Below are 72,089 nucleotides of genomic sequence, written 5' to 3' on the forward strand. Positions count from 1 at the left end.
CTGGTTTCCCGCAGACATAGGATAGTAATGATTGCACGGAAAAGGTTTGTGTGTGGGGGGGCATAATTAGCAAGAAACAAAACCAGTTTTCTGAGAAGACACACCAATTTCCAGTCCCTCTTCCTCTTGTTCTGCCTTTACTGTCTCCTGCAGTTCATTCCGCTCCAAGCCCAACATCTTTACCTCGCTAAAACGGGAAAACCTGGCTGCCTTCCCGGCCAGTCCCTCCCGTCCGTCCATGGCCCTCTACTACCGGTAGCTCGTTGGACCCCGCAGGCCGGCTCTGCAAACATCGGGGAATCCCGCCGATTGGAGCTCTATTCTAAAAGGCGAGATGATGAACTCATCCTCAACCAATGGGAGACCACTGCGGACAGCCACAGCCGTACAAGTTGCAGTCTACACCGGATTCCTTGGTCGTTGCAGCTTTTCCCCCGGGCGGAGATGGATACAGGCGTGGGAGGTCCCGTCTGCCTCATCTCCGCTCTTACTAGCCTCTCGGGCCATCAGCACTTAAAGGTACTGCCGAGTCTCGTGTATCTGTGAGGCCCACTGCCCTCCCCGCGCCTTCTGTGGCCACCTGTCCCCTGCTGGTCCAGTCTCCGTCACGGATTTACATCATCTCCGGGATGATTCTAGTAACTGCAGCGCAATTTCATTGGCAATTCGGTCTCGGGGTGGAGTAGGCAGGGCTAGGCGAGGTCAGTTCCTCGTTCCCCCTCTCGATGGCGAAACTCCTACAAGACCGCGCGATTGCTAAGGTTATGCCCGTGATTCTTAGGGGGCTTTCCTGCAAATGTTAGCACTGGGTGCTTATTCCCAGCAACGTATTATTTAAGCCTGGGATGCTTGCAGTAGGTCAAGCCAGGAGGAGCTTCTCCATGAAAAGCATATATGCCTGCACTGCGGGAACCGAGGTCTTATATACCTCCATCTTGTCTAGGGCGTCCAGCGTGAAAAGCAATCAGCCTTTCCATATAGACGTGTCTCAAACCGTTAGCAGCTACGTCGACCTTACTCAGGTACAGGAATCTAAAGTAACCGCTGGATTTGTTTCCACGGTTAGGGGTACCGCATCTGGACTGAGCTCATTCTGACAACCCCTGTCTGGCAGCAAGGAGTTAAACATTCTCTTCATTTCTTTTTGGCCACATAATGGTTGTTTGGGTTTTTCCTTTTCCAATCTTATAGCCCATAATAAGTGGTTGCTTGTTTATTTTAATTTTATTGCTATTTTGGTCCATTCAAACAAGCAAATTTAAGTAGTGTGATTCTTAACCAGTCCCATCCAGTGGTCCTCCTGTTGCATCCCAGATATTGGATCTTAGCCACTTGCTGCTTGTTTCTCTAAAGGATAACTAGCTTTTAAATTAGTATCATTGATTGAAAAGTTGTTTAACAATGGCCCTTATTACAATAATTCTTTGTAATATTTGCAAATGTGGAGATTTTAGTTGCCAGGTCAGTTTGACAGAATAACAGAGTTGGAATAGCTTTTAGATCTGGATTTAATTACTCTTCCCTCTTTTTCCTTAGACCTTTGGAGGACTTGTTCATTTTGCTCTGATAGCACCACTGGGTTTATAGAAGAAAAGTCCCCTATTTTTTTAATCTGCAAAAAGAGAATCTTTCTTCTGAGGTGGCACTTGTTGCAACATGCAAAACACCTATGTGTCATAAGATATATCTTTTGGATGTAATTGAGGCCTTTCAGATGTAATTGAGGTACATCTTTCCTCATTTCTATCCTGTATGGCTGATGCTCAGGGTAATTCTGCCTTTGTCTCATTCATTGCAGGATGTGGAAGGTAACAATCTCTTGAGAATGGCTACTTCTTAAGGAGAGTATCCGTAGGATATTTTTTTGGAAATGGATTCAGAGTCTTGTAACCGAGCTTTCTCCCAGGCCCGTGTATATCTTGAACAAATTCGAAGCCGGGTTGCACCAGGGAGTATTGACATACATGGTCCTGGGAAGCGTGACTACCTGGTGGATGCAGCTAAGCAGATCCGTCTGGCTCTGGAACGGGATGTAAGTGAAGACTATGAAGAAGCATTCAACCACTACAAGAATGGTGTGGATGTGCTGCTCAGTGGGGTGCAAGGTAAGATGGGGATGAAGCTTGAAGCAAGCAGGTTGTTTGGTGGGTTGTGCTTGGTGACTTATATGATTATCAAGGGTAATTTCCCTCTGTTGATTAATCTACTTTTATAGGATAGGTTCCAAATGACTCATCCAAATAGATGAGCGTTATGCTACTTTAAAGCATGAAATGGTCTAGATTGCTCTGGATGGCAGTTTGGGGAATGCTAGTTGGTAAAATAATAGATATGAGGAAAAGCAGTACAATAAGAAATAAGCTTATGTTTATTTTTCCTATTTATTAGATTTATATCCCACCTTTATTTTGTAAATTCAAAGGGGTGTATACGATGGTGTCTCCTCCTTTTTTCCACACTTTGCTGCTTAAAGGAGGCCTAGAATTGACAATCTCCCAATTTGTAGACCAACACCTTAACCACTGCACCATTTAAAGATTTGATTGCTCCTCAGTGGGGAAGTTGCTATTTTTTTATACTTTTATTTTATTCAGTTTCTGTATCCACCAATTCAACCAAGGGTTATGGAATAGGATATATAAGTGGCTCAGAATTCAACATGGCACAAAAGCCAAATAAGTAAAACAAATAAACAAGGCCTCAATGTGAATTAACGCACATAACTCTTGACAGTCGATCCTAACAAAGAGCGCCGTGAAGCCGTGAAGAGGAAGATCACCCAATACCTAAAACGAGCGGAGGAGATCTTCAACTGCCACCTACAATGTAATTTGGGGAATGGCAATTCTACTGAAACGGTGAGAAACTGGAGTTGTGGCGTGTTAACAGGACTCTAGGTAGATCTTTTAGTGCAGAGTTCCCCAACCTTTCCAGCTTTGTGGACCAGTGGGGGAGGGGGGAGGGAAGAGGGGATGGTTCCATAGAAGCAGTGTGCGTGCAGCTCCATTTGTGTGAGTGGCGGGCAAATGGAGTGTACACACACACACACACACACTCGCCCACTGCTCATCCATTTCCATGGCCCTGTTCTGAACTGCTCATGCCGTGGACCAGGGGTTGGGGATCCTGGCTTTAGTGAGTCCAGTGTTTGAAACATTTCTGGATGCAGAGAGGATTAAAGCAGACCAGTTGTGAAAAAGGAACAGGCATGTCTTCAGAATGAAGGCTTTTAGCATGGGAAGGTGCTAGCCTTGATTTGAAAACTGAAGGGATCTAGCTTAAATTACTTGCCACTTCAGTGCCTCACAGAATAATCTGGTTAGATTGCAGATCTTCTATTCCAACTTCCTGCCCAAAGCAGAATTTACATAGTCTCCCAAACAAACGGTTATCTCATTTTTGCTTAAAAACTTTTCTGCTATATTTTGGGTATACTCAGAAGTGTGAGAAAGCAATAGCTTTAAATTTTTACAAAGAAAATGATTGTTTAGGCAGATACTGTATTTTAACAAAATAACAAAAAAAGCTGCTTTCATCATATAAAAACAAGAGAAAAGTCAAGGAAATGATTGGTCCATTATTGGGAGAAAATGGCAAGAAGGTGACAAGCAACAGGAAGAAAAAAGAACTAAAGTCATTTTTTGCATCCATCTTTACACAAAGGAAAAAACCAGTCCAACCTATCAAAAACTGTATTGTAAAAAACAGATTAGAAGCACAAGTTAAAATAGGCATGGAACTGTCCACCCTAGATGAGTCCAAATCACCATGACCAGAGGGAATGCAACCCAAGGTTCTGAAGGAACTGGCAGACGTGATCTCAGAACCACTGAACTACATCTTTCAAAGATCCTGGAGCACTGGGGAACTACTAGAATACTGGAAAAGAGCGAATGTAGTTCCCATTTTCAAAAAAGAATAGATCCAGGAAACTATAGACCTATCAGCTTGACCTCAATACCTGGGAAGATTCTGTAAAAGATAAGCAATGAATTAGTGAACACCTAGAGGCAGTCAAAGTGATAACCAAAAGCCAACATGGGTTTGTCAAAAAATGCCCGACAAATCTTACTGCATTCTTTGACAAGGTGACAAAATTAGTGGACCAGAGGAATGCTGAAGATATAATTCAATTTCAGTAAGGCATTTGATAAAGTAGACCACAACCTACTACTTGATAAGATAGAAAAATGTGGGTTAAATAGCATCACCACCAGATAGATGATTTGGGGACTGGAGGCTAAAACATATAAGGAACGGCTGCTGGAACTAGGTATGTCTAGTTTAACGAAAAGAAGGGCTAGAGGTGACATGATAGCAGTGTTCCAATATCTCAGGGGCTGTCACAAAGAAGAGGGAGTCAAGCTATTCTCCAAAGCACCTGAAAGCAGAACAAGCAGCAACAGATGGAAACTAATCAAAGAGAGAAGCAACCTAGAACTAAGAAGAAATTTCCTGATAGAACAATTGACTAGTGGAACAACTTGCCTCCAGAAGTTGTGAATGCTCCAACACTGGAAGTTTTGAAGAAGAGATTGGATAACCATTTGTCTGAAATGGTAGGGTTTCCTGCCTGAGCAGGGGGTTGGACTAGAAGACCTCCAATGGTCCCTTCCAACTCTCTTATTCTATTCTATTCTAAACCAGGAGGTTGCATGAAGGACTGGGAGAAATGAGTTTTAGGCAGAATCGATGGACATCTCAACCTGTACGCAAGTTTTGGAGTTGTGTAGAGAAGTTTCTATACAGACTGCAGAGTTATTTCAGTAAATTTTAAATTTCTAGAAAAAAACTCAAAACTAAGGAAGTTGCCAGACAGAAATTCCATGCTTAATGGATGATATGCTGTTTGAGGTTAATTTTAATTTTATTTACTTATTTATATCCCGCCTTGATTATTTCTATAAATAATTCAAGGTGCGAATGTATCTATCACACCTTCCTCCTCCTATTTTCCCCACAGCAACAACCTGTTTTGAGAGAGAGTGACTGACCTAGTGTCACCCAGCTGGCTTTCATGGCTAAGGTGGCTGTTGAAAACTCATGAGCTCTTGTTTTCTAGCCTGGTGCCTTAATTATTATACCAAACTGGCTCGCCATAATAATTAATGTCACTGTCTTTTTTTTTGCTTGTATATCTCCAATCTCTTTTTTACAGATACTCCCAATTACAAACAACATTTAATGTAATTGGGAGTATCCTTGTCATCACAACAACACAATATTTCCCCTAAATCATTCTGAATTCCAAAATTCATTTCTGTTTTATCAGAATTCTCAAATGTACAGCAACGTCTTACTTGAAGTCATGAATACAACTTTTCCCCTTAAACAAAGGTTGTTAATATTGGGGCTGGAATTTTTGTATTCAGTTACTTTTTCTATTTTTAATCCATGATAGCAAGTGGAAAGCCTTCATAGGTGTGTGTGATTGAATTTGAATTTGTGTGTGATGCACACTGTAACTATTATAAAGTCCTTGAGTTGAGATTGACTCCTATTCATGTCATCCATGCAGTTCCCTTGACCATAGTATTAGTGGCTTGCCACTGCCATCTTATGACATGCCTTTTCAGATTCCTAATGGTCAAAATTTCTGGTTTTGACTCAGTTGTTTAACTGGGTTCTCTTTATCTAGTTCTAGGACTTGTGTGAAGAACAGATTACATTTTAGATCATATTTATGCAGAAATATTAAAAAATGTGTTCCCCAAACTTTTAAGCACCATAATAATTTTTTAAAAAAATATATAATTGTTGTTAAGAATTTTGATTATAATAGTAAAAACTAGTACTAACTAAATTTAAAGAAAAAATGAATAGAAAGGAGTAAAAAATAGAAGGAAAAAGAGGAAAAAGAAAAGTAAGAATATAATAAAAAAGAGAAAAATATATAAAGAAGTGACTTCCAAATTTCATCACAACAAATATAAACAAATTTAGTGACTTCATTCCCTCTAAGGTTACAAACATTTATTTCTTCATCCCATATCTAACCTATCAACAAATCCATAAAATATCATCTTTTCAGTTCTCATGTCAGCAGAAAGTCCATAAAGGATTTCTAGAAATAACTACATACCTTGTTTTAACCTTAAGCAAAGTTTATAGTTCCTTCTTTTTAACTTTCAAATTTTTTAATTTCAATTCATTCAAATATTATTGTACTTCGTTTAAATATCATTGATTTCTCTTCATTTCTTCTTTGCCCCATCTCACAGTTTTTCCAAGCTTTAATAAGCTTCTTTTGCAAATTCAATAGGAAATAATTATCTAGGTCTCTTTGTAATTTTCCCTTTAAATTTTAAAACTTCAGCCAATTTCTTTTGTAGATCCTTTTTTAAGCCAATCTCTTGGGCCACTTTTAAATATATTGCTTTGGAATATGGTATCATCCCTACTCGTAGCATAAAGTTTCATTATATGCTTTGTAAACAGTTAAATTGTGGAGGAATGGAATACTACAGAGGTACAGGAGATGACGGAAAATTTCTCCTGATGTTATGGAACCTAACCACATGGCCACAGCCTTTTCCATGTGAGTCCTAGTATGCTTTTAACACTATGATTGATCTATAATATGAGGTGGATTGTAAATGTTGCAGTTTTCAAGAAAGGCTGAACATTCAAAAATATTTGAAGCACATTTGGGCTTGGAAAGGTCTATAAAGTTTAATTACTATTAATTGTCTGACTCCATTTTGTACCACTTCAAATGAAGATGTGTTTCCTTGTTGGTTGTAGGGTTACAGCAGTCTTCGCTTTCGTCCGATAAGGACACTCAGCACACCAGTGGAGAATCTCAAGCACTGTAAAGTAGTGGGAATAATTGATAAGGTAACTCACTGTTTATGCTGGAGATACCTAGCTTCAGGCAACACAAATGTTCCAGAACAGCAGCTGTAACATGGTTCTGATAGAAGGTGGCATGAATGGTCCCAGAGAACCAACGAACAGTCCTAGAGAATTATAAAAACTAATCTGCCTATTGTAGCAAATGTGTTTTCACACTGGAGCCTCATTAAAGCAAGCATTTCACTTTGATGAAGATAGTTCCAGCCTAAGAAATGATCAGCAACTGATCACAGATGGCAAACACGACATCTGGAAAGTGAAGGAATTTTCCTTAGAGATTATCTTTATGTCCAACATAAAAAGCTCAACAAAATTGAGCATTTTGAAATTGGATTGAAGAATCAAAGAATTAAGAGGAGGATGAGATCTAAAGAGTAGTTCGTGGTGTTCTTGGGTCTAAAGGCAGATGTTTCTAGCTCTAGAATAGAATTTCCAGTTGATTTTAGGTAGTCCTCAATTTATAACCTAATTGACTTCAAAATTTCCATTGCTAAGCTAGGTGGTTAAGTGTGTTGCGCCCCATTTTACAACCTTTTTTTTGCCACGAATAAGCAAATCACTACAGTTGTGAATCATACGGTTAAGTGAATGTAGCCTTTACCCCCATTGTGTTTGCTTGTCAGAAGCTCCTAGAAAGGTTGCAAATGATAATCCCAGGACCCCAGGATGCTGCAACCATTTAAATATATGCTGTTTGCCAAGCACTCAAAGTTTGATCATGTGACTGGGGGGGAAAAATGCTGCGATGGTCATAAGTGTGAGAATTGGTCATAAGTCACCTTTTTCAGTGCCATTTGTAACTTTGGCCATTAAAAGAACGGTAGTAAGTTGAGGACCAGCTATACCAACAGATTAATATAGGAGTAGGACCACCTTGAGATGCTGCTCATATATGTTGTGTTGCTTATAGGTGCAAATAGTGCAGGATCCAGCTACTGGGGACACCTTTATATTGAAGGTATGTGACTTTCCTTTTTCTGTTCTCTTTTATGGTTCTAGATATGACACCACTGTGTAAGTAACACTGAATTATTTCCCCCCGAATCTGTGTTTCTGGGGCCATTGCAGACTAGGAGCGTACAAAACCTTTTAAAATGTGACCGTGACTGAACCTTTTCTTTTCTGTTTGGATTTGGAGGGTTTTTTGGTTTTGTTTTTAATCCAGCCTTGTCAGTATGGTAGCAGGAACTAGTTGAGGAAGGAGTTAGGATTTGGACCTGTTTTATCTAATTTGGGCCTCTTTTATTGGCCCATAGCAATTTTGCATAATTCAGGACATGGCATATAAGCACTGCTTGAGCAGTATTGTCAGGGACGCTACACATCCTCTCCATAACCAGTTTTCCTTTTTACCTTCTGGGAGGAGGCTCTGTGGTATCCAAAGCAGAACATCCAGATTCAGTCACATATACTACCAACCTTGTAAACTCTCAAGTTTCCTTTTTCTGCTATGTATTCAAAATTGACAGTGATTAATATGTGTGTATATACATACACACTTATATAGCATGTGTATATGTGTGTTATGTATGGGTGTGCGTGTGTACACACACACACACACAAAATATATATTTAATGTATGCCAGTGTGGTCACAGAAAAAAATAGGACAATAAAGGTTATCTATAATTATCTTTCACTTTTTCTTTTATCCTTTTATAATTTCTTTTTTATTTTTTTATGTTTTTGAAGTTTTTAAAATATAAAATCTTTTAATGAAAATTATTTTTTTAAAAAGAGATAATATATTAGAAAAATTATGAGGGAATTCTGTGGTCTATGTGGAATGGTGGCTTTGAAGGTCAACTTTCAGCTAGGCTTGTAGAAGAAGGGACAGTAAGAACAAGGACAAACTTTCAACCCCACTGGTAAGCTACTGGGCTCTTTTGGCTCAAGAAGATTCTTAATTTATTTTTTCTGATACTATGTCCTTTTCATCAGAGCATCCCCAAATCCCATGTGGAGACCCGGCAAAGGCAGACCATCATCCCACATGGAATCCCCTTTATGACAGAATTATTGCGCTATTCTGTAAGTAAGGATTCCATCTTCCTCCACTTGGAACACGTGAAAGGTGAGAATTCGTTGGTAGATAGGTTGCATTCCTGATTTCATCTTCCATACCTGTTTTCTGTAAAAATGTTGACAGCTCTGCCAGTAGCAGAAAGCAAGGTCGCCACCCATGTCTAGGAAGATAACCACTTGTTTGTGATTCAGTGAGAAAGAATTCTAATGAGCCATCTGAATTCTGATTAACAGGAGTGGCTAGTGTTGGCGGGAAAAGTAGGTGAGGCTAAACAGAGATCTGGGGTTGCAGTGTTTCCAACTATTTCTAGCTGTTACTTTTCTCCCTTTTTACAGGAGGAAACCTCTGGTCATATCTTCGCTCCCATCATGGTTCTGCCTCTGTCCGTTCTCCCTTGCTGAGTTCAAAGCTCACTTTGGATTTTGGGTATATCAGGGAAGAAGAGCACATAGAAAACCTTCATGAAACTGGTTCTGACTCTCAACAGAGCTGCAACATCTATCCTGAAAACAATAATGGCCCAATTCCTGTATCTGTAAATCATCCCCTGTTGAAAAAAATGGACTGTTTGATGTCTATGAAACATTCATCCAGCCATCTTTCTTCTAGAACCTCAAGTGAGCACAGGTGGCATACTGAAAAGGCAGGCGGACCATGGACGAAGAATCTAAGCACAACCAACCCCTTTCCTGCTGCTACAAAACCTACAAGCAAAACAGTACCTCAAGAACAGAATCACTCAGTCAGCCAGAGACTGACTTTCAGGTCCTGTGATTCATTTATGACAATTGATGGCACTGGAAATATATCTGGGAAAGAGACTCCTCAGCCAGAACCAAAGCCACAAACAAGTAAAAGATCTAACTGCTCTGCCCTAGAAGTAACAAGAGGGTACAACAAATCAAAGAGAGAAACTCCATGGCAAAATCAGTTGTATCCTGGAACTCTTGAAGAAGACTATGGAGAGAAGATAGAAACAAGAGGAGAAGACGACACTTTTATGCAGAGGGCACCAGTTCTTGATCATAAACATTTCAAAACCCAACCAACAATAGGATGGCATGGATCTTTAGTGGAACCAGTTGCCCAAAGCCATACCCCTCTCAGTTGGGACATAAATGAGGAGCAGATCCAAATTTGGGCAGCTGAATTGATTTTGGCTCTGGAGGGTCTCCACCAACAGGGAATCTTGTGCCAGGATCTCAACCCACGAAATCTGCTTTTAGACGATACTGGTAGGTTTTTCTTAAGATAGAAGTGAAGGAAAACTTTAGTCCATTGTGGAGGGCAGTGATAGGTTAGTTTATTAAAAAGTCACTTTTCACTTGAGCTTCATAGGATGATGGAAGATAAATATTCTTTCATTATTATATAATATGGTCAAAGTATTGGGGGGGATAAGTCTCTTGGGAGTCCTTTGGCTCATCTTTGTCTAGATCATTCCTTTTTTCCTTTGACGTAAAGGGAAACAATGATAGACTGCATGTATCATTATATATTAAAATGGGGACTTCAGTTGTACAGGTGGGATAAATTGAATCATTCAATTTAGAAAAGGAAAAAGTGTTGCTTGGCTTTGCAGTGCTAACTGTTGTTGTTGACATGCTTCATAGGTCACCTCCGTCTCACATTCTTTGGCCAGTGGAGTGAGGTTGAGCCGCAGTACAGCAGCCAAGCAGTAGATGATTTGTATTGTGCTCCAGGTATGCCTAAGGACTGTTGTAACCCTGCCTTTTATGTCTGGGAAGGCTCATATACAAAGTTGTAATGTGGAGGAGAAGGAATGAACAATAATAGTGGGACTGCTCCACTATATAGGACTACTCCAAAAATATTTAGATGTTTTGCCAATATCAGGTTTTTTTAATGTCTCAAGGTTTTAATTTAAATTTGTGTGCTTGGTTGTTTTTGCAGAAGTGGGTGGAATTTCTGAACTGACAGCAGCCTGTGATTGGTGGAGTTTTGGAGCACTGCTTTACGAATTATTGAATGGAGTGGTAAGTATCCTGAAGACATTGAATCTGAATGTGTAATTCAGTATTAAGATCCCAGAAAAATGACTACCAATAGCACTAGCTAGAAATGTAACATCAGTAGGAGCTCAGTTCTAGGACAAGGTGGGGAGCTCTTTTTGTACTGTTCTCCCTTCCTGCCTGAGATGATGGACCTCATTGCTGGATCAGTGGTCGAGTTCCTGAAGCTGTTCTGGAGGATTTCAACTTTCCTTCCCTGGAAGATGGGTTGTAAGTGGCTCAGGAATTCATGATGACGATGGTCCATGATCCTGACCTTCACCAAATTATCATAAATATATGTACAGTGACATCATCCAACAATGAACAAATCCCCTCCAGAGCAACTCACTAATCTTGTACAACTGCACATTTTATTTTTTATTTATTTATTAAATTTTTATGCTGCCTATCTCATCTGTTTAAGGTGATACTGGATGGTACAGGCATCAGCCTTGCATAAACTGAATGTTGCATTAATCAAACTCACGTTAATCATGATATAGCTGTGTACAAGTATAATAATATAAGTGTACCAAGTGTCTGCACTTGAGACTTACATTGGTAGTTAATTTTAATACATTGTCACCTTTAGTGAGTGCTACAATAAACATATTGTCTTATAAGCAAAGGCAGCTAATGATATAATTCCTAAATAGCCTCACTTCTTTTTCCCAGTCTCTATCGCAGAATCATCCCTCAGGGATTCATCCATACACCCAGATCTATCTTCCAGAAAAGCTCAGCCAATCTGCTTCGTCACTTCTCTTAGAGGTGAGGTGGTTATTTAAGCATAGGAAGTGCATGATTAGCAAAAAAATAAATGTTTTGCATGCAGTGCAAATCTGAATTACAATTATTATTTTTTAGCTGCTGCAGTATGATCCTAAACAACGTTTGGGCTCTGGTGAAAATGGTGCAAGCAGGATTAAGTCACACATTTTTTTCAATTTGATTCAATGGAATAAGATGGTTCCAAACTAAGTTCTAAGTACAAGGGATGGTTAAAGTATGCTTGATAGAACACAAAATTGAGTAGTTTATCTGTTGAATTGTGCTCCAGATGATCCACATCCACTGAAAAGCACTTGTATAAGCTGTATGAATCTTGAGACATCAGCACTGCTATCGTTTAGGGAAGAATTCACAGAATTGGGCTGGGATCTGCGTGCTCAAACTTCTGCTCCTTATCTTCTTCCTAATTGCATGCCAGCAGCAGCTTCATAAAAATTCCAGGCACCTCACGTTTCCTATAAGGCAGCAATAACCAATTTGGAACCCTAAAGATGTCTAAAACGTAACCCAAATGGAAATTGAAGTCAAGCATCTTGGCCTTGCAGCAAGTTCTGGCACTTCAAAGACCAAATGATGTGCCTTCACAAGAGTAATAAATAGGATCTTATTGTTTCATCCTATTTGACAGATTTTTCCCCCAAAACCAAGTATAAGTAGGAGATAACTTTATATTGTATTTTCTTGTTTCCATTTCTCATGTTTAGTTCAACTTTCAGGTGGTTTTCTAACTTTTTCTTGCATATATTTGCCCTAAATCTTTTTCATTTTTTCATCCCATTTTTTTATTTGAAGCATGTTACAACTTTTGCAGGTTAGTGGTGTATTTTTGTGAATGTACCACTAGATGGACATTTTCAGTAACCTTTATGTGCCACAGCTTGTATTTCCCTTTAAAAAAAAAAGAAAAAGATTTATTTGTAGATCTAACAAACCTTTTACCTAACAAGAAAGTGAGCAAAAGACCACTCTTTGGACTTCTGTGGATTATCCGTTGCCTTGTCTCTAACTATTGTAACATCAATAAAACAACTGGAGCACAAAGAGTTGTGTGAATCTTTAGAAATGTCGCCACCTGCTTCAAATAATGTTTTCAAGCAAAGGCCTAGGTTGGGCTGTACCAGAAAAGACACACTGATGCTACAAGTCTAGTAGTGCTCTTTATCCAAGGAATGGCTAGCTTTGGCACATATATGAAGGTGGTCATGCTGTCTGGGCCCCAGTTGCATAGCATACACAAATGCTGAACGGACAAGTTATACTTCATTTGAAGCAAAGGAAAAAAAAACTTCTTCAAAGAGAAAATGGAAAAAAGTTCTGGTTAATTTTGGAAAATATTTTTGCAGTATGATTCACTTAATACTAAGTGAATTTAAACTATAGTACATGCTAAATGGTGCCTAGAGCGTGGCACATTATTTTCTAATCATGACATTTTCTTCACATACATATATAGTTCTTTAATATGAATCTGTAAATAACACTAACAGATTTATTGAACCAGTAGCTGAGGGCTAGCACACGTATGTGAAACACATTACAGTTTATTTGTCCAAGTTAAAGAGAACACACTTGTTCTGACCCAGCATTTGCATATAACAAAAAATCACTTATTTGCGAGTAAAACAAACCCTTTTATTAAAACAGGGCAGGAACAATCTTTGTTCACACTGGGTAGAGAGAATCAAAAAGTAGTAGTCTGAAAGGAAAGTCTTTTCCCCTTCTGACACAGGGCAAGAAGAGTCTCTGCTCACTTGACACTTCCAGATAGGAAATCTTTCAAGGATTAAGCCAAGGAGAAACAGTCTCTGTTCACACCGGCTGAGGCTAATTCACTACCTATTAGTTCCCACCAGGGAAATTCGTTTGGCACCTCACAGTAGTCCCGACAAACCTGGTTCTGGTAAAGCAGACATGTCAAACACAAGGCCCGGGGCCCGGATGCGGCCCGCGAAGTAGTTTCATGTGGCCCGCGAAGCCATCCTGGAAGCAGTGAGGGAACGGCCCCCACTGCCTTGGCCCAGAGACCCTCCTTCTGCCAGAGACCCTCAGATCTGTCCCACTCCTGCCCAGGCCCCCATAGACACCCTTGATGCGAACGATGTAGAGCTGGCCACGCCCACCCAGTAGGCCATATGCACTCTAGCCACGCCCACCCAGTAGGCCACGCCCACCCAGGCCATACCCACCCGGCCCCCTGAGGGCAACCGCAATGCTGATGCGGCCTTCAATGAAATTGAGTTTGACACCCCTCTGGTAAAGGAATCTGACTTGATTGATGTACCCTGGTAAATGACAACCGGCCACTCCCAAACTCCGATTTATTTCCCAGCCAGGGTGGGGTTGGCTAGCATCTAGGTCTTCTTTTTCCTGAGAGCTGGCTTGTTGCCTTCCATTGCTCTCCTCTCCTTGCATATGTGCATCTGGGACAGGCCCCATCTGTTTGTCCCACTCACTCATCTCAGGCCCCCCCCAAGACAGCTGCCTCTCCACCTGGATGTGGACAGATGGCCCCGGCTGTGCATCTGCCCTGATTCTGCTTCCTCATCAGAGCCTTCGAAAGCCTCCAAAGTTGACCCAGGTTCCCCTTCCCCCACCTCGTCTGACTCTGCTGCTAGCTCTGCTGACAGCCGATGGACGGCAACACTAATCATATTTCTATCCCTTGGAGAAAAGCCAAGTCTGGTCTCAAGCCCAATAAGTCAACACAAATATTCTCAGTTAATTTTACTTTTGTGAGATTTCAACAGCTGAAGATTTCTTATTTAATTAGCTCATCTGGTTAGATTTTAGAGCAAGTGCAGCAACAATTCTCAAGCGCTGCCTGTGGAACATTTCATTTTCCTTCTATGAAAGGCTGGAAAAGTTTTTCTAATCATCAAAGTGAAAGGAACAACACTCATGCATAATTTCTTTGTTTTATTTTGTTTTAAAATCTGTTGTTAAATATTTTAATTACAAGTTCTGTGCAGTGGGCAAGAGTAATAAACCCTGCAGGCACTAGCAACCCTCTTACTCAACAATACATGTGCACACTATTGTACTAAGGATATGTCCCCACCAACCAGCAGTCTTATGTCAGGATATATATGCCAGAGACACTCGAGTCCCAACTCACAATACCATGCAATCAGGCCAAACCACTGTAGACAAGTAGCTGAAGAAGTCAATCAAGGAGAATTGGATGGAATTTAGGATAGTTGTGGAGATTACATAGCTTGAACTGGTCCCAATAGCAAGAAGGGACATCAATTCTGCCTTATTCAAGTTTTAAAAGTAACTCTTTTATCTTTTTCCAATCTGAGTTATACTATGCTCTTCCTGATCTTAAAAGAACTGCGGAAGAGAAAAATTATTGAAAGTCGTCCTTAAATTGCCTGATGCTAATACAGGCTATAAAAAGTTTGTTGGGTTAGGGTCTTAATATCATAAGTGCCGGTAAAAGCCAAAAAACCCCATAAAAATTGGGTGGGAGGAGGTACAGGAAATATCTGCTTTTTTTATGGAGGTGGTAAGACCAGGCACTGTGTAAAGAATCATGGTAGACAGTAACTCCTCTCTCCTGTTAACTTTGCAAAATGCAAGTCATTGTGTTAAACAGAGACCCAGCAGCAATTTTATCTCTTTCCTGGCATCTCGCCCCAGAGAATGAATTAAACCTGAATTTTTGTGCAAGAACAGGATGGGAGGGGAACTCTAGCTAAGAAGCAAGTAATTTCTCCTCCTGCAATAACCTGAGGAAAGAGACAAGGTGAGACCTAACTGGATTGGACGAGGGAAGGCAGGAAGGATAGGTTATATGTGAATAGACCAGGACAGCCGTTGATTTATTCTGGGAATAAAATGAATTCTTCTGAAGAGAGGGTATCTCTCAAATTTCCTTTTAAAACACCTCTTGCAACTAGGGAAGTAAAGACTGGAATGAAGCCCTGCGGATTCCTCAATGTCCTCTGTTTTATCTGCTGGTGCTGTATCCTTGCTCTACTGGATGGGGTGAGATAGGATGTGCTGTGACCCGTTATAGGTCAAGCAGCAGAACTCGGGGATCTTCTACCACAGCCTTGATCTTGCGCAAGAAAGTCACTGCCTCCCTTCCATCAATCAGCCGATGATCATACGTCAGTGCCACAAACATCATTGGTCGCACCTCAACCTAAATTAAGAGAAGTCTCACTGTTAAACTGAACGTCATCTTAGGTAGCTACTCTCTCCTTCAACTTGTTTCCCTTACTGTACTTTTTTCTCTATTCCACCCCAAGAACCTCAAGTGCCCTATGAATCAGCCCCCTTCCCAAAAGTTTGGTTAGCCCTTTAAGAAAGCCTCAGTGACCTGATTCTTAATTCTCTGTCATTCGATGAGTTTTGTCTCCTGCTTCCATGGCATTGTTTTATCATTTTCTTTTGCCTTTTTTATGTTTTTAACGTGTAGTAAGTAAATAATCCCTGGTTTTTAATCTTTACCAGAATTGCTTGGTAAGTAGATAACTATATAAACTGAATAAACAAATATCTTGGACCTCTTTGCAAGGAATTTGAGGTTTTGGCAGACCCAAATCCTTTTAACTTATAGCTCAAAATAATTATCTGGATACGATTTTGTTTTCTGAAATAATTCACAAAAGTCAAAGTTTCCAGTTATGATGTCTTTATATTCTGTCTGATTAAAACTAACCAATTTTCCTTTCCTCTCAACTAAAGAATCTCATCAACATTGATATAACCAAGTAGGATGTACTTTTCCATGAACAGCACTGAGGAGCTTGATATTCATTTTGATGAGCATTTAAAAAGCCTCTCTGCTACTAAAAAAAAAGAGTTATGTAAGAGCTAATCACGGAAACGTGGTTTTCAGTGACTAAGGTAATGTTAAAAGAACCCTTAAATTTTGAGTATCATCTCCACAGAGCATACCTTGCCTCCAATAGCAACAGGCCTGTCAAAGATGCCATGCATGCCCAAGATGGCAGACTGAGGAGGGTTGATGATGGGTGTTCCAAACAGAGATCCAAATACTCCACCATTGCTGATGGTGAATGTACCACCATCCATGTCCTCAATGGCAAGCTCATTCTTGCGAGCCTGAAATGAGATAAAACAATGACCACAAATGACTTATGCTGGAATATTAAAAAGAAAATCAGGAAAAAAAAAGTATCTGGGTCTCAACTCTCAACAGGACAAACATGGACATCACAAATACGAGCCCTTCTCAGAGCAAAGACAATGCATTACTGTCCCACCTCAATCTCTAGTAAAATACAGCAGTCCCTTGAAAGTTCACAATTTCAGACTATTTTTAAAACATTTCTTCAAGGCTGAAGAGACTGTGACAGAACAGTCAGAATTCAACAAACTGGCAGAGAATTGTGAAAACAACGTATTCAGAAACAATAACAAGAAAAAGAGATTCTTTGGGTATGTTAGAAACAGAAAAAGCAAAGACAGTGTAGGTCTAAGGTAGGAAGAACAGAGTGAATTAGTAAAAGGTGATGAAGAGAGGGCCGAACTTTTTAACTCGTATTCAGCTCTGTCTTGCCTCAGAATAGAAATGGAGAGCTAACTGGTCATCATTATGCTATTATGAGGAATGAGGAACTGCACCAAAACACACAAGCCAAGAAAAAAATCCTAATTTAACTGAATTAAAATCTCCAGGGCTGGATGAATTACATCTTGGGTAGCAAAAGAATGAATGGAGGCAATTGCAGAATGACTTTTAGTAAATTCAGGAGCCCCAGAAAACTGGCAAGGACTTCTGTAAGAGTAAAGAATGATGTTGCCCCTAGCTTTACAACTATACAGGACAAGGTCTTACAATAGATTATTCAATATTACATTTGTGAACACTTGGGACAGACATGTCACAATTAATAGGAATCAGACTAGGTTTGTCACAAAGAAATCACACCGTATCTTCTGAGTTACTAGCTCATAGTTCAAATGAATGCTGCTGACAGTTTATCTTGATCTCAGAAAAACCATCAATGAAATCACTGATATACACCTCTTAATAAAATGGTAATGCATTGACTAGATGATAAGTTTGCTGGATGGGGTCATTCTTGACTGAATGACGGTATCCAAAAGGAGCTCATTTAATGACTCCATTTAATGAAGGGAATTATTACAGGAAGAGGAACTGCAGCAAAGGACAGATAAAACAAGGAGAAAACTGCTAATTTATATGAATTCAAATCTGATCTGTTTCATCTAACACCGCCCGATTCCATCTAACTTCAGGCAATATACAATAAAACCAAGAAGATAAAAATACCATACAATAATTATAATAGGATAATAGGTTAACTAACACTGGTCAACAGATCCAGCAAACACACCCATACACAATTCATTGGGGTCCCTTATCACCATAATCTTTAAGGGAATTTAAGGGAGGTGTAGCTGGTGATAGCATTCTAAAAGATGTATTAAAGATTGGCCAGGAATCTGTGGTGAGACTTGGCATTGTCTCAAAAGAGAATGATGGAAAATGTATGTGCAAGTCTGTCTTTTCCAAAACTATCTGTTTTCAGAACATATTTGCAATATGCTCTATCAAAAGACCTTATTGGTGTAGGTACCAAGATTAATCCAACTTTGTGCCGAGCTGATCAAATGGTAGGTAGGGCAAGCTCTAGGTGAAGTTGAAGTACCACCTGAAATATTCACAGAACTTGAAATTTCCTACTTCTTGTTGAAGCAACTACTGGGTGTCCTTAGTGAGGTTAACAAGATACTGTAGCTGCCAAGGTGCAAAAAATATCTAAAAATGGAAGTTCTAATGGTAAACATAGGAACTCTTTCAACCGGAAGATGGGTCAGTGCAGTGAAAGCTGATCTGGAGAAAACAGTGCTAACTAATCCTGTATGCACTGAAGTAGGAGAAAAAAATTGCCCTTAGTCGAAGAGTTGACATTTAATTGGATGGGGACAGATTAGAAGACTGACAATCAAGCATACTGTGGAGGATGATTAAAAGCAAAAAAAAACAACAAAAAACAATTCTTTAATTTGTAAAGAATGATGTGTGTTTCTATATAGTTGGAATGTATCTTCCGTGAGGAAGTTGTTGCATAGATAATGTCCATGTTGTATTGAAAATTAGTACTTGTCAGTATGTGCAATAAATTAAACAAACTGGCAAAGATGGAACTAATTCTCCAATATTTTATCAAAACTAAATTTGTTTTCTGTTTAATTTTATGTCAGTCTTTTAGAGACTATGTGGGGCTGGCTATTTGATTTTAAACAATGTAACTCAAGACCCCATAATCTGATTTGAAAATTGCTTATTTTTTCATTTAACACTTGTAGGTAGCTTTATAACAAAAAACTGAAATGTTTGTCAATGAAACAAATGTTAAAAACTAAACTTTATGATTATAAGCCACCTAGAGCAATCCTGGGATAAGATGGGTGGCCAATAAATTTTATAAATAAATAAAATAAATAATAATCGAAAGCCTGGGGAAGTCTTGAGAAGATTTCAGTAGGGCCGAGTCCTGGGCCTTGTACAGATCAACTTTTTTATCTAGAGATTAATGAGAGTCATGGGGATACTTATCAAGTTAACAGATAACACAAAACTGGCAGAAAGTTTAGTGGAGTGAGACAATTCAAAAGCTCTAGATGGGCTTAAACAAGGCACCAAAATTAATACAATTTAACAAAGGAATATAAAGTTCTGCAAATGTATGAAAAAGGAAACCACAAGTATAGGAAGGGAGACCAGGCTTAGCAGAAGTACATGTGGGGAAAAAAGGTGTCCCTGTAGTCTGTAAGTTAAAGATGAGCCAGCAGTGTGTTGTATAACCTAAAAGGGCAAATGATATCTTGGGATGCATTAGCAAAAGCATATAGCCCAGATCACAGGAAATAAATGTTCCACTCTCTTCTGCAGTTGAAATACAGTGTTTAGTTCAAAAAAGGATAGTACCAAATTAGAGTAAGTTCGGAAGACTCCTACTAAGATTCTGCAAGATCAGCTGAATGAGGAATAGTTAAAAGGATCAGAGCACATTCAGCATACCGATGAGAAGATTGAGAGGAAATTTAGCCGTCTTTAGTTTCATGGCCAGAAGGTCAGATCCTGAAGTTGAAACTCACTTTGGCCACCTAATGAGAAGGAAGGACTCACTGGAGAAGAGCCTAATGCTGGGAAAGGTTGAGGGCAATAGAAGAAGGGGACGACAGAAAATGAGGTGGCTGGATGGAGTCACTGAAGTGGTAGGCGTGAGCTTAAATGGACTCCAGAAGATGGTAGAGGACAGGAAGGAACGTTGTCCATGGGGTCACGATAGGTCGGACACAACTTCGCAACTAACAACAACAGGTTTCATGGCCAGATCCAGTGGGTTAGAACTAGATCTCGAGAAGAACTTCCTAACTGTATAAACTGTCAGCCAATAGAATGGGGTGCCATATGAAGTAGTGAGCTTTCTTTCTCCAAGTTATCAACACTTGATGATCATCTATGAGAGATCCTGTGGGTGGATCCTGCACTGAGCAGAGGGCCAGTTTGCAGGACATGATTTTTCCTAGTACAGAGCATATACACATATTATTAAGAATGATGAGGATTAACCTGTTCTGCGACAACACTGATATAACCTTTCTGAATATGCCCCCCCCCCCAAAAGGTACACATGGTTCTACTATCTGGAAGAAAATTATTTATCTGTTCCTGGTATGGGTATAGTTTTAGAATGGTCTGGCAGGATCAGTTTGGCACCAGGCTAAAAACCAGATCAGGAGGAGTTCTACTCCGGCCTTAACTATGAGACCCAGATTAGTCACCTTTGGCCGCTCACTCCACTTCAGCTCAATTCATTTCACAGGGTTGTTGTTATGGTGAAAATGGGAGGAAGAAGGAGTTAATCATCTTGTTTATAAAAAAACCAATGAAGATGGGAAATAAACAAACAAATAAATTAGTTTTATATTGGGTAGGAAGGAAAAAAAATGTTCTCCACACTTGCAGACTTTCTGGAGGCATCCTTCTGACTAGTCTTCAGAACAAAATGCTGAACTACCCAGATGTTTATTGGATCAATTCACAATAGAGGAATGTCTTATATTAAACTGTTAAAAGTATGAAAGTGGAGAATACCCAGATACCGTCTTCAACTTGCTGAATGTGTATTTTGATTCTGTTACTTTTAATTTCTGCAAGCTATATTGTATTTTTTATTTCTAAAATAACATGCAGATTCTACTGTCTCTTTTGAAGATCCCTTCAGAGTAATTACCTTCTCTCCCAGCTCATTGATTGCACGCTCAATGTCAGCAAAATTCATCGTTTCTACATTTCTGATGACAGGGACCACTAGACCCTATAGGAAATAAAAAAACACTTAAAAACCAATATTAATAACATTTCAAAAAATATAGAAAAATCTAATTAAGGAGCTTTTTGATTCATTGAGTCAAACAGCTTTTCTAAAATGATCTCAAACTATAACAGTTCATTCGTTTTGTTAGTAGGATATGCTTAATATTTTGAATTTAACATTGAATATTTGTCATGATATACCAGACGTGTCAAACTAATGACGTCACGTGACGTTGTGAGACGTATCAGGACTATTTTGCCATTGCCAGCAATGGGGTGGGCGTGGCTTCCAGATGATGCGTCCGGCCCATGGGCCGGCAGTTGACACCCTTGTGTTAGACCATGGCTACATTTATGTGTAAAAGGAAGGCAGAACTATAGCTTATATAGTGAGGGAAAAAATATTTGATCCCCTGCTGATTTTGTACATTTGCCCACTGATCAGTCTATAATTTTAATAGTAGGTTTACTGTAACAGTGAGACAGAATAACAACAAAAAATCCAGAAAAGCGCATTTCAAAAAAGTTATAAATTGATTTGCATTTTAATGAGTGAAATAAGTATTAGACTTCTTCGCAAAACATGACTTAGTACTTGGTGGTAAAACCCTTGTTGGCAATCACAGAGGTCAGATGTTTCTTGTAGTTGTTATTATTATTATTATTATTTATTGCTTGCACACATCTCAGGAGGGATTTTGTCCCATTCCTCTTTGCAGATCCTCTCCAAGTCATTAAGATTTCGAGGCTGACGTTTGGCAGCTCGACCCTTCAGCTCCCTCTACAGATTTTCTATGGAATTAAGGTCTGGAGACTGGCTAGACCACTCCAGGAACTTAATGTGCTTCTTCTTGAGCCACTCCTTTGTTGCCTTGGCCATGTGTTTTGGGTCATTGCGTTGCTGGAATACTCATCTACGACCCATTTTCAATGCCCTCGCTGAGGGAAGAAGGTTCTCAGCCAAGATTTCATGATACATGGCCCTGCCCATCGTCTCTTTGATGCGGTGAAGTTGTCCCCTTAGTAGAAAAACACCCCCAAAGCATAATGTTTCCACCTCCATGTTTGACGGTGGGGATGGTGTTCATAGGCTACATTCCTCCTCCTCCAAATACAGTGAGTTGAGTTGATGCCAAAGAGCTTGATTTTGGTCTCATCTGACCACAACAATTTCACCCAGTTCTCCTCTGAATCATTCAGATGTTCATTGGCAAATTTCACATGGGCCTGTACACGTGCTTTCTTGAGCAGGGGGACCTTGCAGGCGCTGCAGGATTTCAGTCCTTCACGGCATAGTGTGTTACCAATTTTTTTCTTGGTGACTAAGGTCCCAGCTGCCTTGAGATCATTAACAAGATCCTCCCCTGTAGTTCTGGGCTGATTCCTCACCATTCTCATGATCATTGAAACTCCACGAGGTGAGATCTTGCATGGAGCTCTTAATCTCCGATCCTTACCTGTATAAGACACCTGGGAGCCAGAAATCTTGCTGATTGATAGAGGATCAAATACTTATTTCACACATTCAAATGCAAATCAATTTATAACTTTTTTGAAATGCATTCTTCTGGATTTTTTTTATTATTCTGTTTCTCACTGTTAAAATAAACCTACCATTTTATAGACTAATAATTTCTTTGTCAACGGGCAAATGTACAAAATCAGCAGGGGATCAAATATTTTTTCCCCTCACTGTACCATGAATGAGCAACATGCTGGCACATACTACTAGACTGTTCCCAACAGCAATTGAGTCATGGACTTGAACAATTGCCCCGTGGATTGGATTTACTATGAAATGCACACTGGATATTGGGATTTGTTAAGCCAGAGAGAAGGACCTAAATGGAGAGTAATCAATCAGAGTGCCAAACTATAAGGTATTAGAATTCTGGCTAACTGTTGTATATAGATACCTATTGTATGAAACAGGTATTTAGATGCCCAGTGATCTAGTAGCACTAGGACTGAGGGATTTCAACCCCCCCCCCAAAAAAAAAACAAGCCTTCAGAGCTCCTAGTTCACCTTTAGAAGCAGAAAAATGAAAGTGGACTCAACTTACTTGTCTCTGAAAGAAAAAAAAGGAAACAAATGCAGGAGACAAGGACTGTTATTCTACCTAGGATTAAATTTAAGATTAAGTAGAAATAATTTCTACTACCATGGAGTTTTGTCCAAAAACTACTATGCAGGTTTTCTAACCCCAAGCAAACCCTTTTCATAAATTAGAGTAATCAACTGGCCAGGTGAAATTGTCTCCATAATACCTACCCTAGGAGTTGCCACTGCAACACTGATATCCACATATTCTCTGTACACCATTTCTTTGGTTGTATCATCAATCACTAAATTGAAAAAGGAAAGTAGGTGTTACACAGAGCAACACCAACAATCAAGACTTGACTTAGAAGAACTACACATTGAGTATCAAGGCCTATCTAGTACCTTCCTATTTGCTGCAAATTAGTTCCTTCATTTTATTTGAAATACTTGAAAGACATATTTGTGAATTTTAATTTTACTCATTCTATTTTTTTTTCAGTTGAACTTTAGTTCATCCCATTTCTGCATTGCTTATCAAAGACTTGGGAAAAACGTGTATATATTCCTCGGTATATTTTTCTTAGCACCCTGTACATACTTTCTATAACATATTTTTGCAGTATTCCCTAATACAAACTTGTCTGTGTATGCCAGATAATCTTTTGGGGCCAATGAATATAACTGAAATTTTGACAGTATGTTATAGTGCTCTTAAATACAGTTACTTATGCTACATACCATATTTCTGCGTTGTTTTCAAAATATCTTTAAAAAAACAAGCAGCTAGATAGCAAGGGATACAGTATGGACATACTACCAGTAGTATCCCTACTGTTGCAGATCCTCTGTGTGTGTGTTTTTTTTGTGTGTGTGTGTGTGTGTGTGTGTGTGTGCGCGTGCACGCGTATTACAAATATACCCTATTTTTAATGCAGATTTCTAATTTACATTACAAAATTCAGAAAATAGAAAAGATCAGAATAAAACTCTACCAAAAAATCCTAGGAGTGAAGATAAGTTGAAACTGGACTGGCAAGTGTAAAATGCATCCTGGAAAAAGGCAGGTTAAACCATTCTGTGTTGTTACCAAAAACATCTACAAGTGTGAGCCCATGTAGTCACACAATGTGTTGAGCATTTGTCAGTTAATTTTTTAAAAAGTCTTACAAAATCTGAAAAAGTTTTATGATTTAAACAAATTTTCTCCCATCTTTCATACTATCCCAAGTCTCTCAAAACAGAGAACTCGAGGCAACACATAAAAGAATTTTATTCCAATTTGGAAAATAAATTGTAGCTGAAATGTATCCTGCTGCTTCTTCCTTCTTTCAAACTGCTTCACAATTTTTTCCAAGCCCTCTGATAAAATAGAACATACATTTTTGTCTTATTTAAACAATGTTTGAATAAAGTAAGGAATAGCAGGGTGGAGCCTGTTGGCATCCATTATTTCTTACCTTATTCAAATCATCAGCCATATGAGAGAAACCTCTGTCCCTCTTCTAAGCCTTTGGTACTTGCTAGAGAGCTTAGAAGACAAGTAGAGTTTCTTTTCACTTGTGCAGCAGTTTGGAGATTGGAAGAAAGAGCAGAACAAATTTAAAAAATACATGCTTATTATCATACATCTTGCCCTTTTGTTGGGGCACTCAATTTGTTGGGGCACTCCCATTCCAGTTATTGAAAAGGGGCTGCAAAAGAAAGTCTTGTTGATTATTTCCCCATACTATAGTACAAGTGAGAGAAATTCCTGCCTCTTGACTTTCAAACTAGAAGCCAACCCTTACAGAAAAGACAAATAGAGGCAGGGTAGGAAACCAAGTTAGGTCTGCTGCAAATCATAGTGGAAAAGTAAGTTAGGATTTTCTCAAAGAGTATCCTCTCAGAGGATCATTTCCTAATAAAACCATCATCGTCATTATTGACAAAAGTCCCCAGATGCAAATCAGAAGCTCTTTTTTCATCCCCACTTTGATTACTCTTTTGCTGAGAAGGGGTTTGTTTCAGCACAGGGATTTTTACCTAACAAGTCCAGGTGACACAATCAGTAACACAGCAGACCTGCTTAGCAGCGAGAGATTTAATTATGAAGTGGGCTAATCCCAGCTCCATATACACTGGGGCTGTCTTCTACTCAGAAATATAAGCGCTGGCTTCTTACCTGCATTCACAACAGGCTGCTCTTGCAAAGCAAAGGCTGCAGCTTTCACAAAGGCAGACATAAAACCTAATTTCATATTGTGCTTCTTCAGGAAGCTGTCCCTGTGCCGGGCTCTCATTTCCTGGATGTTACTGCAAATACCATAAGAATATTTACCACAAATTTTACAAAAGATTTTCAAATCTGCAGTACATTTCACCTGATGTCTAGTTACAGTATGTACTGAATTGCATCTCAAACATGCCATATATGTTTTTTAATGCAAATACAAAAGCCTCACACAAGAAGTGACACTATTATCAACAATGCTTATCCAAAACTCAGATTGAATGGTATATTTTCCAAATTAAAAAAAAATGCTTTAATGGATATCAAGTTTTTCCAATAGCTTCTGCATTCTTAAAACTACTACCAATATATCAAGACTAATGTTAATGTTCAAGGACACAATAATTCAGCTTTCTTTTCAAGAATGAACTATCATAATTAATGAACTTTTTAAATACCGTATATACTTGAGTATAAGCCGACTCGAGTAAAGCCGAGACCCCCATTTTCACCCCCAAAAACTGGAAAAAGTTCGTGACTCGAGTATAAGCCGATCCGCCGTTCTGCAAGCCTCCGCCGCCAGCAGAGGCTCGATCCGCCATTTTGCAAGCCTGAATACACAGGAATACCCTATGTGGCCGCGGCTCTCGGGGAAGCCCTGGCTGTCCGCTTCCTCGCTCCACGCTGCCATTCGGGGCCCGCGCGTTCCCCGGGCAAATCGCGGCGCCCAGCAGGCGAGGAAACACGCCCGCTCCAGTCGCCCCCCCTTCCCTCAGGAGACGCGAAGCAAGTGACCGCCCGGAGCTTACCGAGGACTTGCGCGCGGCCGAGGCTTCGGTGCTTCCAGGATCGCGCGCACCTCTCCCAAGCCGCCGCCATCCGGAGACCTGCCGACGTTTGGGGAGGTTTGGGGAGGTGCCCAAACCTCCCCAAACGTCAGCAGGTCTCCGGATCTCCGTGACCTGCCTGCCTGCTTCGTTCCGCAGCGGAAAGAAGCAGGCAGGCTGCTTCATTCCGCAGCGGAAGCAGGCAGGCTGCTTCTTTCCGCTGCGGAAAGAAGGCTGCTTCTTTCCGCAGCGGAAAGAAGCAGCCTGCTTCGTTCAGGCTGCTTCGTTCCGCAGCGGAAAGAAGCAGGCAGGCTGCTTCGTTCCGCAGCGGAAAGAAGCAGGCAGGCTGCTTCTTTCCGCTGCGGAAAGAAGGCTGCTTTGTTCAGGCTGCTTCGTTCCGCAGCGGAAAGAAGCAGGCAGGCTGCTTCGTTCCGCAGCGGAAAGAAGGCTGCTTCTTTCCGCAGTGGAAAGAAGCAGCCTGCTTCATTCAGGCTGCTTCGTTCCGCAGCGGAAAGAAGCAGGCAGGCTGCTTCTTTCCGCTGCGGAAAGAAGGCTGCTTCTTTCCGCAGCGGAAAGAAGCAGCCTGCTTCGTTCAGGCTGCTTCGTTCCGCAGTGGAAAGAAGCAGGCAGGCTGCTTCGTTCCGCAGCGGAAAGAAGCAGGCAGGCTGCTTCTTTCCGCTGCGGAAAGAAGGCTGCTTCTTTCCGCAGCGGAAAGAAGCAGCCTGCTTCGTTCAGGCTGCTTCGTTCCGCAGCGGAAAGAAGCAGGCAGGCTGCTTCGTTCCGCAGCGGAAAGAAGCAGGCAGGCTGCTTCGTTCCGCAGCGGAAAGAAGCAGGCAGGCTGCTTCGTTCCGCAGCGGAAAGAAGCAGGCAGGCTGCTTCGTTCCGCAGCGGAAAGAAGCAGGCAGGCTGCTTCTTTCCGCTGCGGAAAGAAGGCTGCTTCTTTCCGCAGCGGAAAGAAGCAGCCTGCTTCGTTCAGGCTGCTTCGTTCCGCAGCGGAAAGAAGCAGGCAGGCTGCTTCGTTCCGCAGCGGAAAGAAGCAGGCAGGCTGCTTCTTTCCGCTGCGGAAAGAAGGCTGCTTCTTTCCGCTGCGGAAAGAAGGCTGCTTTGTTCAGGCTGCTTCGTTCCGCAGCGGAAAGAAGCAGGCAGGCTGCTTCGTTCCGCTGCGGAAAGAAGGCTGTTTCTTTCCGCAGTGGAAAGAAGCAGCCTGCTTCGTTCAGGCTGCTTCGTTCCGCAGCGGAAAGAAGCAGGCAGGCTGCTTCGTTCCGCAGCGGAAAGAAGCAGGCAGGCTGCTTCTTTCCGCAGCGGAAAGAAGCAGCCTGCTTCGTTCAGGCTGCTTCGTTCCGCAGCGGAAAGAAGCAGGCAGGCTGCTTCGTTCCGCAGCGGAAAGAAGCAGGCAGGCAGGGCGCGGAGGTCCGGAGACCTGCCGACGTTTGGGGAGGTTTGCGCGCGCACCTCCCCAAACTTCGTCAGGTCTCCGGACGGCGGTGGCTTGGGAGAGGTGCGCGCGATCCCGGAAGCACCAAAGCCTCGGCCGCGCACAAGTCCTCGGTAAGTTTTTTTTGTTGACTGGAGTATAAGCCGAAGTGGAATTTTTCAGCCCAAAAAGTGGGCTGAAAAATTCGGCTTATACTCAAGTATATACGGTATAATAAACAACAAATCAATGTAATCTGCTTTGATAAATAAATCAACTGTTCAGAAAGTTTTGTTACAAAACTTCGGCATCAGTAATAACTATGCCTTCCAAATGGGTTTTTATTTAATAACCTTAACCACAGTAAATACAGGATTGTTTTACTAAGGCTTGATTAAATGTCTTGGAATCACAGGTGTCAAACTCGCCACGTCACGTGATGCGTTGCAACGTATCGCAACTTTTTTTGCATTGCCACAGCTGGGGTGGGTGCGGCCTCCGCATGATGCAAATGGCCCGCGGGCCGGCAGTTTGACACCTCTGAGGTAGTCATACTGTATAAAGATTTAATTCTTGCAATAATGTAGTACATGCAATCAATCAGAATAAAGCTCCTTGGAGATCTTCTAGTCCTGCACCCTGCTCAAGCAGGAATCCCTATATAATTTCAGACAAGTAGTTTCCAGTCTCTTCTTAAAAACCTCGAGTGATGAAGCACCCACAACGTCTGAAGGCAAACTGTTCCACTGGATAATTGTCTTCACTGTTAGGAAGTTTCTCCTTAATTCCAGGTTGCTTCTCTCCTTCATTAGTTTCCATCAGTTGTTTCTTGTCTTGCCTTCTGGAACTTTGGAAAATAAATTGACCCCCTCCTACTTGTGTCAGCCTCTCAAATACTGGAATACTGCTATCATGTCCCCCCTAGTCCTTCTATTCTCTAGACTGGCCAAACTCAAATCCTGCAAGCATTCTTCATATGTTTTAGTCTCCAGGCCTTTAATCATCTTAGCTGCTCCTCTTTGCACTTTTTCCAGTCTCACCTTCTTTTTTGTAATGTGGTGACCAAAACTGGATGCAGTTTTCCAGATGTGGCCTAAGGCTTTATAAAGTGGTACTTATACTTCACATGATTTTGATTCTATGCCTCTGTTTATACAATCAAGGATTGTATTAACTTTTTTGGCTTCTGCCGCACACTATTGACTCATGTTTAAGTGACTGACCACTAGAACGCCAAGGTCCCTCTCACAGTTACTGTTTTTGAGCCAGGTTTCACTTAATCTGTACTTGTACCTTTGGTTTTTAGTGCCCAGGTGTAAAACCTTGCTTTTCTCCACGTTAAATATCATTTTGTTAGATGGGCCCCATTGTTCAAGTCTGTCAAGATCTTTTTGGATTCTGAGCTTGCCTTCTGGGGTGTTGGCTATTCCTGCCAGCTTGGTGTCATCTGCAAATTTGATGAGATCCCCTTCTATTCCCTCATCTAAGTCATTTATGAAGATATTGAAGAGTACTGGGCCTAAGATAGAACCTTGTGGTACCCCACTGCTTTGTTCCCTCCATGTAGACGTGGTACCATTAAGGACTACTCATTGAGTACAGTTTGTCAGCCAGTTACAAATCCATCTGGTGGTGATGCTTTCAAGCCCACATTTTTCTAGCTTACCAAGTAGTTTGTGGCCTACTTTGTCAAATGCCTTGCTGAAGTCTAAATATATTATATCCACAGCATTTCACAGGTCAACTAATTTAGTCACTTTGTCAAAGAATGAAATAAGATTGGTTTGGCATGATCTGTTTTTAACAAACCTGTGCTGGATACTAGTTATAACTTTATTTGTTTCTAGATGTTCACAGATCTGTTTTTTTGATTATTTTTTCCAGTACCTTCCCAGGTATTGATGTCAGGCTGATTGGTCTGTAGTTTCCTGGGTCTATTTTTTTTCCTTTTTTGAAGATGGGAACCACATCAGCTCTTTTCAAATCCTCAGGTAGTTCCCCAGTACACCAAGATTTTTTAAAGATATTTATACAATGGTTCTGAAATAATATCTGTCAGCTCCTTCAGAACTCTGGGATGTAAAGTTCAATGAAACATATTCTCCTGTTTTTTAAATTTAATATGGAGGCTTTCCAAGAACTCCTAATGCCTTTATTAAAAAATACTACCAATCATGCTAAGCTTTTGCTGTCTTGCAATAGCTAAATATCTGATGTTGGTTACCAAAATAAGGATGCAGCTAATAAGTCACTTAGAAAAGATTGAAAATTATTGAGGGTTAATCCACATGGAGCTCCGTTTCCAGCTGTCCTGTTTGCCATCATCATTCATTGCCTAGAGACTAAAATGGAAGATCTGTAACTTGAGCTGGCCACGAACAAGGAGTATATGAATATCGGAGGTGGTGACCCTTTGAGAGCTGTATACAATGAAATTTCATTTTAATGTATGCCGATTGGTGTACATTCAAAGTGACAATAAAGTTGTTGTTATTAATAATGTTAAATATTTACAGTTCAAAATTTTCTTTCTATTCCTTAATATAATACATTCAGTAATGTTTACACTTCATCCTATTTCCCATTCAGTCTTTCAACCATAATAACTTACTACAATCTATACATAAACTTCAGTCAGAATCTGCTCCCACACAAGAAAAGTGCACTCTAATTTCTCATGGTTATTCAATTTAGGATCATAAATCACAAAATAAATATACAAAAAATGAATGGGTCTAGAGGAAAGGGAAGAGTGAAAAAGTTGTGATTGATGAGATCCTCAAAAAGAGAAGTTTTAAAAACAAAAGGTAGCACAGGAAGTGCTTTTTGGTCATGGTGGTAAAAAGGCAAGTTTGTAAGGATATAAAGGGGATGATGAGATATAGTGAATTGAGGACTTCCGGTTTGTCACACAGCCGCTACGGACGGCTGGGAGACTTGCTCTCTCTCCCCCGTCCAGTTTTGCATCACTGGGGGCCCCTGAAAAGGGCCGAAAGTTGCCCTGAAGAGGCGACCAGCAAGGAGGGGCACTAACTGGATCGCAGGAGAGCCGCAACTCTCCCATTGGACCTGGCGATCCCTCCAAACTGGCGGACGAAAGGATTGGCCATTATGGCTCGTCCCTAGGCTGTGAACAGCCGAAGTTACATTTTCCACCAGACAACTCTTAAAGCAGTGCGGAAGAGACTGGGTGAGATCTACCTCTTTTACACCCTAATTACTTTCTGTACCTCCTTAAGCTGCTGAGCATTTTCCTCCCTGTGGTGAGGGAAGGGGGATTTCAGCCCTCCCTCCAGAAAGAGTGGTGACTAAATACCCAGGGGCATTTTAAACGTTGAAAAAGTAACTGAATCCTAATTGGAACTTTATTTCTCAAAGCATGTGGATTGAAATATTTTTTACTTCCTATTGTTCATTGTCTACTTCTGTTGGAAATCTGGATTCTTTCTTATGAAAAAAAGAAAGAAACACTGAAAAGATGAAGACAACTTTGAGAGGCCTGGTTGACTGCCCAGGGAAATAGATAAGATACATAACCTTGAGAACGTTGAAACAACAGCTGTGAAAGGCTTTGTGTTCCCTATCTAGAAAAAAAAATCTTTCTTTTGGATTTTCTAAGTATAAAACCTTTAGTTTAAAATACCAACATGGAAGAAGACCAGGAACAAAATTTATTTATAGATGAAGATCAACAAACTCTTGCTATGTTAAAAACACTAATCCAAATTCTTACCACAACCAATGAAATACTAAGAGGCTATGTGAAGGAACAAGAAGACAGCCCAGATATGAAAGCCCAAACTTTGACCACAATTAAAGAACCATCTATACAAAATACAATAGAAAAAATGAAACATTCAAGTACCATGACAGAAAAATCTACTATTAAACAAATATTGATATTTGAAAATCCAGACAAGACATTGACAAACTGGAAAAAGGAAAAGGTTTCTTATACAACTCAGAAGGAACTAGAGGATTAAGAAAAAGAACAGTTGGATGAGAAGAAACAATTCAGAACAACTACATTGATATGGAAGAATAAAGAGACGACCCACTAGACCAGGGGTCAGCAACCTGAAACAGTGAAAGAGCCACTCAGAACCGGTTCCCTCACAAAAGGAAAAACTGGGAGCCGCAAGAAATGTGTGCGCATGCACCTACATGCACACATGCGCAGAACAGGGTTTGACTGAAGAGTGGAGACAAGGCGAGATATGCACCTACCTGCATATTTGAATTGATTGGTTGAACTTTTTTAGTCCCACTTTTTTTTTTGGACTGCACATGGCAGAGGACTGGGAGCCGCAGGAGACGGCTGAAAGAGCCGCATGCGGCTCCGGAGCCACAGGTTGCAGACCTGTGCACTAGACCTACCTCTCCAAAAAAAGGGTGATCAGATGGTTTTGCCAATATCAATTAATATACATGATATTACAAGGAGATTGGTTCAATGACCCAAAAACAATGACATGGAAGATGATTTGGCAAAGGAAAAAAGCTAGAATAAGACTCAAGAAGAATGGAGTTTCGACCATCTTATTGAAATCTGAAACAGAATGTACTTAAATAGATAAGATGTGTATGTTGAACACAAAACATTGTAATGAACTGAGACAAAGAAAAAAAATTTGTCATTAAAATTTAGCAGTATAAATACTAATAGTTAATTTGAATATTGATTTGTGCATAAAGGTAATGTAAAGGTGAATAATGCAGATAAGCTAAAAACTTATTGTTGAAAGTAATAAATAGGTCTATATGGAATGTTAAAAATGAAAATTATCAGTTTAAGCAAGAGGTAGCAGATATAAAGAGGAAGAGAGGAAGCATTAAATATTGAAATAAAAAGAAATTTTGATTACTACTTAAAACAACTGAAAATTAGCAAAAAGGAAGGATATCATATTGTATCCTTAACTTGTTGACATAGAGGGTGAGAAGTTAAGTAAACGGGATGTGTATTTTGAATATTAGATTTTGTGAGGAATGGTGATTGATGAATTGGGAGCATACTGAAAATCTTGGGAATGATAAATATCAAACGTTAAATCTAAATGTTAGTGGAAATTAAAATTGAAAAATCTATTAGGTCATTGATTGTCTAAAAGATTGTATGTTAAAACAATTAGAATATGTGTAAACTAAAAACTATGGATATATGTAAGAACGTTATTTTCTATGGGATGGATAGGATAAAACTTGTCTTTTAATTTACAAACAGACAGTGTATATGAAGGGAAAAAGAGAGGAAATATTTATGGTAGCAATTTGAAATCTGTACTAATGATATCTGTATGTAATTGAATTACTACTACCCAGCCACCACGTTGCTTTTCAAATATGTGAATGTAATATCAGAAAATCAATAAAATTTGTATAAAAAAGAGATATAGTGAATTATGTTCATATAAACAAGAATCGACTATCTTTTTTCCTTTGTGCCTTTAATTTTTTGGGCTTGCTGTTTCTTACTCCCTTCATGCATCTTGCATAATGCTGCTTTTCATAGAAAAGAATAGCATGACAGGCAGAAATGTATGCATGCTATGAATAAGCATCTGAATCAATCGTGGAACAAAAATGAGGAAGCAACAGCTTATTAGTACAGTATGTTTATCATGAAGTACAGCATATTTATTATGAAGGTAATCCTATGTTCAATCCCTGAAACTTTCAGCAAAGTTTCTTTGATAGCAAAGAAGATACGTGAATGTCCAAGACTGAAGATACAATACCAAGTCAAGCACTCTCCTGGAAAGATTGATTCCAGCTGTGTACAAAGAAACTTCAGTGTAAAATAGAATAAGATAAAGAATTCTGTATTTTTATGTAGACTTGGTCTATCTACCATAGACAAACCCATATTTTTATTTTTTACAAAAGGATCTAAAAAAAGAAATAGCATATTCACATTTCCTTGGCCAGACTTAAAGCAAACTACCCGAGTATGGGAGTAGGGCCTTTCAAAGTCTCCAATATAATGGCAGTTTGAAAGCATCTTTAATCAGAACAGAAAACCGTAATTTCCCTTGTTCACTTACTGGAAGAGAAGCCAGTCACACAGATTAAACTGAATAATTGTGTCATATAATTCTAGATAGATACTGAAGTTTCAATCTTCATCATCAATCTCCTAGACAATATGGCTTTAGAGAGGCAGTTTTTAGCAAACAGAAATGTCCCTCTGGGTTTAGTCTGTTTATTTTTTCTTTGCCAAATCTCATTTAGAGCTAGGGTTACTGTCCAAAGACATTACTGCCTCCCAAGATACAAGATCTGCAGGTATGAAGTGGTGGCTGAAAAGAGGAAGCCATCAAGAGGAGGTTTCATGGCCGACACTGACCTCGAGTGGGGAAGCAAAAGGCCTCAGTCTCAATCCTTGCAAGCCAGCTCTATGGCATACCGCCAGTCGGCAATCAATACAAAACATATTACTGATTGCAACAAGAGCACAAGGCCAGAGTAAAGTGACACTTCCATTAGTCTCTAATAAGAGATAAGCTGCATCACTTCCTTTCCAATCAGGACTATTTTGCCAACCTTAATATTCTAAGCACAAAATATTTACATGTTTTGCTTTAAAAAGGAGGATAAGATTTCATGGGGCAATTTGATTTGGGCATCATTTCCCTAATGCACTGAAACATAAGCTTCCCCCTCCTCAAATCCATTAGAGCTCAGGCCACCCAAGCACTTGGTTTAAACACTGTTGGCTCCCCCACCTCAAATACCAACATTAAACTTCAATGAGCGCTCCAAAACAGCTAAACTAATTGAATTCTTCCTATAAGCATCTCAACTCAACAACAGTTAACTAACAAGAGATAAGCAGGCAATATATAAACAAGGTAAAAACTCAAGCAAAGATTATGTAAATTGTTCACAGCTGCAGACCCATACCAAGAGAAGAAATCTGTCTCCTCTCCTGCTCTACCATAAGGCTGTCAGTGAAAAACTCAGAAAATCTCCATCCTAATGTACAAATAGATATATTGGCTCTAAACAGAAAATAATTCCTTTACTGGAATTCTTGTATTATTCCATCTTAATAAAGCCTGCAAAAAAGGTTTTATTAAGAACTTGGGATTCCTGCTTGGAAGAAAAACATTCTCAATAGAGACAGCTACCAAAAGTCTGGTATAATGTTATCAGTGCAGGAATTCTGAATTTTTAATAGAGGAAAATAACAAGATCAGATATTTTTGTCAGCAAAAGATGCATATTTAACAACATGTTCCATGTATCAATATCATGTAGTATCCCTTTTCCCCAAAAGCTAACCAAAATAATCGGCTTTAATATTAATACAGCTTTAAAAACAAAGCGCCCAAATACAGGGAGAATCAGATTGAAGACTCTCAAACACTGAAGTCAAAATTCAGGCATTCCTATGCTGAATGAGAGCAAAGCCCTACCTCATGTCAATTTCGTTGAAAGTGGTCAGCATGGCACATGTATTCTGAGCCTCTTTCAGGCGCTGAGCAATGCGTTGGCGCATTCTGTTCATCTTTACCTGAAGACAGAAATAAATCATAGAAAAATAGTGAAGACCCTGAACAAATTAAAAGCATGTCCTTTCTCTCTCTCTCTTCCTGATGAACACATCAGGATAATTTATCTACACATAATGGGTTATCTTGAGCAGTGAATCCAAAACTTAATCAAAAGTCATTTTTAGCCTGAAATAATTGCCCAGCTGAGACACAATAAAAACAAATGCTATCACAAGGCATCAAAAGTCAAATTGCTATGAAAAGAAGTTGTACGACATGGGAGTTTATCTCTGGAATCTCAGGAAAGCTAGCAGGATAGATTTTAAGAAGGTAAATTTCAAACATTCACACTTGCTAAAGTGGTTTGCAATTTCCACTACAGATAATTGCAACTTATGACCGTAATTGAGCCTGGCAAAGTCATGATGAAGCAGGTCATCACATGTCCTTTTTTGAGGTAGTCATTAAGTGAACATGGTTGTAAAGCATGTGCCAAGATCATTAAGCAAACCCACTGCTTCTTATTGGATGTTATTTTCCAGAAACTGGAAGTAAACACCAATTTCCAGGAAAAAAAACTTAATAAATTGCATTATGATGGGGAGGGAGGAGGAGCTGCAAACAACTGTACATGTGGGTTGGTTGCCAAGCGCCCTAACCAGACATAACATTCGAATCTGGGTCATGAGTAGTTGAGTCATGAGTGGCCTATGGTAAATCGACAACTACCTGTATTGACCACCTGTTTTAGAGACCACTGAGTAAGAACATTGATGAATGAAGAACTTCCTTGGGTTCATCCCTTGCCCTTTAGTGTTACTTTGTTACAGCCTTTTATGAGGCTCTTATGAAAATATTTTTTGTTCTGCCTCAATGTTACCATACTACAATTTCTTGCAGAAATGAGTGTTCACATCATATCCCACCAGACTGAGAAACCTCCAAGTACCCTTTGTTCCAATCTGGCACCTTTGCCAGTCCCAGGTTCCATAGCAGGAGAAGCTGTTGGCACTGCAGTTGGCTTTATTGCAGACACTGAAAGTCAATGGAAAAGTAGAATGTCAGGAGATTAAGCATGCAGGGATCATGTCCTTGAATAAAATGAGTTGACACCAATGCTCTGAATGTAAATGAAAGGCTAAGTTTGGAGATAAAGCCTCTAACTATGTATCATTTCACAATCTTAAGTTCTGAGGTCCCTCTACTACACAGATGGGAAACAAAGAACAAGAATGTTGTAATCTCACCTGGTTTCGCATCAACAGGGAGCGCTGACACTGGGGGCACTGGAGGCATTGTAGTGGGAATTGGTGCTTCAGAGGGAGGTGCTACAGGAGCTGGAGATGGTGGTGCTGCAGGAGCCACAGGCTCTGCTGCAGGGGCTGTTGCTGGCTTGGCTTTGGCAGGTGCAGCTTAGTAAAAAGAAAGAAAGAAAAAGTATTACATATATGGATAATAGAAACTTATTTTTCCCAAGCAAACAGTTCTAGCAAAAATGTTTTGGGGCCAGAGTCCACCCTGAGGGTTCTCTATGGCACTCATAAACTATTGACACAGCACAGCAGTGTGGAAGGTATATGCTTAAGCAGCAAAAATCTGTGACAGAACTACAGTATTTCTATTAAATAGTTTTCAGGACTCTAAAGGCCTAGAATCATATATTCCTAATGATGCAAATCTTGACCCATGAAATTACCATCTGAAGCCATGTCCCTAGCATTTAGCTATCTGGCAGAATCAAGAAAGAGATCCTATTTTGAATAGCTATTTTATTACGTTGCTTACTCTATTGAGTATATAAGCTAGATATAACAAAGCCCATAATCTCCAACCTATGGTCTATACAGGATCAGATCTAATTATGGGCTTTGTTATATCTAGCTTATATACTCAATAGAGTAAGCAATGTAATAAAATAGCTATTCAAAATAGGATCTCTTTCTTGATTCCGCCAGAATCCGCCATGGCCCACTACCAGGCCATGGCCTCTTGGCCACTGGGCCATGTGAGCGGCTGGCCAGTGTGCACGCACATGTGTGAACTTACCGCCTCTTGTGCTGGCACTCGCTGAGCCACGAGCCTCTTGCCAGCACTAGCAGCCCCATTTGCAGAGTCTGCATGCTCATGGCCCCGTTCGCGTCCATGTGCCTGCAGCCAGATTTGCGTTTCTGCGCATGCACACATAAAGATGCCTGCCCGTTCCTTTCCCACCGGGCCGTCAACCCAGAAAGGTTGGGGACCCCTTGCTATAGACCATATTGCAAATTGTTCATCAGTGCACGTACATAGTAATAATTTCACGTCTATTTTCTTTGCTTTATTTCCCCGCTTCAATTTACGGCAGAGAACACGCTTCATTTTTGGTCATTTCAGAAAGTAGCTATGATCAGATTCACCAACGTAACTCCTTCACCTGAAATTCAGACTTCTCGTCTATGGCAGTTTTTACTAAGGGGAAAAAGCTGCCCTTTCCTTCCTGGTGAGTTGAGCATTCCACATTTTACCCAATGAAAATAGTGCACATTTTTTTTGTCCTTTGAACAAACTTTACAATCAATTCCCTATACTTGCCATAAAGGTTTACAATGCATTAATACGAAAAACTGACACCGTAAGGATAAAAAACAACCTAATTTATGTGATTTAGTCGTTTGAACCTCATGTACATATGAATGAAGGCAAACAGAGATGTCCCAGGATAATGTTGCAGGATCCAATCTGAGTCGGTCACTGAGCCCAGAGTTTCTGTCTTCTGAGCTTTTGGACTCATGCCGGAGCCCCCATCCTCAGGAAGCTTCTCTCTAGCTAGATCCTTCATGTATATATTTTAATTTATATTGCAATTATATAATGATGTAAAATGAATAGTAACTAATCTAAGTCACCCATGTAAACAACTTTCAATCATATGATCCACATTTACCTCCAGTTTTCCTGAGTTTAAATAAAGGTGTTCCTCCTTCTACTTTCCCTCCATCAGGGATAAGCAGAGCTTCAATTACACCAGCAGCTGGAGCCGGAACCTGCACTGATGTCTATATAGAAAAAATAAATAGCCGCTGAATGTAAGGGGGAGATAAACGAAAGGTCTGGTCTTGAAGAGAGATGAATGCTACATTCATAGAATACCTCAACAAAAATAATGAAAACAAACTCAGTTCCATGCAAATATCACAACCTCATCAACATTCTAGAAATCAACTTGGTGAATTTAACTCTCATTTAAAATAATTCTTTGCATATTCATTAAATTCCTGAAAGAAATCAGTGATTCAATGTTTAAGAACCAACTTTCATTCTGGTGCAGAAAATCCAAGAAAAGTAAAGGACAAAACACTGCTAACTGAAAGCTAAGAATGCTCCTTATATTCAAAAGTTACATTATTAAATTTAGTTTACCTCCTTCTACTCGGGATAGTATAATATGGGGGTTAGTAGAAAGTAGTTCATGATGTACTGATAAAACTTTGCAATTTATCAGGAAAAAGGTTTGAATTCAAGTTGTTTTAGAACAGGGGTCCCCAACCTTTCTGGGTGGGCAGCCCGGTGGGAAAGGGAGGGGCAGGCACCTTTATGCAGGCATATGCACACACACAAAGGTGACTATGTGTGTGCCAAAGAGGGCTGTGAGCATGCATGCTCTGCAAATGGGGCTGTAGCGCCAGCACGCGGCTCGGCCCTGCGGCAAGAGACTCATGGCTCGGCTAGCGACAGTGAGAGGCTTGTGGCTTGGCTAGTGCCGGCAAAAGGCTCCAGCTCATGGCTCGGCTAGTGCTGGTGAGAGACTTGCGGCTCAGCTAGCACCGGTGCAAGGGGCGGTATGTGCAGATGCCTGCACGCACTGGCCAGCCATTCATGCAGCCCGGTGGCCAAGAGGCCACGGCCTGGGAATGGTCTGCAGCCCATAAGTTGGGGACCTCTGGTTTAGAAATAGCAGCACCAATGACATTAAAAAATGTTAATTGTCGAAATAAAGAAAGCTTGACAAATAAAATTGTGTGGAAGGACTATTTTGCAGGATTGGAATGCTCTGATGGATAAAGCACCAAACTAGAACAGCAGAGGCCATTAAACACATCTTGATTCAACTCTAACTTTTAAAAGTGGGGGAAGAACTATATGTATTATTTTTAATTCTTTGATGGGAAGGAGGGTATTAAATGTGATTAACACAAGAAGCATGATGCAACTGATGCTGTTTTCCAGACATGTCAAACACAAGGCCCGGGGGCCGGATCCGGCCCGCGAAGTGGTTTCATGCGGCCCGTGAAGCCATCCTGGAAACAGTGAGGGAACGGCCCCCACTGCCTTGGCCCTGGCCCAGAGACCCTCCTTCTGCCAGAGACCCTCAGATCTGTCCCACTCCTGCCCAGGCCCCCATAGGCACCCTTGATGCGAACAATGTAGAGCTGGCCACGCCCACCCAGTAGGCCATACGCACTCTAGCCACGCCCACCCAGTAGGCCACGCCCACCCAGGCCATACCCACCCGGCCCCCTGAGGGCAACTGCAATGCTGATGCAGCCCTCAATGAAATTGAGTTTGACACCCCTGCTGTTTTCTATGCAGAAAGCCTGTTAACTAAAGAACCACATGTGGTTTCTGCTTGTCTCGTATGTCTGACAGAGTGGGTACACCCTAGGGTTCCTGAATTAAACAATGTCATATTTCGGGACTCAGAAAACATGATTTCTCTGTAGCAATGCCTGCTATCTGGAATGAGGTTCCTCCCTTAACATCCATATGGCTCCCATCTTGATAATGTTCTAGAAGACTTGAAAAATTGGCTATTTACTCAAGTCTTGGGGTAGGGTGGATGAGATTCTTCTGTACATAATATTCTTTGTTTTGCTTTATTAACTTGTTTGCCATCTTGTAATTATTTTGTAGCTATATTTGTACTTATTTCTGTTAATTCTTTGCATTCTGTTATTTTTATGTTATTCTCATTGTTGTGAGCTGTCTAGAATCAGCTGGAGTCATCTGGCATCAAAATTCAATCAATCTGAGTAAATAGTACAGATCTGCAGCTAGGGGTTCTTACGACCCTGATAAGGCCAATAGATTTCATAAATTCAAAACATTTCTTCCCTGGGCTCAAATGTTCATTTTGTCTCTGGTGATAATCGTTATCATGAATAAGATGAGAAAACATTTAGAGTTGCTTTTAGTGAGATGGTGGCTATATAAATTTGATTACTAAATTTAAAAAAATTACCTTGTCAGTTTCAATCTCACATACCACTTCATCTTCTACTACAGTATCCCCAACAGCTAAAAAATGAAAGGAACAAAAAAGGAGTTGTGTTGTGGCATTTCCTTCCCTAATTTTTATACACATCTCCTTAAGGTAGACTTAAAACGTCAACACAGGTTAAAAAGGCATACTTCATTTTGTAAGCAACTGAACTAGTAACCAATAACAGGTCTGATTAATCTTCACCTACATAATAAAAGTATTCAGAACATTTTTAATTACATGAATGTTTAACATATTTTCCTAACAGGCTATGAAAAACGTATGATGGGATGGGGAGAAGATTAGAGCAACTAAAGAAAAAAAATCCTCTTACCTTTTTCCCACCTGACATCTCCCTCTGTGACAGATTCTGCAAATGCTGGTGTGTTCACTGTGACAACTTCCTCCCCTGTGAAAGATGCATGTAGTAAAATGCTTCACATTTTGGCATTTCAGTCCTCGGGAGCGATGGATAAATACAATTTAGAGAAAATGCTAATCATAAAGAAAAAGAGTGCCATGATTTAAATAATTCCATACTATCAGTTTTCATCAGATGTGTAGACCACCTTCTAGCATTCCACAACCAGCATGGCTATTAATAATTCTGGGAAATACGTTTTTCATATATAGAGGGGGTCTAGGTTGGGGAAGGCTACCACATAACTACTATTTGAAGCGACTTCTCTCTTGAATTATCAGTTCCATCCATTTGTTTCTGGATATTTTTTCTCTCCCATAAAACTGCAATTGGTTGGCCATCCAATAAAATTAGTCAGCATTTATTCAGACTGATCAAAATAAAATACTAAAAGGACAAACCATACATATCTCAAGTCTGGTGTCTACTTAAGTTTATATTGTTCTGGATAACAGTCATGCATTGATGATTTTATTAAAAATACTGCTTGAACAAGAAAAATGCAGAAATGTTGCATTATGCCAGAGTCCAACAATCCGTGGCATAAAACATACATTAAGCCTTACTTAAATGTAGGAAAGATGTAAACTAAATTAGGGAACAAGGTTACACGATTTTAGTAGGAAGAAAATTGGCATGTAGATCAAATGTTCCGCTGCATGCGAGCCTCTGGCTTACTTACTGCATACTTTTGAAGTTCTGAAATAACGGATAGTGAAGACACGAGAACCATTTAGCCTGCAGAGCAAGAAAAGCAATTATCAGTGTACAAATAGTACATATTTGTATCTGCTGTCTTGATTGGCTTGACTGTCAATCAGTAGCCCCACCAATATTTTTAACTTGCTCACCCATTCATGTACCTCAAGCATAGATCCTGAAGCATTTCAGAAGGGATGGCCTGTGACTAAAATTCATCTGTGTCTATGTATACATGTGTGCACGTACACACAAACACACACACATATGTATTATTTAGCATAGGATCATAGAAAGCCTTAATCCCTATAGCTGAAACTGGGTACTATCAACATATTGATGACATCCAAATCTTTCTCTCTACAACATCTTCCAATAATGATGTGGTTCCCTTGAATATCAGCTCACATTTGATAATTGGCTGGATGAGGGAAAATAGTATTAAATTGAATCCTGGCAAGATGGAGCTGCTCACTGCAACTCTAGAGATCCAGCCTTTTCCCAAAGGGAAAGACGAAATGCAGCTATGATTTAAGAGACTGCACATTAGACCATAAATAATAGCATTTAGGGATTCTGTATCTACACTGCAGACCAAGTGTAGAATCCCACATTCAGAAATCTCAAAAGTAATTTTTTTAAAAGCTTTGGAAACAGGAGGGTAGACAGGGCTCAATAGTCTAGCTATCATGTTATACCATGTGAACTACTCAAATAAATTGTATACATAGATAATAACCTAGTTCAAATATGCAAATAGCTTAAAAATTCTGCTATTCTTGGTTCAACGTCTGATTTGCTCTGGCATAAGGTATTTTCAACCAAAGTATACCAAAACCTCTTTGCAAGTATAATCTAATTAACAAATAGTTCAGTAGCAATTAGGCTGTGCCAATTCACTTGCTGACTTCATAAGTTAGATACTTACAAATGCTTCCTGCTGTTAGCATACACCAGAGCCTGGCATCGAGAAATCCCTGTAAAGCAAAAAGCACTTTAACTAAGTATCAGGTTATCAACTCACTTAGTAGTACAGTCCTGTATAGCAAAGACAAGGAGATTTAAATGACATAGAAGTCAGAAAGGACAACAGTTGTCACTAGAAAAAAAAACTATAGCTGTTCATGCTCAACAATTAATGTATTTCTGTAAAGCCAGTCCGATATTAAAAGTTGACCAAAGAGATAAAGTTAATGTTTATTAAGAAATAAAGAATATGCTGATGCTATCGACTATGTAATGAAAATAATAAAATGCTACAGAATCACTCTATTCAATTAATAGCCTTGACTATCTGGTATACAGGTAGCTTTAAAGGCACAATGATGTTTCTAGGTTTCTATTTTTAACAATCACACTGCACAAGTCAGCTCATTAACGCAATCATTTGCTATTCAACAACTGGCTTGTAAATGACCACTGTTAGTATCATCAGTGTTTGTACTTCCCTACTAACCTACTGTATATAATCTCTCTACCAAACAATGACTCCATCCATCCATCCCAGGATATCATCTCATGTCTCTGATAAAATGGACTCTTGTCCTCAGTAGTTATCAAAGTAAATTCACTAAATTCTTAAGTGCCCACAAGACTTTGCTACTGCTGAAACAGACTATCATATGAGTCTTCAATAACAACCAGGTTTACAACAAAATGGCCCAGAATATTTTTTTATTGGAAATGTTATTTGGAAGGTATTGGTTATGATTAATTTATTAAATTACCCGGAAAAAATAACAGGCTTCAAATACCTACAAACCAAGCCCTGATTCAAACTAATTTGTTGCTCAAGTAGTAGTGAACCTATGAATACTTACACTCAGGAAGTTACGCCAACTTTTATTAGCCCACATGTGCTTCTGCAGGATTTAGCAATGCTTTCCAAAAAATTGTGAGTAGAACAAGGATAAACACTAAATTTGATTTGACTTAAAAATTAAATATAGTAAAAATGATTAATACATGATTGGAAAAGGTGCTTTTTAGATGAAGCATCTTGAACACAATCCCAACCAAATGAGTCAGAAATACATGACAGCTGTTTTCCTTTTCACATGTATATATATATAAATTTACGATGAACAGAATTAATATTTGCCACCTGCCAATTCATAGATCTTAAGCAGAAATCCTTTATTTCATATCAGGACTTGCAAAAAAACACCTCAGTTGCTTTTATGTTATTCCTTGTTTATAACTTTATATTACTCTAATTCTGTACAAGGATTTGTTCATTGATTGAACTAGCTATTTACTCTACAGAACTGTTCTCTGGCTGCTCTACCGACACACGCAGAGATTTTTTTTCCATATTATTTTAATAGCCATCTTATTAAAACAGATTTTATTTTTTATTGTAGTCTATAGCAAAGTTTTGATTAGATTTTTCTTGTTATAGCATTATGAAATGCCCAGTCCTACATAAAACTCACCAGAGAGCCAACGCTTTGCCTGTGGACAGTTTCCCTGCCAAAGGAAAAAAATAATAGAAATCACCAATGCAAAGAGAAGTTAGGAATAATTTCACATGCCTAAAATCTCACAGAATTCAGCAAGATTTATTCCATGCAACATAGAATAACTGCAATATTGACCTAGTTCACACAACATGCAAAAGAAATGTATCTTTTTATCTATAATTTAACATATTTTGTGAACCAGCCATTGTATTTTGCAAACTAGTTTAAGACCTAGTGCTGTACTTTGTTTGAAAATGTGTCCATCTGCCCTGCCCCAACCAACAAGTTGGGAAAATGGAATTTTAGTAACTCAGTTCTTAAATGGTTCATCCAGCCAGCCACTCACTCACACGGTCCAAATCCAAATAGCCACAGCCCAGTAGTGGGCCATGGCCCAGGAGTTGGTGATTCCTGACCTACTGTACATAAACTTACAAAGTTTATAAACATTTGTTTTCAACGAACAATTTTAGCATCCATTATTAACATACTCTCATCATTTTTTATTTCATGGCATAGATTTCCAGTTTAAAAATGGTCCATTCAAAACACTGTTAAAATGAATTGTGGAATATTTAACACAAAAGCAGAACAAACTATAACTAAATTAATTAGTTATAGGAGGAGCCGTGGTGGCACAGTGGTTAGAGTGCAGTATTGCAGGCTAACTTTGCCCACAGCCTGGAGTTCAATTCTGACTGGGTCAAGGCTGACTCAGCCTTCCATCCTTCTGAGGTCGGTAAAATGAGGACCCAGATTGTTGGGGAGGCAATATGCTGACATTGTAAACTGCTCAGAGTGATGTAAAGTGCTATGGAGTGGTATATAAGTCTAAGTGCTATTGCTAATTGGGTAAGAATGTTATTCTTTCCTTCTCAATATGCCCACAAGAATTCCAGCCTAACTGATCATTTCTCATTAACTTTAAAACGAATAAATTTCTAACAAGTAACAATGGAATGTCCACTGGAATGTCTTTCTGTGTGTAGAAAAACCAATTAAAGCACCCTCAAGTGGTGGTTATTAAGCCTCTTTTTAAAACATGCTGAGATGGAGGACCCACAACTTCCACAGGCAGGCTGTTCTATTGTAGTATAGATCTTATAATAAGGAAGATTTTCTTTGTATAAAAAAAATGAAAAGAAGTCTCTAGGTTTCTTCCCTATGACTTCTTTTATGTACAGGTATCCTCAACATACAACCACAATTGAGCCCCAAAATTTCTGTTGCTAAGCAAGACAGCTGTTAAGTAAGTTTTGCCCCATTTTTACGACCTTTCTTGTCATAGTTGTTAAGTGAATCTGGCTCCCCCAATGACTTTTCTTGTCAGAGGGTCACAAAAGGTGATCACATGACCCTGGGACACTGCAACCATCATAAATGCATGCCAGTTGCCAAATGTCTGAATTTTGATCATGTGACCATGGGGGTGCTACAATGATCATTAAGTGTGAAAAACAGTCATAACTCACTTTTTTCAAGGCTTTAAACTTCAAATGATGACTAAATGAATGATTGTAAGTTGAGGACTACCTGTACCTGAACACCAATGCCATCTCTCCTCGTAATCTCTTCTCCAGATTGAACATCCTGAGTTTCTTCAGCTTGTCCTCATATGACATGTCCTCAAGTCCCTTTATCATCTTTGTCCTGCTCTTTTAATTTATCCTAACCTGTCAATGTAGAATCATACATAGTACTCCGAGTAGGATCTTGCCAATGCAGAACAGAAGGAAGTAAGAACTTTATATCTTTGATACAATGCTTTTTCTGATGCAGTCCAGAAGTTCATGTTCTTATTGTTGATGACCACACTTGAGTCCTCTCTGATCTAATGCTCCCAAACAATAAATCCTTCATCTTGTACACCTGCTCTATATATTTTCTCTCTAAATATAATATCCTATATTTCTCCAACTAGGAGGACACTGCTCCTTCTACCCAACCAGATTAGTTTACAATTTTGTTCTAACTTCCTGAGTGTTGGACAGATTTCCCTTCTTTGTATCATCCACTAATCAAAACTATTATCCAGCTGATCCATTAAAAATAGAGTAATACTGCCCCTAAGAAAATCTCTACAGAACTCCACTAGTTTTTCAACTCGGCACAGAATCATTAGTGTTGACTTTTATGACTGGGGTCAGCCATTCACAACTATCTTTACTGTAGTGCTATGCAAACTACACTTTAAGAACTTGTTAATGAGAATGTCATATGAACATTGTCAAAAGCTTTGGTGAAATATATTATATCCACAACATCCCCATTTTCTGCTAAGCCATTTTATCATACTAAGTCTTCCTCACTTGCAGAAGATACTATCCACATTCATGAAGTTTGAGAAAACAAATTCATGGATTATGTGCCATCAAGACATTGTCTATGCCTAGTGACTACAAAGACTTTCTCTAAGATGATAGCTCTATATAAACCTAAATGTAGATGACAACTATATCCAAGCTCTCTCTATATTATAGCCGCATTCTAGCATATTCTGTACTTTCCATTTTTTTCTTCTGCTTGTAGAAAACTCAATGATCCTATAGCCAACTCACTACTCAAGTTTCAAAAGATAAATAATGCACAAAGCTGTTCTGGAGAAACTCTATATATTTTATCACTGCATCCTATCTGCTTTCCATCTTTTATTTGTGCCAAAATATTCCCTCTAGAACAGGGGTGTCACAATGCCAGTCCACGGGGTGGTTGCATCATGTGGAGGCCGCACCCACCCCAGCTCCAGCAATGCAAAAAAGTTGCCATACGTCGCGACACATCACGTGATGCAGCAAGTTTGACACCCGTAATCTAGAACATTACATTTAGCCTTGCAGATGCCTTCTTTTTTAAATACGGTTTATAGTACATATAAAAAGTATCTAATATATTTACACAATATATAGGCTGCCCAACTGCCAATGTCTCTGGGAAACTTACAATTAAGGAAGAAACTACAAAATACAAAAAAGAAATCATAAATGTCACCCTAAACAACGTAATAAAAAAGTTTATCCAATTGGCTCCCTTTCATTCTGTCACAAAGCCTAGAAGAACCTGACCAATTCTGACCAATCCTCACAAGTACTCCCATTTACTTTTTAAAAAAAACTTTCTAGTTCTTTCTAGACACACAAATCATTCTTCATGCACAGTAGTGACTTAGAGGGTCTGTTATAAATTTAATCATCATTGTTCTCACATACTGTAATGGTATTGAGAAAAGGCTTTATATTACCTCAATATGGGCTGTATGAAAATATACTAAGTTTCCAGTGAAGAAACGGGCTACATCCCAATAAATATATTTCTTATCACTTCTCAAAATACAGTTGTATTGTACAATAATGAAGAAAATATACTAGAGACTAGACAATTGTACTTTGTGGGGTTGCTGCTAAAGAGCAGCATGCTAGCCTTACAGAGCTTTGGGAATCCATTTGGAAATATTTGTTTTATTTTTTATTTTTTAATTTTAATCCCATTTATATCCCGCCCTTCTCCGAAGACTCAGGGCGGCTTACAATTTAAAGCACAAATCAAAGTGCTCAGCAATAGCCTTCATTCTATGTATATGCCTGCTTATTAGGGCTTTCGCCCCCCCCCCAAGCGGCATTTTTACAAAGTCAGCTTATTGCCCCCAACAATCTGGGTCCTCATTTTACCCACCTCGGAAGGATGGAAGGCTGAGTCAACCTTGAGCCTGGTGGGACGCGAACCTGCACTAATTGCAGGCAGCTGGTGTTACTTAAGGAGGCATTAGCCCACTGCTCCACCAAGGCTCCCAATATATCTGAAAGGCATCTTTATTTCTATTTTGTATTTCTAAACCTCCCATCTCCTTCAAAGAGTACAGTGTGTGTACATAGTACAATCTTGGTGTGACAGAATAATCTGGAGGAGTGAAATATTGATAACCATTACTAAAGAGAACCTCATTATGCATATTTGAAAATATTTAAATTTGCTTTATACAGGGAGATTAAATTAAAATAGGGATGAAAGAAAGCTGGGTGACCTTGGGCCAGTCACACGCACTCTCTCAGCTAAACCCACCTCACAGGGCTGTTGTTGTTGTGAAGGAACATAGGAGAAGGAAGGGCGTTTTGGATACGTTCGCCAAGTAAGAAAGCTTCCTTGCAGAAATCCGTGCAATATAGGCAACTGAGGGTCAAATGACTAGAAATCTTTATTAAAACCCCGTTTCTCTCACACATTCTGGGCCAAGAGGAATCTTGCCATATATTTTTTTTATCCCATTTATATCCCGCCCTTCTCCGAAGACTCAGGGCGGCTTACAATCTAAAGCACAAATCAATGTGCTTAGCAATAGCCTTCATTCTATGTATATGCCTGCTTATTAGGGCTTTCGGGGCCCCCCAAGCGGCATTATTACAAAGTCAGCTTAATTGCCCCCAACAATCTGGGTCCTCATTTTACCTACCTCGGAAGGATGGAAGGCTGAGTCAACCTTGAGCCTGGTGGGATGCGAACCTGCACTGATTGCAGGCAGCTGGTGTTACTTAAGGAGGCATTAGCCCACTGCTCCACCAAGGCTCTTTTTTTTTTCAACCTTCAGAGCCACCTTCGTGCACGGCAAGTTTCCTTGCAAGTCTCGGCCTGGCGAAGTCCCAAGATTTCCAACCCCAGTTCACCCCTTTCAAACGGGACTTCGCCCGTTCAAAGTGGTTTGCCTCAAACTGGCAAGACGCCGTGTCCTTGCCCCAGCTGGGCGTGGATCTTCTGGGAGGCTCCTTAGAAAATAAGCCGCTGTTCCTCGCACTTATTACCAAGCACCGGCTAAAAAGGGAGCAATAAAGACCTCTCCCTCTCCGCTGCCCCCCCGCCCCTCCCCGGTGCCCTTGGGGCCGCTCCCCCATCTCAGCCCCTCGGCTCCCAAGCAGCGACCCCTCTGCCGGCCTGCCATTTTAGCCCGCGAGCTACCTGCTGAACGGCACAGAGCGAACGGCCGAACACCCGGGTGAAGCAACGAGCCCGGACTAGAGAAACTAACATCGCGGCGGCACCAACGGCAAAAGGATGAATGCCAGGGCGCACGCCGGAACCAGGCCCGGCGGAGGCCGGATGCGAGTTGGGACCGACCAACAGTGGCCAGCGGTAGGGGGCGAATCAAGCGGGACGTACCAATTGAGGCAAACCGAACCAGAGAGGGAGCGTGGGTAGGCTGGATCGTGGTAGAACTAGCTGAGAGAAAGAGGAGTGGCTTTGGAGAGAGAGGCGTCTGAAGTGTAGAGTGGGTCCTCAAGCGGTGTGTAACTTCCATGCGAGAAACAACGAAGGAAGCCTCTGTTTTAAACCAGATCAGGGGTCTTCAAACTTGGCCCTTTTATGACTTGTGGACTTCAACTCCCAGAATTCCTCAGCCAGCTTTGCTGGCTGAGGAATTCTGGGAGTTGAAGTCCACAAGTCATAAAAGGGCCAAGTTTGAAGACCCCTGAACCAGATGATATCGTGAAACAAGCCGCTTCTTGTACTGACCATAACCGAAAAGGAGCAACACATTTAATCCAAACCTCGGATCTTATGGCGTGTGGGTCTACAGCAGAGCGGATAGCATACAATGCGCTGCTCTCGGTACCGATCGCAGATGTGCCCGAGGCATCAGGCTGAGACGGGCGGTCATTAGCATTTTGATTACCATTTCCTTTCCTCTCCCACCGAGCATCACCCGCCAACAGAGGAAAAAGAGCCAACTGTTCTTAAAGTGGGGTGGGAGGAGGATCGGTGTGCGTAGGTGGCTCTCCGAATAGGCTGTGTTGTCGCTTGTTTCGCCTGATTTCTGAAAGAGCGCTATAGTGTGTCCAGAAATAGCCTGGCTGACACCTGCAGAGGAAAGTGCGTACAAGACAGTTAAAGGACAACCATGCAGTTGTAAACCCACTTTTTTTTTAGCATTGTGTTCCACCAAAATGGATTAGAGCGTTGACTGCATGGTTGTGGCTGACATTTTGACTTTTTCAACCCACCCACCCCCCACGGATGCCTCTGATGGTGCTGGTAGCAAGTGACTATAGCTAGTATTGGAAATAGCCAAAATGACATCCCACCCCACCAAAGTCATGTGAACAGTATAAAACATAGCCATGCAGAAGCAGGAGAAAATCTGCAATGCATTCATTGTTGACATAATCAGCAACAGAGAAGTAGTTGTGTGTATGGAATAGCTAAAGTCAGTGCAACTGTTTGTTATCAGTAACAGTGCTGTCATTCAGAGTATAGTATAGTATGTTATTAGGGCATGGGAAATAATAACACTTTCCCACAGAAACCTTCGTTTTTCTATGCATCTGTTTGTTACAAAATATCCACAAGCATCCTAGGAACAATGATTCTTAACCAATAATATTATTTGTCCAGTGGCCCAACGCTATGCTATGCTATACTATGCTTTCATTATTGCTTCCAGCACTCTCTTCAGAAGTATAGCATCTCAGGCCTTCCTGTGTACTGGGAAAATGCAATAGAAGACATGGATTTTGGTTCCTTTTGCATATTCATAGGCTCATCAAACTGGTTGGCTGTTCTTGATTTCCCTCACTCCCTATCTGTGACTCTGATACGGTTGACAGCTCTGCCCCTTTCTCATTTAACAGCAGGCTTCAGTTGCTTTGAAAGGACAAGGCAGTCAAGGTGAGTGTTTTATGTCTGGGAACAGAAGAAAAGGCATCAGTGTCGGGGAGTCTGTTGGTGGAGGGGTGCTGTAATTTTCCCCTTCTTAAAAGTTTGACTATATATTTGCAAATGACCTTTTTGTTGTTTTTTCTTGTAAATTTATTTTCTTTGTATTATTTTTATAACTGTAATTCTGAGGTTAGCTTTGATCAAAGTTGCCTTTGATCAAAGTAGCATCTTATTCGATGTGGCTCAAAATCTCATCACCAGATACTTGGAGAGAATATTAAACTGGAAAATGATTCACTGTTAGGTACCTACATATTTGTCTTCATTCAGAGGAGTAAACCAAGGTATGAGAGTGCAAGTGATATTTCATAAAATTAATATAGCCAATGAGCACAAATTAGGAGACTGAATTAATGTATATCATAAGTAATCACATTCTTGGAATCCAGTTCAGCAAGAAGACTACGGTGTTTTACAGAAAAAGTACTTAAAGGGAGTAGCAGATACATACAGATTACGGGGAAAGTACTTTTTCATTTTAGAATACTTTCAAGTGTCACAAAATGTCATCATAATACTGATGAGAGCCAGTAGTACTTTTTTGTGACTTTTGGAACAGAAAAGTCAATATACAACCTAGATGTGGATGACGTCCAGTAAAATGAACGTTCAAACCTGATAAAATAGAGGCATTTGGGTCTAATATTCCTTGGACTTGAAATTAGAGAAATTATTTGATATGGATCCCCTGCAGGTTGGGGGTGCTCCCAAACTATCATTGTTAGCTGGATACCTTGCTAACCTCTGTATCTATGACCACCTATTGTTAATCTATGTTGGTATACAAGATCTGGTCATTTCTAGACATGGCACTGGGCTACAGTAATTCCTATGTTATACTCTCAAGAGGGATGCTTTTATTATAGTATTTGTTGCTGCTATGGGGACTTTCGCAAAGAAAACATTACTGAGTTACTGGCTGAAATTCCTTACTGTGCACATATTGCATTTGTGCTAATAATCTACATGAGTGATCCATATGCTATTAATTCAGCTTCAACATATTGGGCAGGGGGAAATAAAGGTAGTCAAGCTTGATTCCTGGTAATATCAATGTAGCCATGAGTAGCTATGTTTTGTTCTGGATGTTTTTCAGTTCTCAATCTAGCTTACTTAGTATTCTCTAGTAGTCTTCCATCTGAGTACTGACCACACCGGCCTCTGCTAATCTAAACTAACTCATGAATAGTTTATGTTTACTTTATTATTGTTTCAAATTCATTAACAGAAAAGAAATATACATGTGAATAATGCAAGATAATATCAACTTTACCCCACAAAAAGGAGGGGAAAACTTGCAAAAGTACTAACAGTTTCCCCCCAAAATGATCATGTTTTCTTCCTGTCCTATTTGTCAAAAACTAATCAAAACACAAAAGGGACAGAGAAATAATAATAAAAAACTAATTCAAATAGTAAATATCAACAATCCATTTTTGCTCATCTGTTTCCAATGTTGTACACATAGTCCTCAATGAAGTTACAAACTTCATTGAAAAAAGTAACTTCTGGCTGTTTTTCAACTTATGATTGTTGCAGCATCCCCCTGTCACGTGATCAAAATTCAGGCACTTGGCAACTGGCATGTATGTGTGACAGATAGACTCAAGTAATCACAGTCTGCAACCTTCTCAGCTGGCTTCTAACAAGCAAAGTCAATGGGGAAGCCAGATTCACTGAACAAGCATGTTACCAATTTAATAACCATGGTGATTCACTTAACAACTGTGGCAAAAAAGGTTGTAAAATGGGGCAAAACTCACTTGACAACTGTCTGGCTTAACAAGAGAAATTTTGGGCTCTGTTGTGGCCATTAAGTTGAGGACTACCTGAATTATCCTTTTTTACCAGATCCCATGTCCCAAAATCTTGATAAATTCAAAATACTTTGGGATATATCCAAGAAAATAAATGATACAGTGATAAATCAATTAATTCCATTGCACTGTGAACCTGTTAGCTAAGATTGTTTTCTTCATATTCATCTGCAAGCCTCTCTTTAGGAATGTTTTAAACATACTAACTTGGGCAAGGTGTAACATTTAATCTACAAACACGTAGATTAGCGTGCTCTGTTTTTCTTGCAGTATTTTATGTGTAGAATCCTCAGACCTGATAGTTGGTACACTGATAGTTAATCATATATGTGTTTACATACTAGATAATATATTTTACTCTTTCTTTCTGCTCCAGATTCCTGGCTAATTAAAGTATAAAAAAGTTTTTTATTCACAAGGCACCTGTGCTCTCAAAATCAAAAGTTGTATTTTCCTCTCTAATTTTCACTGTTTTACTGGCTATCAATTCTTTGTCCTGAAAGAAGAAAGAGAGATGAATGTGAATAGTATTGCTAATCAATATAATTATATTCCTAGTTCTGTATGTGTAGATGGACAAAAAGGAGAGTTTTGTATTGAAGGAAATTATTCTTTTCGCCCTCATTATGGATCTATCATATCACATCTTCTTAATCGGCCAGAAGTAAATAGTGAGCTAGATATAAGCTTTCTTCTCCCCTCATCACAGAAAACTGAACACCCATCTTCTGGGAAAGCTAATGCCATGAGTCCATTGCCTGCCTATGGTTTTGGTAACACAAATCAGTCCCATAATGAACAACTACAAGCTAAGAGGGCTAGAGTGGAAAATATTATCCAGGGAATGTCAAACCCAATAGTGTCTGATACTCTGGAAGAACAGGATCACCAAAATTTTGAGAAAGGAAAGGAAAGCTATAGACAAAACAAGAGAAAGCAGAAACTTCCTCAACAGCAAAGTCTGCCAGGAATTTCCCTAACAAGACCTAGAAGCAGCATCTCAGCAGAAGAATTCCTTCAGCTGAAAAAACAGCTCTATGCTTTGCAACATCAGTTGAAGCAACTTGGAGAGAGGCTTCTTCAACATGATGAGGAAAATGATTGTAATCTAATCCAAGAAAGTATAGAGAGAACTATGGGCTTGTTGAAGATGTATGGTGGAAAGATAGACACCAACAGTCAAGTGTTGTGTTGTGATCAACATAAAGATTATTTATGGAACAGCACACCCAGAATAAAAGAGCTTGTGCTGTCAGAGAAAGAAGATATAGGCATTCAAAATTTGGAGGATAAAACACTTTCAGAAATATTAAGACAAGAATTAACACAGGTAATGACACATGCTGTAGATTCAGTTTTGAAAAAGATCTTGCCTAAATCATCAAGCCTTCATTCTCAGTTGCCCAATAATTCCATAGGGACAGCTGTTGGAAGAAATATACCCAGTAAATGGCTTCCTAAGATTTCTTCTCCTAAAGGTCCTATATCATTAATCGCAGAAAAATCTCCAGGCTTTCCTGTTCATTCCACCCAAACAAAAACGGAGAGAAAGCCTTGCCAGGCACCAGAGGATTACCCCTTGATCTTGACCTCTGAAGTTCAAAAAAATGACATTCTTAGTCAAATGCTATTCTGTGGTCAAAAAGGCCATTGGGACAGTCCTCCTCCAAGAATGGTATCTCCTGAGTCTTTAGAAGTGCCATGGCAACCAATCAAACTGAAGTCATCAGGCATGAAACAACAATATCCGCCTTCCCTGGGAAGTTTGGCTTCTCTTCCTTCTACAAACTCAATGTTTGCTGAAATGCATGCCATGGTGGACGGAGTGTATTTCTCAGCAAGAAATATATCCTTTGGCGGTCTTTAAAACCTCTTTGCATAGGGTGGGGTAAAGCACTATTACCATTTAGGATATGGGATACAACTTGCATGCAACTCATTAACACCTATGTAATATTCTCCAAACATTTCTGAAGTGGTCGGAGTCAATCTTTCCTGACACTTTGAATGAAATAAGGGGTTTACTTGTTGCATTTTATCCCCCTTAAAAAAGTGACACTGCACAAAAAGATTGGGCTTAAGACATTGTTCCCACTTTGAAAAGTTTATTTCTGCCTCTAGCCACATCCCTTTAGTTGGCACTTGCCAAACAAATTAACAGTGTGTTACTTATAAGAAAGATGCTTGAATGCTATTACCTTGATGTAAAGCCTGAATTGTGCTATTTCCTTCTACTCTGCAAAATGAATTTAAATGCCTCCTTAAAATGAAAGCTGCCACTGCAGATAGAAATGTTATATGATACTGGGTTATACCCAAGGCTACTTTTATGGCAATGAGTTAACTGATTTCTACTTTCGGATGAAGCATAAAATAAAAAATAGGTCTCTATTGCTAGTCTCCATTGCATGGGATTAAGAGACAATATTTCCATTATAGTGGCACTATTGGGCATCTTTATATTCTGGCAGAGATATCACCCTTTAGATGCTAATCTATATTTCTCCACATCTTCCAAGACAGATCCTAGATTTTTCCCCCTCAAAGTTCCGCCTGATAACATTGCTATTGTATTGATATAGAATACATCAGTAGAAAGGAATCTCATGAGGACAGCATGTAGCATTAATGGGACTGTGCAGAGTTTCTGATTTGAGAAGCACAGTAGGATCTGCAGCACACCTGTGCTTTCAAATAGCATTTGATCCTGAAAACACTTTAAAAAAATGTTTTGTTGGACTTGCCTGGGAGCCATCTGCAGCTGATTTGTAATTGCAGAAAAAGTTGTTTTTAATGTAAGACATTCCCAATAGGTGCTACATATCCTGTCCTATGAATCTAGAATCTAGATAGCTGTAGAGCCCCACATTGGGCAAATAATGTTTTCCTTGACTCCAGTTTAAATCCAGGAAGCTTTGACCCCAGGCCATCTGAAAAAGGCTAAACTGATGTTCTTCTTCTCACGCTATCCCACATCTTCCCTGTTGAAATCTTATTTTCTGGATATACAGGTAAGCTTAACTTTATATATTTCATTGCTAACTTATAACAGATTCTCCAAAAAACCCCTTAGTATAGCATGGATGCTTGTGAAAATTGGAAAGGTAAGCAAAGGTGATGCAAAACTTAAGTACCAATCATATTATGTCCAAGTGTGTACAAAATACTTGCAGATTTACACTGTACACATGACCTTTGCTTAATGACCACTGGTTCAGAAACTATTTGAACCTATATCTGCACTGAACAAGTGGTACTAATGACCTCCTTGAAGTTCTGGTTGTTGCAATATCCCTGAGCTCCTGTGATTGCAATTGGCTCATGGTTATGACATTGCAGCAGCCTGTGGTCATGTGATCACCCTCTGCAACCCTCTCTCTCAGCTTTCTACAAACGAAGTCAATGGGGAAGCCAGCAGAAAGTTTTAAGTGGTAGCCCCTGATGCCGTTACTTAACAATCCAGAGTGATTTGCTTAACAACGGCAAGCTGAAGTGCTGGAATTTCTGTCAGTAAATACATGATTACAAGACATTACCCTTTTCTACTGTGTTTCTTAGTGATGTGAGATTCCAGGCCCAATTACTTCATTACGCACGGACTACCTAGAGGGAATGTTTTTAGAGGAAGCACATACACATATATAATACAACATAATGTCCAGAGAAAACAGAAGTTAACATATAATGCCATGTTAACTGCTCTTTTTAACAGTTTACTCGCTGTATCACCTCCCAGCTCATCAAGTGGTTCAGCAATTTCCGTGAATTTTATTATATCCAGATGGAAAAATTTGCAAGGCAAGCTCTCTTGGAAGGAATTACAGAACTCAGTGATCTTATTGTTACCAGGGACTCTGAGCTCTTCCGGATCCTTAATGTCCATTACAACAAGGGGAATGATTTTGAGGTGAGACTATATTTGAATAATATAGAAGAAGCACCATCCACAATCTCTTCAAATCAGAATACCACAGAGATCACTGTAGCTTACAATTATTATTCATTGAGAATCTGTAATTGAGGAAGCTTTATCACAGCACTGCATCTTGAAAAACTGATACTGACTACATTCTGATCCTAACTATATAGAGACTTAAAGTGTTGAAATACTAACTGAATTATCTAATGAGTAACAGATATCTGTTTCTTATTCCAAATAGATTTAATGATGTAACAGTAGCTGCTTAAATTGTAGCCACATATGTGGTGTGTAAGTACTTGAGCAGTTGTTCACACATTACAGTCTTCTCTGTGATTGTTCGGCTACTGTCGAATGCACAGCCCCAAATGCATACTGGATTCTTTGTCATATTTTGTTAAGGAGGAGCTTAACACTAAGTGTATTTTTGTTATTCTGAGGATGGATTTTTATATTATGTTTTTAGATTGTGAACCATACAAAGTTATTTAGAGAAGAGATACTGTGCTGCCACCATGTGGCTGTTTTGGAGAAATTACAATGTGGGCAGTCAGACCCTCCTACCCTATGATGTATTTCCTCTTCCCTCCCCCTTCTGGGATGGACTTCCTCCTCCTTTGTCTCTGGAGAGAATCCCATCCTCCATTGTCCAGCTAACATGTGACAACAGCAGATGTGCAGACGCTGGGAATATTACCATTTTCTGACCTTGGAGATACCTTGGAAATATCTTGGAAATGCTGTACAAACGTCATCTTAATCTACATGCAATAAAGGTATTTCTATATGATAAAGGGTGTTTCCACGAGTTCAAACTATCTGGAGAGAACTGTTAATGGTAATGGCCTGTTTATATAGACCATAGAAGTCTTAACAAGCGGTTAATTACAGTACAACGGCTTTGGATCCAGAATAGTCAGAAAATGGTAATATTCCCAGCGTCTGCACATCTGCTGTTGTCACATGTTAGCTGGACAATGGAGGATGGGATTCTCTCCAGAGACAAAGGAGGAGGAAGCCCATCCCAGAAAGGGGAGGGAAAAGGAAATACATCATAGGGTAGGAGGGTCTGACTGCCCACATTGTAATTTCTCCAAAACAGCCACGTGGTGGCAGCACAGGTACAAAACAGTACATAATGGAATAATTAAATAAGAATCTCTGCATGGATTAGTACCTGCTTGGCATGATCCTGTTCTGATATTAAACCATAAATGGTTAGAGGTAGAAGGAATTAGGACCAAGAATTGACAACCTATCAGTTATGGTAAAAAATTAATGATACCTTGGGAAGAATAGGTAGTTTCTATCAAACACTACAGTGCAATAGCTTTGCTAAAATGAGGCTGATCATTGACCATACAGGTGTCAAATTAATAAAACTTTTTCTAAACTTTTCATTCTATCTTTACAGGTTCCTGATGGTTTCTTGGATGTTGCCAGTCTGACCCTTCAGGAATTCTTTACTGCTGTCAGAGCAGGGCGGGATTTGGATCCTTCCTGGAAAAAACCAATTTACAAAATAATTTCCAAGCTTGATAGTGAGATTCCAGGTGTATTTAAATCCTCTAACTGCCCTAAGGAATTCACCCAAGATTAATGTACAGTGGTCATGGCATGTGACTGATTCTACATTCACTGCTGTGTAAGTTTTGACTGTATACTAACACAGCAGTTGGAATTTGAATCCACAGAGAAGGCACGATCAGTGTTCTAATATTTTATAAATATATGAAAGGGACATTTTGTGACTGACTGCAGAAACTTTTTCTGCTGTATCCCTTGTGTTTTATTACTTATTTATTAAACAAACATATTTATTAGGCAAACTGATATAGCTGCCCATCTACCAGAAAGGAACACTGTGCAGCAACAGAATATAGTACCGTACACTAAAAAAAGACCATGGGGCCCCAATAAAACTTGCAATCATTTAACTATCTCCTCCATTTACTCCACCATTGGATCCATCCTGGATCCAGTGCCTGGGAGAAGATCCAAGTCTTCATTATTTTTTTGAAGGCCAATTGGGGCCATATCTCTGGGTAGAGGCTGTTTCATAAGTCAGGCGCCATGCAGAGAAGGCAATCCGCACCAAAGCCCTAGTAGGCAATATTGTTTCATCAAGGATTGTTTTCTACAATCCTACTAAATCTCCTTTGAAAGAGAATGCTAAGCCAAGCTACAGCATGATCACTCAATAGTATGGGCCAATAAATGATAAAATACGATGCATTTCCCTGAAATCTATTGAATTAAATATTTATAAGGTACTACTTCTGTACAATTATCTAATACATCCATTTAAGTTCTGTTTATTTTTTTCCTCAGAATATATACCCATAAAATAGTCTGTTGTATCAATCTGAATGGAATTTAGGCATGGTTTAATTTTCTTCAATGGTCCTAATGAAATTTACAGAACCCTTGGCATAATGAGCTAGCTACTTTAGAAAACTAATGTTTTAAAAAGAGGATCACAACATTTATTATTAAATAGCATCTACATTAATACCTTGTGGCACTCTTTCAAGAAAAATTGTATTCTTATTATATTAATGGCTGTCATGTTCATCTTTTCATGAGTGAGGCCATGAGTGAGACAACCTTAAGTCCTCCTTGGTTGTACCAGGGTTAAAATACTATTCCCTCCTAATTCTGACAAAGCCAATGTCATGGTTCCGATTAATGAGACAGATCAAAGAACAATGCATGATTGTTCATTTCAAAAAAGTATCATAATGAGAACGAGCATCAGCACTCATGGATGGATGCCAGAATCTGAATTCTCCTCCCCTTGACACACCACATCATACAGAATTTCCCTCCCTTAATTACACATCATGAATCACATTTACCAATTAGTTTAACATACGAAGTTTCATTTCTCTTCTGAAGCAGCTATCCCTTATCTTGACAAAACATCCGGGTTGATTTCCTCCCGCGATTTAGTGATTGAAAACCAAACAGTTAAAGTAAAAGGCTGCCTCTTATATTGTCAGTGCAAAAACATGTCAATGTTTGCAGCATTGACAGCTAAAGCCTGAAGTTATGTAACATGTATTAAGATACTAAAGGAAATCAGATGACTGGCAGGATTGGAAAAGGCAGCACTAGAGGCATGAAATGGATATGTAATCGGGACAGCGGATTTCATGCTGATATAAAAACAATACTTACTGACTCAAAATGGATGACTAGAACTTTACCTCAACTGTGGGAAAATACCTTTTGCTTTTACATTCTCCTTTGTCTGCATCTCATTTCTGGCTCATGTCTTCTTAACTGGAAGAGTAGAGATTAGTAGTCCTTGTCTAATTACTCTAATTGGGATCACATGACCATCCTGTTTAGTGATGGCAGTTCTGGCAGTCCCAGTTGTGGTCATTAAACGAATCATCTGCAGCCATTAAATAAGGCATCATGACCGTGATTTCAGACTTTCTGCTTGCTTCCCCATTGACTTTACTTGTGGGAAAGCAACTAGGAAGGTGCAAGTGGCAGTCACGGTATACTGTGACAGTTGTAAGTGCAAGGACTGATCAAAAGTTACCTTTTTCAGCAGTGTCTTAACTTCAGTCACTAAACGAATGGCTGTTAAGTGAGGACAATACGTACTTAAGTTCTCCACTGAGAAAGAATATCAAAATAAGCAAACAGTTTTCATAGCAAGAGGGAAACATGGAGGAATGATCAGCCATTACAATATTACAAACAACTCTCACATCTGCACAAATGTTTCCTTTTTCAACAGCTTTGTCTTAAAGCAACAAATGAATCTTCATCCTTGTTCAGTTGCTAAATTGTGTCCGACTCTTTGCGATTCCATGGCATAGCATGTCAGCCCCCTCTGTCCTCTACTGCCTCCCGGAATTTGCTCAAATTCATGTTAATTACGTTGATGACACTATCCAAGCATCTCATCCTCTGCCATCCCTTTCTCTTTTTGCCTTTACTTTTCCCAACACCAGGGTGCTTTCCTATGAGTCCTCTCCTCTTATTAGGTGGCCAAAGTATTTGAGCTTTAGCTTCAGTATCTGTCCTTCCAAAGAACCATCAGGATTGATTTTCTTTAGGAATCTGAAGAAGGAAATGGCAATCCACTCCTTGCCAAGAAAACTCCATGGACAGTAGCATCCTTAAGTTTCTATAAATCAAAGCGATCTATAGTATAGAGTTTATGCAGTATTGGTATCAGTGTATTTCAAATGTATTTTTTAGGAGCTTGAGAGCAGGACAGCAATCTAAACTGAACTGATGATACAGGAGAAGGCCTTTCTAACCACCACCACCCTTTTCTCCAGACTGGAAACTGAGCAATGAAAAGAATCAGAATGGAGACAGATTAGGCTTTTGATCAAGTCTTATTAAGCTACAGTATTGCTAAATATGATCTTGCTGAAGGTGAGTCACAGTGTAGGTCTGATGCTGAAAGTTCCCTTTTGCTAGATTTGTGTGAGCAAGCATATATAAGGTTGGAAATTATATCTGGGTGGGGTTTTTTTTAGAAGAACAAAAGAACTGAAGACTTGATGCATATGATTTAATTTAATCATATAATTAATTGTTTTTTTAACTATTATATACTGCTCATCTCAATAACCCTGGCAGCTCGTAACCATTGGACAAAAATTCATACAAATTACAATGAAAAACAAAAACAAAAAAGACAAAAGAAAAGTCAGGGTGAAAAGGGTGAAAAGTCAGGTCTTCATGGCTCTTCTAAAGATCAGGAGGAGGAAGCACCTGGATCTCAGGGAGAACCTTGTTCCGTAAGGCAGGTGCTACTTCAGAGGAGGCATACTTCCAGGAGCCTGAGAAATGACATTATTTAACTGAATGAACCCAGAGGTACCAAGGACCAGGCCCTATGCCAATTGCCCATTTCCCCAAAGGATAAGAACATAAGAAGCTGTTTTATATCAGGTCACACTATCTGCCTATCGGGTGCTGTGTTATTTAATTGAACAACAGTAGTTTTCTGCAGGGTCAGCTGTTACCTACATTAAAACTATTACTTAGTACTCTTCATTAAAACTGTAATGAATCTGAAGTTGGTGCCTTTTGCTTCTCCTGGTTCAAATCCTCATCCTGACAGAGACAACTGGCTGACAGCAGTGTCACTCATGTTTTCTTAATTAAACTTACTTCGTAGGGTTGTTATGAGAATAAAGAACTATATTTTCCTTGGGAAAATGAATTAAAAATGTAATAAATCAATAATCTTCTTGCTGGACCTTTGCCTAGTTGCATTTTCTTATGAGTTAGCAGAATCAAAAAAAACGTAAGAGACCAGCATTTTTATATTGTAAATTTAACATGGGTTCCATTGAGAAACAAGGAAAGATTATAAAGGCCCTAGAAATACTGGGTTTAGTTATTTCTAACTGTAAATAACTGGGCATAAGATCTATGTAGAGTAGACTGCAATTTGGTCAACAGATTAAGTCACTTTAGTCAATCCAAACCGAGGAAGCAAGGTTAGAAAGAGTTAGAAAGAGAATAGGTATCCATCACGAAGAATGCCCAACCTTTCTGGCTTTCAAGAAAATGAAGAACTACTTCTCAAGCAGGTTCCGATCGACTTTTATGTGTGGTTCCTGTTGCACCAGTAACAGCGCAACACATCTGATTTATTCTTTCCAGCAGTTACTGTTTTAAAAGTTGATTTTGTGACAGGCTGAACCCTTTAAAAGTCACCCAGAATATTTGACGAGTGGGCAGCCTTAGAAATCCATTAAATAAATGAAATGACGTGCAAGGCTTGGGAACGCCTCAGCTCCTATTGACTGCTTTCAACAGCAGCCAATACATCTCTTTGGAGCAGATGTCTAAATAAATAAATAAGTACCCCAACTGACTGGAATTCCTCCCAGGTTAGCAAAGAGGCGGCAAGCCAGTTTCACCCCACCTCCTGCTGCCCATGCTTGATTAAGAAAAGTGGGAGAAATTCCCAAGGATTCAAATACACAAGCCCTGCCCCCCCCCAGCTCTTCTGTGAGGAGTTGCAGGCAACCTACAAGGTGGGAATAAAGCAATCTCACAAAACAAGGGAGTTAGTACCCATCCTTGCATATTCCATAGGCCAGAATTTGAAACGCACAGGCACAAGCCATATTTTGGGGAACACCGGAAGGTACATCTGCTGAAAAGTGAAAATGCTTTATTTCAGGACGAGAGCAGGGTCTTCTGGAGCCTTCAATTCCACTCCTTCCCAGGGGGAGATGGCATAACTTCTCCAACTGCTTTCCTCCGAGGCCTGGCACGTCCACCCATCACACCGGCTCCAAGGAGGTTTTTCCTCGCCTTAACTGGGGAACACTTCAGCCGTACAGGGCACGTACCCGGTTAGCCGAGGCAGGAAGGGGGGCACCGTTAAAACGAGCGAAGCCTCGGGGAAAAATCAGCAAGGAGCCCGCGAAACATTGAAAACTCCGAGGCTGCGCTTGCGCATAGCAGCATCTCCGGTAACGCCTCCGCAGAAAGCCGGGCGAGCGAGGCACCGCCCAGCCCGCCGCGTCCACGCGGCGAAGGGTCGAGAGAAAGGAGGAGCTCCGCGGGCCGTATGCAGATAAGGCGCCGGCGCCGGGCATTATGGGGAAGCGGTAAGCGCGGCGCACGGAGGGTCGCGAGTGTTACGCGTGTCCCTCACGGCCTCCTCAGCAAGTTAACGTGTGTAAAAAGCGTGGTCGGGAGGACTCGAGGACGTAGCATGGTCCACTGTGACATGAAATGAATGGAGGAGAGGTGGGAGCGCGTCCCGGCGCGAAGCAAAGCATACTTACCTGGCAGGGGAGATACCTTGATCATGAAGGAGGTTTTCCCAGGGTGAGGCTCATCCATTGCACTCCGGGTGTGCTGACCCCTGCGATTTCCCCAAATGCGGGAAACTCGACTGCATAATTTGTGGTAGTGGGGGACTGCGTTCGCGCTTTCCCCTGATGATTTGGTTTAAAAATAGAAAAACCGAATGTTGCTTTGTACTTATTTTTATACAGCTTTTGAGAATCGTTCTTGTGAAATTTCAACAGTTTTAGCGGAGAACAGTTGTTACAAGGTTTTTCAATTAGAACGTATTAGCGTTTGAAGTTATATTCACCCCTCATAAAAGCTTGCCACTTTAGCGGATGCAAGTCGGGACTGATAATGCTACCCATTCAGTTGTGTGTCTGAGGCAACTGGACTTGTTTTTTCTTTAGCTCTGAGTGGATGGTGGGGAATGGCAGGATTTATACTCCTTGCAGACCAAAAAAAATCTCTCTAGTTGGGATAAGCTTGAGGGAGTGACACGACATGTACCAGATTTCGACTGAACTCCATAGATAAAGCCAAGGAGTTTTTGAGCACACATAAATTAATTTCAGAACTCATTGCGGAGATGGATAAGACTCTGGAAACAGACCAGCTTTGAAAAAAGGACAGTGAAGAGATGACTGAGGTGTCTATACAGGAATCTGATGTTTCATTTAAAGATGGAAAGTAAAGTCATTACATGGAATATCAATGGGGTTAAGTTTCTTACGGACCAATTCTTGCCTTTTTCCTATGAATATTGGAGGCATGTTATTCAAACTGATTCTTTCCTTCAGAAAGAAGCAACTTCTAATCAAAACTCTGAATCAAATTTTTGAGCAGCCTGTTCTTATTATTTCTGTCTCCTCTATGAAATCTGAACCATTTCATTATCCAACATTTGTGACTATTGGAGACCTGACTGCATAAAGAATGGCAGAGCGAACCCATAAATGGAGCAGGCATCTGCCAGGAATTGCTAATTTGTGCCATTGTTAGATGCAAATGGGGAAAGACCTGAATTCTTTTACATAGAAAGTAAGATAGCTTAGTGACAAGACAGTCCAGGCATTAAAGAGAACACAATTTTGAAGCAAACTAGTAGCCCAGCAAACTGGAAATTAATTCATAATTTAAATATAGTAAGCAGGAGAGGATTGGGAGAAATCCTAATTTAGGCAGGCAATAGTTGCAGAACACTATATCTTATTCAAGCACCAATGCATAAATAAGCCAGAGCAAATCGAGTAACTGATACTACACAGCAAAAAATGCTTTGGCATAATTGACATATCCTGTAATATAAAAGACATAATTACAGGTATCCTCGATTTACGACCACAACTAAGCTCAAAATTTGTTGCTAAGTGAAACATTTGTTAAGTGAATTTTGCCCCATTTTTCAACTTTTCTTGCCACAGGTTAAGCGAATCACTGGGATTATTAAGTTAGTAGCATGGTTGTTAAGTGAATCTGGCTTCCCCATTGATCGTATGACCCTGGGACACTGCAACAGTCATAAATGAGTCAGTTGCCAAGCATTCAAATTTTGATCATGTGACCATGGAGATGCTGCGACGGTTTTTTCAATGCTGTTGTAACTTTGGTCACTAAATGAACTGTTGTAAATCGAGGACTATCTGTATAGGTTGCCACCAATCAAGTTGGCCTATGTCCAGCTGGGAGGATTTTAGATTTTTCACCGACATTTCAGCTTGTCCCTAGAAAAACGTAAAAGGAAAGCACTTTACATCTTCTTGTCCAATTACAGAATTCCTGTCTACAACAAGCACCAATGTGCTTATGTACTGTTGTGTAGGCAACAATATTCAAATGCGCATTAAGTTTTAAAAATACATATGAAATATCAATGCAAAGATCGACTTGAGCTTTGTGAAAATGTGACAATGAAAAGTTAATTGCTCTGGCTTCTAAAGGACCTGCATATCTAATTCCTATGGAGAGTAAGCAAAGAAAATATACCCACAGAAATCAAGCCAGTTGTAATACAGTATTTGTTCCTTTTCAAATTACGATTTCATGGAACGTGGGACATTAAACCAGTATAAAAAAAAATCGGGCCTGATACTCCATTGTCTACACGGCTGATACTCCATTGTCTACACTTTATGCACAACTGTATTTAAATTTTGTTATTCTTGTATTCTTTCCTGATCGCTTGGGACACTGCACTAAAAAATTGTATCTGCTGTTTGTTTTGTTCATACTTCAATTACCGTAATTAAACTATTGCAAAAAAAAAAAGAAATAATAATAATCTAGGAGACATGCTTCTGCCTCTGAATCGTATTAAATTTTGACAACTTGTCAAATTTTACTATATGGTGCTATATCCTATTCCCTAATATATTAGCTATATCAAGAGGAATTTCCATTCTTCCGCTGCCAGAAAAAAAATGTTCCACCATTCCTTACATTTATTATCCTTTCTGGGACAAATAGAACAGAGGTCCCCAACCTTTTGAGCACCAGGGACCGGTTCTGTGGAGAGAGGTTTTTCTGCGGACCAGAGGGGGCGTGGTTTCATGTACTGCCTGCATCCCACGGATGGGGCTTTGTTTGTTTGCGTGGACCGGTTTCTGGCTGATGAGACACACCCCCTTCATTCCAATAAAAGATATAATTTAATCAAACAAGAAATACATTGGCCAATACAGAAAAACCCCAATGCAAGGAAAAGCAATTTGATCCAGCTAAAACGGCCATAGGCAGACAAAAACCGCCTAACTGTAAGCTACAAAGTATCAGCCTAAACAAACATTTAAGTTTAACCTCAGGCATGCGAGGCAGGCTGTCAGCAATTTAAATTAACAAGATTAGAACAGGGACACAGAAAATACATAAAAATAATAATGAAACACATCAGATTCTTTCCTGAGGCAGAGATTAACCTTCTCCTGAGCAAGATCAAATAAAGAAATAAGCCCATCAATAGACACTGCTCCGTGAATCAGAAATGACAGTTTCAAAACCCAGAAACTCCACGAATCAGAAATGAGAGTTTTGAAAACCAAGGAAAAGTATAAAAATACACACTTGGAGACCACTCTTTCTAGCTAGCCAGGAAACTTTGCTGAATGTCACTCATCTTGTTTTCTTGCCATTAAAGACTTCTTTCCGGCAGCTCTGCTTCAATTCAATTATTTCTTCAAAGCGCTGATCGTTGCATCCCGGCTGGAATAATTCCCAAGGGAGGGGCATTTTCCTCGCCACACCGGCATGTGGCGGCCCGGTGCCGGTCCATGGACCGGGGTTGGGACCCCTGAAATAGAATGTCAGCCCTGTGCTTTCAAATGTTTTATACAAACTTCAAGCTCCAATTTCATTTGTCAACAGATCGATACCTGATGAGCATTACTGAGATAAATATTTTCACTATTCAAGAAATTAGTCTAGGATAAAATTTATTTAACTTCTTGTAGCCACTTCCCTGCATTTCCACTGTTCTTTAAGGACATTTTCTTAATATACACTTTGTCTCACACTGAGCGATAGCTGAGGCCACCTACTTCATGATAAATTTACCTACAGTAATATACCTAACCTGGCTTGATAAATATAATTAAATTAGTAGCATGTTTTGTTTTGTCTCAACACATTTGTAGCACTTTAGTGATTTATAACACTTTGTGGTATCTTGGGTGTTGATGGAACAGGTATCCACCATCACAATGAATGCCCAACCTTTCTGGCTTTCAAGAAGAAAATGAACTACTTCTCAAGCAGGTTCCGAGCGACTTTTATGTGTGGTTCCTGTTGCACCAGTAACAGCGCCACACATCTGATTTATTCTTTCCAGCAGTTACTGTTTTAAAAGTTGATTTTGTGATAGGCTGAACCCTTTAAGTCACCCAGAATATTTGACGAGTGGGCAGCCTTAGAAATCCATTAAATAAATGAAATGACGTGCAAGGCTTGGGAACGCCTCAGCTCCTATTGACTGCTTTCAACAGCAGCCAATACATCTCTTTGGAGCAGATGTCTAAATAAATAAATAAGTACCCCAACTGACTGGAATTCCTCCCAGGTTAGCAAAGAGGCGGCAAGCCAGTTTCACCCCACCTCCTGCTGCCCATGCTTGATTAAGAAAAGTGGGAGAAATTCCCAAGGATTCAAATACACAAGCCCTGCCCCCCCCAGCTCTTCTGTGAGGAGTTGCAGGCAACCTACAAGGTGGGAATAAAGCAATCTCACAAAACAAGGGAGTTAGTACCCATCCTTGCATATTCCATAGGCCAGAATTTGAAACGCACAGGCACAAGCCATATTTTGGGGAACACCGGAAGGTACATCTGCTGAAAAGTGAAAATGCTTTATTTCAGGACGAGAGCAGGGTCTTCTGGAGCCTTCAATTCCACTCCTTCCCAGGGGGAGATGGCATAACTTCTCCAACTGCTTTCCTCCGAGGCCTGGCACGTCCACCCATCACACCGGCTCCAAGGAGGTTTTTCCTCGCCTTAACTGGGGAACACTTCAGCCGTACAGGGCACGTACCCGGTTAGCCGAGGCAGGAAGGGGGGCACCGTTAAAACGAGCGAAGCCTCGGGGAAAAATCAGCAAGGAGCCCGCGAAACATTGAAAACTCCGAGGCTGCGCTTGCGCATAGCAGCATCTCCGGTAACGCCTCCGCAGAAAGCCGGGCGAGCGAGGCACCGCCCAGCCCGCCGCGTCCACGCGGCGAAGGGTCGAGAGAAAGGAGGAGCTCCGCGGGCCGTATGCAGATAAGGCGCCGGCGCCGGGCATTATGGGGAAGCGGTAAGCGCGGCGCACGGAGGGTCGCGAGTGTTACGCGTGTCCCCCACGGCCTCCTCAGCAAGTTAACTTGTGTAAAAAGCGTGGTCGGGAGGACTCGAGGACGTAGCATGGTCCACTGTGACCTGAAGTGAGTGAAGCGATCGTGGGAGCGCGTCCCGGCGCAAAGCAAAGCATACTTACCTGGCAGGGGAGATACCTTGATCATGAAGGAGGTTTTCCCAGGGTGAGGCTCATCCATTGCACTCCGGGTGTGCTGACCCCTGCGATTTCCCCAAATGCGGGAAACTCGACTGCATAATTTGTGGTAGTGGGGGACTGCGTTCGCGCTTTCCCCTGATGATTTGGTTTAAAAATAGAAAAAGCGAATGTTGCTTTGTACTTATTTTTATACAGCTTTTGAGAATCGTTCTTGTGAAATTTCAACAGGTTTAGCGGAGAAGAGTTGTTACAAGGTTTTTCAATTAGAACGTATTAGCGTTTGAATGCAAGAAAGCAAAATGGCTGTCTGAGGAAGCTTTGCAAATAACTGAGGAAAGGAGGGAAGGGAGAAAAAGAAAGATATGCCCAATTAAATGCAGAATTCCAAAGAATAGCTAGAAGAGATAAGAATGCCTTCTTAAATGAACAATGCAAAGAAATAGAAGAAAACAATAGAATAGGGAGGACCAGAGATCTTTTCAAGAAAATTGGAGAGATGAAAGGAACGTTTCATGCAAAAATGGGCATGATAAAGGACCAAAATGGCAGGGACCTAACGGAGGCAGAAGAACTATACAAGAATGAGCTTAACGTCCCTGATAATCACAATGAGGTGGTCACTGACCTCGAGCCAGACATCCTAGAATGTGAAGTGAAGTGGGCCTTAGAAAAGCTGAGCAACAACAAAGCTAGTGGAGGTGACAGTATTCCAGCTGTGAAAGTGCTACACTCAATTTGCCAGCAAATTTGGAAAACTCAACAGTGGCCACAGGATTGGAAAAGATCAGTTTACATTCCAATTCCAAAGAAAGGCAGTGCCAAAGAATGTTCAAACTATCGCACCATTGCACTCATTTCTCATGCTAGTAAAGTTATGCTTAAAATTCTACAAGCTAGACTCCAGCAGTATGTGGATCGAGAACTACCAGAAGTACAGGCAGGATTTCGAAGAGGCAGAGGAACTAGAGATCAAATTGCTAACATACGCTGGATCATGGAGAAAGCTAGAGAGTTCCAGAAAAACATCTACTTCTGCTTCATTGACTATGCTAAAGCCTTTGATTGTGTGGATCATAACAAACTCTGGCAAGTCCTTAAAGAGATGGGCATACCAGACCATCTTATTTGTCTCTTGCAAGTGAAGAAGGAGAGTGCAAAACTTGGGTTGAAACTAAACATTAAGAAAACCAAGATCATGGCATCTGGCCCTCTCAATTCCTGGCAAATAGATGGGGAAGAAATGGAGGTAGTGACAGATTTTATTTTCCTGGGCTCCAAGATCACTGCAGATGGGGACTGTAGCCAAGAAATTAAAAGACGCTTGCTCCTTGGGAGGAAAGCCATGGCAAATCTAGACAGCACACTAAAAAGCAGAGACATCACCCTGTCAACAAAAGTGCGTATAGTCAAGGCTATGGTCTTCCCAGTTGCAATGTATGGCAGTGAAAGCTGGACCATAAGAAAGGCTGAGCGCCAAAGAATTGAAGCCTTTGAGCAGGAGAAGACTCCTGCGAGTTCCTTGGACTGCAAGGCGATCAAACCGGTCAGTCCTAGAGGAGATCAACCCTGACTGCTCTTTAGAAGGCCAGATCCTGAAGCTAAAACTCAAATACTTTGGCCACCTAATGAGAAGGAAGGAGTCACTGGAGAAGAGCCTAATGCTGGGAAAGATTGAGGGCAATAGAAGAAGGGGACGACAGAGAATGAGGTGGCTGGAAGCAGTAGGCGTGAGCCTAGATGGACTCCAGAAGATGGCAGAGGACAGGAAGGCCTGGAGGAACATTGCCCATAGGGTCGCGATGGGTCGGACACGACTTCGCAACTAACAACAACAACAACAACAGCGTTTGAAGTTATTACCCTATTATTTACCCTTCATAAAAGCTTGCCACTTTAGTGGATGCAAATGACGGGACTGATAATGCTACCCATTCAGTTGTGTGTCTGAGGCTACTGGACCTCTGTTTTTTCTTTAGCTCAGGTGGGGAATGGCAGGATTTATACTCCTTGCAGACCAAAAAAAATCTCTCTAGTTGGGATAAGCTTGAGGGAGTGACACGACATGTACCGTGAACAAAGATTTCGACTGAACTCCATAGATAAAGCCAAGGAGTTTTTGAGCACACATAAATTAATTTCAGAACTCAGTGCGGAGACGGATAAGACTCTGGAAACAGACCAGCTTTGAAAAAAGGACAGTGAAGAGATGACTGAGGTGTCTATACAGGAATCTGATGTTTCATTTAAAGATGGGGCTAAGTTTCTTACGGACCAATTCTTGCCTTTTTCCTATGAATATTGGCTTATGCTGGGGGATTGGAATGGAGTGATTTCACCACTTTGGGACAGAACAGCATCGAAAGGGATCAAACCATCCCAGGGCAAACTACCAAAGTAGTTTTTTTAAATGATGGACAATTTAACGCTAATAGACCCAGGGAGGCATAAAAATGGCTCCGCAAGAGAATATACCTTTTTTTCCAGAAAGGCACAAATCTTTCTCAAGGATCGATATGATATAGACCTCTAAAAACTTAGCAAATAGAATTTTGAAAGTTGACATCCTACCTAAATCTTTTTTCTGACCATAACCCAGTTGTTCTGGTCCTTAGAAAAAAGAGTTTGAGTTATAGATGGAGATTGAATGAATCTATGTTACAAAAGGAGTCAACCGTAAAGGGCTGTAAAAAAGAAATTACATGAATATTTTGATGATAATTTAAGTAAAGGGACAGATCTAATAATGGTTTGGGAACTTAAGTAAGGCAGTTATGAGGGGTATTTTATACAACATAATTAGAGAAGAAAAAAATCTTTGGAAAAGACCCAGTAGATACTCGACACAATCAGAAAGAAATTGATCTGCAAAAGTCACCTACAGACCTTAAAGTTCTGCACCAAAATTAACTTACTACGCCAACAACTATCTATGTTAACAGTCCAAGAAATAGAAACAAAATTGAGTTATGTGAAGCAAAGACATTTTGCAAATAAAAGCAAATAAATCAGGGAGATGGTTGGCATATAGATTAAGAAAGGAGAGGGAAAAGAGAATGAAAAAAATTGTGAAGGTAATAAAGTAATAGCTGATGACCAGATTAAAAAATCTTTTCACAATTCTTACTCTAATTGTACAGGATGCAGGCGTTAGGTCAAAAATAAATGAATATTTGCTTACACAAAATTTGCTGAAACTTTCACAGGCTCAGGGGCAATTTATAAATGACCCAACCACCTTTGAAATATCAGAAGCTATAAGAAAAATGAAATCAGGCAAAGCCCCTGGCCCAGATGGACTCACAAGTCAATATTATTGTTTTGAAGATGAACGTTACGTTGCGGGGGAGAGAAATACCCCCAACATGGTCAGAAGCTAATATGTTCCTTCCGAAGGAGGGTCAGGATGCCATGATGGTGAAGAATTACAGACCAATCTCATTATTAAATAAGGATTATAAACTATTTGCTGCAATTATGGCAGACAGACTAAAGAAAGTTTTACATTCACGATGACCAAGCTGGCTTTCTGCCAAACAGACAGTTAAGGAATAACGTGAGAATGGTTTGAATATTGTTGAATATTTACAATACCGTAACAACAGGCAGTTTTAATATGCTAAGATGCTAAGAAGGCCTTTGACATCTTAAATTGGGTCTTTATGTTTAAAGTTCTGCAAGAAATGGACTTTGGAGGGAATTTTATTCAAGGGGTCAAAGGCACGCCCAGCCCATACTGTCCATGTGGCGAAGGGCCGAGAAAGAGGAGCTCCGCGGGCTGTATGCATATAAGGTGCCGGCACCGGGCATTGTGGGGAAGCGGTAAGCGCGGTGCACGGATGGTCATGAGTGTTTGTGCCTTCCCTCACAGTGTTCTCAGCAAGTTACCGTGTGTAAAAAGCATGAACAGGATTTGGGCGACATATTAAAGGCCACTGTGACCTGGAGTGAGTGGAGCCATCATGGGAGTGCGTCCCAGCGCCAAGCAAATCTTACTTACCTGACAGGGGCAATGACCTTGATCACAAAGGAGGTTTTCCCAGGGTGAGGCTCATCCATTGC

The 72,089-nt window shown here is 40.2% G+C and overlaps 3 protein-coding genes across 3 annotated transcripts; 2 read left to right on the forward strand and 1 right to left on the reverse strand.

Moving 5' to 3' along the window:
• Positions 1-1,870: 1,870 nt before the first annotated feature.
• RPS6KL1 (ribosomal protein S6 kinase like 1) lies at positions 1,871-11,884 on the forward strand (the record flags this gene model as incomplete). The annotated part of the gene is made up of 10 exons (XM_081313893.1): positions 1,871-2,105; positions 2,734-2,858; positions 6,745-6,837; positions 7,766-7,813; positions 8,796-8,928; positions 9,216-10,115; positions 10,494-10,583; positions 10,795-10,877; positions 11,571-11,666; positions 11,763-11,884. The coding sequence occupies 10 exons, from the start codon at positions 1,871-1,873 to the stop codon at positions 11,874-11,876; spliced, it is 1,917 nt and encodes a 638-aa protein (XP_081170019.1). The 3' UTR covers positions 11,877-11,884.
• Positions 11,885-14,588: 2,704 nt separating this feature from the next.
• On the reverse strand, positions 14,589-48,921 carry DLST (dihydrolipoamide S-succinyltransferase). The gene is made up of 15 exons (XM_081346762.1): positions 48,771-48,921; positions 43,800-43,833; positions 42,293-42,341; positions 41,348-41,403; positions 40,579-40,653; positions 40,224-40,279; positions 37,929-38,040; positions 36,253-36,417; positions 35,955-36,040; positions 34,928-35,025; positions 25,221-25,351; positions 23,288-23,361; positions 20,933-21,016; positions 16,596-16,763; positions 14,589-15,837 (listed from the first exon to the last, which is right to left on the reverse strand). The coding sequence occupies exons 1-15, from the start codon at positions 48,840-48,842 to the stop codon at positions 15,703-15,705; spliced, it is 1,395 nt and encodes a 464-aa protein (XP_081202888.1). The 5' UTR covers positions 48,843-48,921; the 3' UTR covers positions 14,589-15,702.
• Positions 48,922-52,859: 3,938 nt separating this feature from the next.
• PROX2 (prospero homeobox 2) lies at positions 52,860-58,637 on the forward strand (the record flags this gene model as incomplete). Its single annotated transcript, XM_081323878.1, has 4 exons — positions 52,860-54,191; positions 55,249-55,356; positions 56,058-56,252; positions 57,679-58,637. The coding sequence occupies 4 exons, from the start codon at positions 52,860-52,862 to the stop codon at positions 57,862-57,864; spliced, it is 1,821 nt and encodes a 606-aa protein (XP_081180004.1). The 3' UTR covers positions 57,865-58,637.
• Positions 58,638-72,089: the final 13,452 nt, after the last annotated feature.

The sequence above is a fragment of the Vipera berus genome (assembly GCF_964194415.1).
Source record: "Vipera berus genome assembly, chromosome: 1".
In the NCBI taxonomy this organism is placed as follows: Eukaryota; Metazoa; Chordata; class Lepidosauria; order Squamata; family Viperidae; genus Vipera; species Vipera berus.

What these genes read in the sequence shown, in the direction of transcription:
- DLST (XM_081346762.1), bottom strand. Translation starts at nt 48,842, where the DNA reads ATGTTAGTTTCTCTAGTCCGGGCTCGTTGCTTCACCCGGGTGTTCGGC. An exon ending in GCTAACAGCAGGAAGCATTT is followed by an intron (nt 41,404 to 42,292) that starts GTAAGTATCTAA and finishes CTTGCTCTGCAG; the next exon opens with GCTAAATGGTTCTCGTGTCT. An exon ending in TTCAACGAAATTGACATGAG is followed by an intron (nt 25,352 to 34,927) that starts GTAGGGCTTTGC and finishes TGGTATTTGCAG; the next exon opens with TAACATCCAGGAAATGAGAG.